Below are 72,089 nucleotides of genomic sequence, written 5' to 3' on the forward strand. Positions count from 1 at the left end.
AACTACTTGAAAATAAAAATTTAAATATTTTATAATAGCATCAAAACACCAAATATTTAAAAATATTTCTAAATATTTTCCTAAATTTATAAATATTAACAAATGATGAACAAGATTGACCCACTGAAAACTATAAAACATTCCTGACAGAAATTAGAGAAAACTAAACAAACAAACAAATAAATAAATACTACATTTATGAATCAGAGGACTCAATGGTGTTAACATATCTGGTCCCTCCAAATATATTTATAGATTAAATGCAATCACAATTAAAATCCATTAAAGATTTTTTTAAGTTGGCAAGGCAATTAAAAATGTATATTAAAAGGTAAAGGATGAAAAATAACTAAAATAGTATTTAACAACAGAAGCAAGACAAACACAAAAAAAGACAAATGAAAATACATGATACTAAAAAGATCCTATAGAGCAAAAGAAACCATTGACAAAATAACAATTATAACCTGCTAAAGCTCAAAAAATGCAAAAAAAAAAAAAAAGAAAGAAAGAAAAATAGCTTGAAATAGCCTTAGAAATAAAGGGAGAAATATATGCCACCTAATTTTAAGCCTCTTTATATAGCTATAGTTACCAAGGTAACTTTTGCATTAAAGGCAGATTCTTTACCAGCTGAGCTATCAGGGAATCCTGGGTCAGGAAGATCTGCTGGAGAAGGGATAGGCTACCCACTCCAGTATTCTTGGGCTTCCCTTGTGGCTCAGCTGGTAAAGAATCCACTTGCAATGTAGGAGACCTGGGTTTGATCCCTGGGTTTGGAAGATCCCCTGGAGAAGGGTAAGGCTACCCACTCCAGTATTCTGGGCTGGAGAATTCCATGGACTGTGTAGTCCATGGGGTCACAAAGAGTCGGACATGACTGAGTGACTTTCACTTACATACTTTTCATAGTTACCAAAAGAGTATGGTATTGGCAAAAGGATAGATCAATGGAACTGAACAGTCTAGAAACAGAGCCTTGATATTTGAAAATAGAACTAAATTAAGAGAGAAAGGTAAATCTCTTTAATAAATGGTATGGAAACACTGATTATCCATTAGGGATTAAAAAACTTTGATATTTACCTCATATAATACTGAAAATTGAATCAAGATGAATAACAGATTTATATACAAAAACAAAAAAAGCTTTATTTCTAAACTATCTAAAACCTAAAATTTTTTGCTCTTAAAAAAAAGCATGACTCAATAAAAAGCCACAAACTGGAAGAAAATATTCATAACAGGTAAAACTGGCAAAGAATGGTTGACAACACCAAGTCTGAAATGACCTGGAGCAAGTGGAATTCTGAATTTCAGGTCAGAAGGTAAAATGCTACAACTACTTCAAAAAACCATTTGGCATTTGCTTAAAAAGTTAAATATACACTTATCCTCTGACCCAGGACTCCTCTAACTATTCCACTCCTAACTTTTTCCCCAAGAGAAATGAAAGCATATATATACAAAAATAGCTTATACATGAATGTTCATGGCAGCTTTATTAATAACAGTCCCACACTGGAAATAACCCAGATGACCACCAGCAAGAGAAGGGATAAAAAAAAAAAAAAAAACAACTATAGGATATTCCTATAATGGAACACTTTTCAGCAATAAAAAGGAGTAAGTTACTGACACACACACACACAGTGGAGCTGTGAAAATATTATGCTAAATGAAATAAACAGACAGAAAAAGGTACATATGTATGATTCCAACTATATGAATTCTAGATTAATCAAAACCAACATCAGGGGTTTTGCAGTCAATTCAGTGGTTGTTCCTGAGGGGACTGACTGTGAAACGGACAGAGGGGACTTCCAAAATGATGGAAATACTCTGTTTATTGATATCCCCTCATCAAATAGACTGAAAGATTACAGTAAAGATCTGAGCATTTCACTTTATGTAATTTTTAACCTAATTTGAAAATACAAATACACACACACACACACACACATATATATGCAAAGCTAAATTAACCCTGAGCTCTAAGACTTTTTCTGCTAACATTCTATTTTTTTTTTTTTTTTGGTAGCAATATATTTTATTTCCATATTATTGGAGAGGATAAAGATACTATTCCCTTAGTAAGGGAACAGTTTATAACATTACTAATATTCTATAATAGTATATCTATAATATTAAATATACTATAATAGTGTTAGTATCAATACTGTCTGCTTTCAGTATTAGCTCAGTTAATCTACTGAGTTAACTATAAGAACCATAAGTAAGAACCATATCACTAAAAGCAATTTTTTTTGCCATCAAAATTTCCAAAAACTGAAGACAAAAAATATCCTTCTTAATTGACATTGTCTCTTCCCAGTAATACTAAAATCAAATCCCCTTATAAAAGGGAGGCTAACACAATATAAATTGAGACCCTATTATAAAGCAAACTATACTAATGGAAAATGTATTTGAGCAATAACAATTTAAATCCTATAATGTACACACTTCAGTTAAATTCAACAATTCTTGATTTGACTCAGTTTCAATGAATTTTATAGCTACATCCAGACAAATTAGTGAGGTGACATTTATTAGCCTGACATTTCAATGGTTCCAGTTGAGCACAACAAAAATACACTCTTGGAACAGAGCTTCAGGACCTATTGAGGTCAGGGAAAAACAAAATCAGTCTATTGGCATGGTGGCATTAATTTGCCCAAAACACCCATTACTTCCTCAATTTTTATCTTAGCCTTGGCCTCATGTCTTTCTGTCCCGAGGTATTTTCAGGGCAAAGCTCTTAGAGAACTAAAGAGCTAGAATCGTTTCACCCCGCATCAGACATGCTCAGGAATGCCATCGGCTAGTTAGAACTTATCATTGCTTGGTCTGTGACCAGGCAATCAATAGAAACATGACCAGTATAGAATGAAATTCGCAGTGTTTAAGAAAAGTTATAAGAAATGGTTTCGAACAAAGACAAACAGATATTCTGTTACTCGTTTTACTCACATCAGTCTCAGAAGGATGGCAAGCCTCCTCAAAACATTTTTTCTTATAATATCAGTGTTTCAGCAACATAACTACATGTTATCTAAGATTCACTAAAAGATACCAAAAGTAACAGATAATTTTTATAAAATAACTTTAGAAGATGATTTTTTTCCCAAATACTATGTTCTCAAGGGACATTTGGTATGGAACATCAAAGACTTTAAGGAATGGATATAATGTACGAGGACCATTTTTCTTACTACATTATTACCAGTGGAGGTTTTGTATCATTGAAAGTATTATGTTTAAGAATATGCACAGAAAGTATTTATTTGATCCCTTTAATTAATGCAGTATCACTCAGTAGCATCCCACATGTACCAAACTGGCCCCTGACTCTAACCTGGCCTTGAGACCTCACAAAGACCATTCATACCACTTTCACCTTGCTCCAATATCCCCCTGAATTGCAGCATTTCTGGAAATTCTCACCACCAAGGAAGTCTTTTAGTTTGCATGAACTACCCAGAAGATTAATTACCACAGCTAGATTTTACAAAAGGTAAAAAATTTTTTTTAAATTTTATTTTATTTTTAAACTTTACATAATTGTATTAGTTTTGCCAAATATCAAAATGAATCCGCCACAGGTATACATGTGTTCCCCATCCTGAACCCTCCTCCCTCCTCCCTCCCCATACCATCCCTCTGGGTCGTCCCAGTGCACCAGCCCCAAGCATCCAGTATCGTGTATCGAACCTGGACTGGCAACTCGTTTCTTACATGATATTTTACATGTTTCAATGTCATGCTCTCAAATCTTCCCACCCTCTCCCTCTCCCACAGAGTCCATAAGACTGTTCTATACATCAGTGTCTCTTTTGCTGTCTCGTACACCAGGTTATTGTTACCATCTTTCTAAATTCCATATATATGCGTTAGTATACTGTATTTATGTTTTTCTTTCTGGCTTACTTCACTCTGTATAATAGGCTCCAGTTTCATCCACCTCATTAGAACTGATTCAAATGTATTATTTTTAATGGCTGAGTAATACTCCATTGTGTATATGTACCATAGCTTTCTTACCCATTCATCTGCTGATGGACATCTAGGTTGCTTCCATGTCCTGGCTATTATAAACAGTGCTGTGATGAACATTGGGGTACACGTGTCTCTTTCCCTTCTGGTTTCCTCAGTGTGTATGCCCAGCAGTGGGATTGCTGGATCATAAGGCAGTTCTATTTCCAGTTTTTTAAGGAATCTCCACACTGTTCTCCATAGTGGCTGTACTAGTTTGCATTCCCACCAACAGTAAGAGGGTTCCCTTTTCTCCACACCCTCTCCAGCATTTATTATTTGTAGACTTTTGGATTGCAGCCATTCTGACTGGTGTGAAATGGTACCTCATAGTGGTTTTGATTTGCATTTCTCTGATAATGAGTGATGTTGAGCATCTTCTCATGTGTTTGTTAGCCATCTGTATGTCTTCTTTGGAGAAATGTCTATTTAGTTCTTTGGCCCATTTTTTGATTGGGTCGTTTATTTTTCTGGAGTTGAGCTGTAGGACTTGCTTGTATATTTTTGAGATTAGTTCTTTGTCAGTTGCTTCATTTGCTATTATTTTCTCCCATTCTGAAGGAATCAGAATCCAACAACACATTAAAAAGATCATACACCATGATCAAGTGGGCTTTATCCCAGGGATGCAAGGATTCTTCAATATCCGCAAATCAATCAATGTAATACACCACATTAACAAATTGAAAAATAAAAACCATATGATTATCTCAATAGATGCAGAGAAAGCCTTTGACAAAATTCAACATCCATTTATGATAAAAACTCTCCAGAAAGCAGGAATAGAAGGAACATACCTCAACATAATAAAAGCTATATATGACAAACCCACAGCAAACATTATCCTCAATGGTGAAAAATTGAAAGCATTTCCTCTAAAGTCAGGAACAAGACAAGGGTGCCCACTTTCACCATTACTATTCAACATAGTTTTGGAAGTTTTGGCCACAGCAATCAGAGCAGAAAAAGAAATAAAAGGAATCCAAATTGGAAAAGAAGAAGAAAAACTCTCACTATTTGCAGATGACATGATCCTCTACATAGAAAACCCTAAAGATTCCACCAGAAAATTACTAGAAATAATCAATGACTATAGTAAAGTTGCAGGATATAAAATCAACACACAGAAATCCCTTGCATTCCTATACACTAATAATGAGAAAACAGAAAGAGAAATTAAGGAAACAATTCCATTCACCATTGCAACGGAAAGAATAAAATACTTAGGAATATATCTACCTAAAGAAACTAAAGACCTATATATAGAAAACTATAAAACACTGGTGAAAGAAATCAAAGAGGACACTAATAGATGGAGAAATATACCATGTTCATGGACTGGAAGAATCAATATAGTGAAAATGAGTATACTACCCAAGCAATTTATAGATTCAACGCAATCCCTATCAAGCTACCAACAGTATTCTTCACAGAGCTGGAACAAATAATTTCACAATTTGTATGGAAATACAAAAATCCTCGAATAGCCAAAGTAATCTTGAGAAAGAAGAATGGAACTGGAGGAATCAACCTACCTGACTTCAGGCTCTACTACAAAGCCACAGTTATCAAGACAGTATGGTACTGGCACAAAGACAGAAATATAGATCAATGGAATAAAATAGAAAGCCCAGAGATAAATCCACGCACATATGGACACCTTATCTTTGACAAAGGAGGCAAGAATATACAATGGATTAAAGACAATCTCTTTAACAAGTGGTGCTGGGAAATCTGGTCAACCACTTGTAAAAGAATGAAACTAGACCACTTTCTAACACCATACACAAAAATAAACTCAAAATGGATTAAAGATCTAAATGTAAGACCAGAAAGTATAAAACTCCTAGAGGAGAACATAGGCAAAACACTCTCTGACATACATCACAGCAGGATCCTCTATGACCCACCTCCCAGAATACTGGAAATAAAATCAAAAATAAACAAATGGGACCTAATTAACCTTAAAAGCTTCTGCACATCAAAGGAAACTATTAGCAAGGTGAAAAGACAGCCTTCAGAATGGGAGAAAAGGTAAAAATTTTTAAGTGCCCAGACCAAAGTTTTCAGAAAATAAAGTCTCATTCTGTGTAACTGTTAAACAATTTACTCATTTATGACACTCCAGGTTGCCATGGAAATGTCTTTTGTTCCCCAAGTCCACATTAATTTTAGATAGGTATTTTCAAGGTCACGCAGTTTCACCTAGTAGAATCCTAGGGCCCTAAGGAATCTAAATCACATACTATCATTGATTCATTCATCCACGTAACCGTCACTTACTGAACACTTACAGTGAGCTAGTCTTTTTGTGCTTTTCGTCCCCTGGCCTCATGTTCAACTGAGTACATACATAGGAATTCCCCCATGGTTAGCAACAGATTATGCCTGCTTTTATATTTGTTCAAGTTTTCACTATAAGTGAAAAACTACCACCAGTTCTGAAGTCTTTCCTTTTCTTACTAGGAAATTCAGTGAAACATAAAACAAATACAAAGCTCATATTAAATCTCAACACCCAGATATTCTCTAGTTGAGTATGAACATGAAGCAACCCTCTACTCCTAGCTATTGCCCTGTAACCTTGTAAAAGTAACATGAGGTATACAAAGAAAAATAATCGTTTTTCTGTTTTAGTACAGTATATTTTGGAATGTTTGTTTACTGGCCTATAAATTGATGGTGACACTGGTAAAACTATAAAATAACTCTACTTAAAATTCTTGTCAAGAAAGCGAAAAGCAAAACTACAGACTGGTAGAAAATATTTGTAAATCATATAGCTGATAAAGGACCTGTATAAAGAACATAAAAAAGAAACTTAAAACTTGATAATAAAAAAAACCCAAATTTTAAATAGTCCAACAGTTTGAATAATTTTTTTTGAAAAAGAAAAACAATGAAAAGATGTTCAACATCATTTGCCGTTAATAAACACAATAAAAATTACAATGTGACAACACTTCATTTCCACTAGGATGACAAAAATCAAAATGACAAATAATAACAAGTATTAGCAAGGATATGGAGAAATTGGAAACTTCATGCATTGCTGGTGGGAATGTAAAAATGGTTTGGATGCTGTAGAAACCAGTTTGACTTCCACTCAAAAGTTAAACATACAGTTATTATGATCCAGCAATTCTACTCTTACATACAGACCAAAGACAAAATAAAACTATGTCCATGCAAAAAATTTACACATGGATTTTCATAACATTATTATTCATAATGGGTAAAAAAGTGGAAAAAACCCAAATGGCCAAATATATATTAATATATGGACAAATGAATATAATTTAGCAATAAAAAGGAATGATGTACTGATACATGCTAAACATGAATGAACCTTGAAAACATTATGCTAAATGAAAAAAAAGTCACAAAAGATGACAACTCATATGTTTCCACTGATATGAAGTGTCCAAATAGGCAAATCAATACAGACAAAAAGTTGATTAGCAAGTGCTTAGAGCTAGAGGTCGGGGACAGTAAGGAGTGACAGTCAATGCTCAGTTTCTCTTCTGGAACATGAAGATATTCTATAAATAGATTATAATGACTGTACAACTCTATGAGGGTACATTGAACTGTACACTTAAAATGAGTAAATTTTATGGTATGTGAATTATATTTCAACACAGCTATTTTTAAAACTATTCTGAAAAGTTAAATTCTTGATAAAAGAAAATACATCTGTGTATTTTAAAGGAAACAATTTTAGATTTGACACCAAACACCAAAGGACACAGAAAATAAATATCTGGAATTAAATCAAACTAAAAAGCCTCTGCAGAGCAAAGGAAACTATTAACAAAATGAGAGAAAATATTTTTAAAGCATATATCCAATAAGGGATTGATTTCCTAATTATGTAAAGAACTCATACAGCTCAGAAAAAAAGTCTGATTAAAAAATGGGTCCATGGAATTCTACAGGCCAGAATAATGTATTGGGTAGCCGTTTTCTTCTCCAGGGGATATTCCCAACCAAGGGATCGAACTCAGAACTCCTGTATTACTGGCGTATTCTTAACCATCTGAGTCACCAGGAAAGCCCAAGAACACTGGAGGGGGTAGCCTATCCCTTGTCCAGCTGATCTTCCTGACCCAGGAATCGAACTGGGGTCTCCTGCATTGCAGGTGGATTCTTTACCAGCTGAGCTATCAGGGAAACCTCCCCCCCACAAAATGGGCAGAAGATCTAAACAGATGTTTTCCCAAAGAAAACATACAGGTGGCCAATGGGTTCATGAAAAGATGCTCAACATCGCAAATTATCAAAGGAATGCAAAACGAAACTATATCACCTCACACCTGTTAGAATGGCTATCACCACCACCCCCCCCCAAAAAAAAACCCCACAAGTAATAAATGTTGCAAGAATGTGGAGAAAAGGGAATCTTTGTACACTCTTGTTGGTGGGAATGTAAACTGGTGCAACCACTGTGGAAAACCATATGGAGGTTTCTCAAAAAGCTAAAAATAGCTACCATTTGACCCGAAATCTCCACGTTTGGGTATATATCTGAAAAAACACACTAATATGAAAAGATACATCTACCCAAGGTTTACATCAACATTATTTACAATTGACAAGATATGGGAGCAACCTAAGTGTTTATTTTCAGATGAATGGATAAAGAAGATGCAGTATACTGTATATGTATATACAATATGTGTAAAGGTATATACTATATTTATATACAATTCTTGTGTGAATATATTTTGGTATATGCATATGCACACATACAATGGAATATTACCAAGCCATAAAAAGAATGAAATGCTACTTACAAGAATATGAATGGACCTAAGATAATATGTTTAGTGAAATAAGCCAGTCAGCTAAATACTATATGTTATCACTCAAATGTGGAAATTAAAAAATAAAAAATCCAAATGTATATAATAAAAAAGAAACATACTCACAGATACAGAAAACAAACTAGTGGATATACCAGTGGGGAGAGGAAAGGGGCAAGATAGGGTCATGGCATTAAGAGGTACAAACTCCTATATATAAAATAAATAAGCAACAAGGATATATTGTACAGCACAGGGTTAATATAGCCATCATTTCGTAATAACTCCAGTACTCTTGCCTGGAAAATCCCATGGACGGAGGAGCCTGGAAGGCTGCAGTCCATGGGGTTGCTAAGGGTCGGACAGGACTGAGCGACTTCACTTTCACTTTTCACTTTCATGCATTGGAGAAGGAAATGGCAACCCGCTCCAGTGTTCTTGCCTGGAGAATCCCAGGGACGGGGGAGCCTGGTGGGCTGCCGTCTATGGGGTCGCACAGAGTCGGACACGACTGAAGTGACTCAGCAGTAGTAGTAGTAGTTAATGGTGGGGAGAATGGCTGCAACGGAGGAAGGGGTCAACTGTATGATGATGGATGGTAATTATTAAAAAGTAATAATCACTTTGTAATGTACAGAGGACTAATTACAACGGTGTACATCTGAAACTTTTATAATGTTATATATTAATTTTACCTCAATAAAAAAGGGCGAAAAAAACTTATTTGCAAAAGTGAGTGCCTATTTTCCAAGAATGTAAGTCTAATTCTTTGTCACTGATGACATCCTCTAGGGAGATCAGCGCAGATGAACAAGGTTAAATTAGAACCTATCCTCAGGCACTCCAACATTTACAAGCTAGTCTTAGGCAGAAGAACCAACTTTCTCAGAACGCTAAGAAAGAGAAATTTATAGGAATAAATTTGGGAGAAAGAAGCTTCTCAGAATCTTGGACAACCCAAAAACTGATTTTAAAAAAGAGAGTGGTCATCTGCCTTGGATGCTGCTTATAAATCCAAGTAAGATGAAAGCATAAAAACGACCAGTGTGACTGTGGCGCCAACAATGTCTTCTATAATCATGGAATGAAGGGAGTGAAAGTCTAGTTGGGGTGGCTGAGAAAAAACAGGAAGGAAAGATCTGGACTAAGTGAACACAGACTCAAGAAATTTTGCCATGAGAGGCTGAAAATAATGGTGCAGAGCCAGAAGAAAGACACTAGAATTATACGTTAAGAATTTTAAAATAGAGCAGAGAAATTTATGATATACCGCTAGGAGGGACCATTGTGGAAATTCGTTTCTTGGAAGGGAATACACATGGAAGGGTTTCGAACTACATCAGCAAGTGAAAGGCAGAGAACGTGGATACAGATACAAAAAGGATGTTTTATCTGTGGGTTTCAGAAAGTGAGGGAGCTCACATTTGAATCTTTCTATTTAACCTTCGATTACTGTATTTAACCTTCGATTACTGAAATGAAGTAATTAGGTAGGCTGAATTAAGATGGGGTTTAGAAGTTCGAAGATAGAGAATATGATGGAATTAGTTAATAGTGTTGAGTAGTTATTTGTGTTCCTAAATCTACATGAAACTTGTTAGCAGGTCTCTGTAATTTTGTCCATATTAATCATTAATCAGATACAGATGGGGAAAAACAGATTGTTGCATTCAATTAGAGGTGAGATGTTACAAGGTAAGGAGGGCAGACAGAGAGACAAGGAGGTAAGTCTAAAGTATTCAGAAAGTTTCATTAAAATAATGGACTTTGAAATATAGCCTAGTTAAGGAGAAATGTCAGGACATGACATTATGAATAGTGGGGAAAGTGACAGGACCAACAGAAATCTTGACGAAAAAAGTTGATGCATTTTTGACTAATTAAGGGAGGTAGAAGGATAAGAAATAACAGAGAATGAGGGTGTTTGAAATCAACATATAGTTGTTGATAAAACGAAGAGATGAGCATGAGAGTGAGTGGCTGAGGTATGAAGTGAATAGGAAAATAGTATTAATTGAGAGGAAATTAAGAAAAGAGACACTAGAGGTCAGATGGGTCCTCCTTGTGAATGTTCAATTTACCAAGCAGAAAAACAGGACAAGGTTAATGAGAAAGAATAAGTCAATACTAAAGTCATCAATGATTGAAAAGGCTGAGCAGGAGGTCAGCAGAAAACAGCAGTTAAGCAGCATTAATTTGTGGCAAAAACTCATGCAATAAGATTCAAATTAATGATGTTTTTGGAGTGTGTAGGGGGAGAAACGGTTGGAACATGGAAAGTTCAACCTAAAACTGTAAGGTATTGGGAAAGCAGCCCACATGTGAGAGAGATGAAAGGGAAGTCATGTCATCAGAGAGCACTGGTTAGAGTTAGTGCAAGATAATCAGCATGCCATTCAGAAGGTAGAGATAACACAGCGTTACCTGAAGATACATTCCAAGTTGCCAAAAGACAGAGGAAGCCTTAGGAAGAATGGAAGTTGGAGAGTGTGGTTTGGTCAAGGATATACAGTGCTGTACAGAGATGAAGGTGTTCTGCGCATTAGTGCATAACCTGGGATGTTTATATGCCAATGGCTCGCCAAGTGACAGTTTAGCAGCAGAAAATTCTCTAAGGCACGGTTAAACTAGAGATTATAGAAAGTTATCTGGATAAAATGGAGGCTTGAAGAATTAATCACAGGGAGAAAATTATACTAGTATGTCAAGTGTAGGCATGGTCTGAGTTACACATTTATTTGGAACTACAAATGGTATTTTGCCCTCCAGAGAACTACTGTATTTGTACATTCTTTATTTTTTAAAAGTACTTGTTCCTGTCTTTAATTCTCTTCCTATACTTTTATATGTATAATCCCACTTGGTAGTATATTAGTCTCCTGGAGAATGCACAGAGATCAATCCATTTTGTTAGAGAGGATATCTGGGACTTGAAACAGATTCACTAGAAATCCCAAGCCATAGGCACACATTTTGAGAGGAACTGATAAAGGAGAAACTGCTCTTTCTATCCTTCCTTCCTCCTTTACTCCCTACACCCCTGCCACCTCTCTTTCTCTCCCTCTCTGTCTCTCTTTCTTGAAAAGCACAAGCTTATGAAAAGTCCTAACAACCAAGGGTGAAAACTAATGTCTGGGTTAGGGAGCAGTAAATTTTTAGCTGCATGGGAAGGCGCACTAGAAGAAACTGCCCCTAATAAATCATGGGTTGCTACTTACAGTTATATGAACTTATGAAATAATTTGTTGTAGAATTTAGGGTCCATAACTCTAAATAGGTATGTCATCTGTTTTACAGGAGCATTTTTTATTCTTCAGAAACAAATCCAGAATTTATAAACACAAACTAGGAAAGTATGTATTAACTTGGGATATTAGAAACTTGGAAAATATTACATTAATCTTGTAAATTATCACTACTATAAATTTATTAGGTAATGAATAGAATCTCTAAGTCATTTTACTTCTGTAAGGATTCCTGTTAATTGAATCAAAGAGTGTTTATTGATCCTACTAACAGCAAACAGTGAAAATACTTTTCTCCATATAATTTCTCCATATTATTAAGTAATATAAAATACCAATAAAATGCCTGTTAATGGTGTGCTGTGTTAGGCTTTGAGATAAGGTAGTATCTACTGTAACATGTTCCAATTCTTATAGGATAGAAGGGAAAAAACTCAGCTTAACAGTTTTTGAGTCTTTATGCCAGGCACTGAGTCATTTCATTTAATCTTCACTCTATAAGGTAAATATTATTACATCATTCCTATTGTTTTATAGATAAAGCTGAAATATTTTGAAGGAGTCTATCAAAATTTTAGAATATAAGATTGTGTTTAGTTTTATGAAAGTCAGGCAGATAGATGAAGCCTCTTAGGAATTCCCACTCATCCAATACAAAGCAGTTGGATAATAAATATAACCGCAAATACTAAGGAATGCATCAGCTTTTCCCTCAAATTTTATTGAAGGAAGAGTGATGATCATTAATTAGTATCAGTAAAAGGTATGGGCAGAAATTGATTCTGTGTTCACACTTAAATACCAGATCTAAATTAACATTGTGACTATTTCCTTTCAAAATTTGCCTTTGCCCTATCCTGAAGCATTCTGGATTTAGGTTATTCTTAAAATAAATGATCTTCCGTGGTAACCATTTAGTAAACTATTTCTCATTCTCAAGAACATTTCCACTCTCAACAGGAGTAAGAAATCTACTTCTCTCCAGCTTTGTAGATAAATACCAACAAACAAAAATAAGTACACAATTTTAATAGTTATTAATCCTTCCTAATATTTATACATTAAAGAAGCTCTGGTGTTTCAGAGATACTTACAATACAAAACAAACAAAAAATCCTGACTGGCTTATTATTTATATAGTGAAAAAAAAAATAATGTACCAATTGCAGTTGTTTCCCCCCCCCCCGCCCCGTGTTTTAAATATGTTTAAAATAAGATTCCTGGAGATTACAAAATATTTCCTTAAACTTCTAGTGTTCCTTAATGTGTTAAAATTATAAACTATATTTTAGATAAAAGAGTAGATTTGAATTTCTTTTATCACAACTAGAATCTTAACAGGATTTTTGAAAAGCTCTACCATGTTATGAAAATCATTGTAAAGAAGCTATTCTATAGGCATGGATGTGAAATAATTCTAATGTAAAATATTTATTTTTCAAAATTATGCTAAAATATCATTTTAGTTATACTTAGAAGGTAAAATATAATTAACTATTGCTCTGAAGTTTAAAATATGTGGCTTAAAATAATCAGGTTTTTTTCTGGATTATTTACCTTGTACATTTAGTCTTAATTTAAAAAATACCACTGAAGTTCTGATAATCTTGTGAATTATAAGGTAATTTAAATTAAGAATTTATACTTTATACCAATACACTGACATTTTAGGTAGAGAATGTTCTAAATTTTTTTCCATGGAAAATGAAATACATCTTAAATTTAAAATGCTAATAAGAAAGTGAACTTCAGAAAAAGAAATTTTCTATTAATTTAAAAGGCAAACCTTACAAACTATTTCGTCAGTTTTCTAGTTTCAAAGAAGAGTATTTCACATTTGGAAAGTAATATGGTATATGTTAGGTACAGAGGGCATCTAGGATTTCAAAAAATTATATTAAAAAATATGTAGCCGTTGCTAGTCATGATTTCATGCACAATGTATGATTTGTTGGCTATTGTTAAACATATCATGGTATAGTTCAGAGTGTTCCACTATGCTCACACCTGAAAAACCCACTGACAATTTTAAACAGAATGCTAAATCAGCACTTTAATAGTTCCTAAGTAATGTTAACGACTGAAAGCCAACACCCTTGGAAACAGTAACGTCTGCTGATACATTTTTAAATAGAAAGTTCACATCTGTGCAGTTTAGTCATGGTTTCCTCAGACTATTACCAGGTCACATATATACCATTTTGCATTTGTTGCATGGAAAATAAAGATTAGCTATTTAGAAGCCAAAAAAGTGTTAGTTTCTCATCATGTCCGACTCCTTGGAATGCCATGCACTGCAGTCCACAAGGCTCCTTAGTCTGTGGAATTCTCTAGGCAAGAATACTGAAGAGGGTTGCCATTCCCTTCTCCAGGGAATCTTCCTGATCTAGGGGTCAAATCTGGGTCTCCGGCATTGCAGGTGGATTCTTTACCATCTGAGCCACCAAAAAAAAAAAAAAATGAAGTTACTCAGTTGTGTCCGACCGTTTGTGATCCCATGGACTGTAGCCTACCAGGCTCCTCCATCCATGGAATTTTCCATCCAAGACAACTGGAGTGGGTTGCCATTTCCTTCTCCAGGGAATCTTCCCAACCCAGGGATTGAACCCAGGTCTCCTGCATTGCAGGCAGACGCTTTACTGTCTGAGTTACCAGGGAAGCCCCGAAAGTCAGAAAACCACCTGATGAATCTATCTCTTAAAATCTCCTTTCAGGGCCAAGAAGGTGTTATTAATTTATTCTTTAATGATTAGTTAGAGTGATGGTTCTATTTCAGGGTTCCCATAGACATATAACTATACTTTTCTCTGTTTTCCCGTTTTATGTTTTAATTGTTTTCCTGACCATATTAGGGATTATTTTTCTATGTTATAAACAGAAAATTTTTAATTGCAAAAAATAAAAATAATTTATATATTAATATAATTAAACATGTAATTAAAGGAAACTAAATATAATGAATATAACAGACCATCATCCTTTAACACAGAAATAATATGAAATTTCTGTTCGTTAAAGATCCTTGTTTAAAACTCCCTGCTTTGTAGCTATAGTGTTTACCTTATTAATGACGAGCTTATTCTTCATATTTTTCTAGATGTAATCCCAGGTGAATAGGAGAAGTTGGCAGGGCAAGAGAGATGACCAGTCCCATGGAAAACATGTTACCCAACATGAAACTAGTTACAGATGGGAGGTCACAGCATCAAAAGGAAAATTCCGTGTTTCCTTCCCAGTCTGTGAATGCATCCCAGCTAAACTGGAAAGATGTACTTTCTCCAAATGGTTTTGGATTTCTTCATTCTTCCTCTAGTAAGAAGACTTGAATTGAATCCCGTGGGTTTGTCTTCCACAATTCCTTGGTCCATATACAGTCTTTCACATTTATGGAGGAACACTGGGTTCTTGGATATTGTCATAGTGAAACCCTTGACATTTGAGATGATGTCTTATGTGCCTCTCCAAAACTTGATAGGAAATTTGATACTAAGTAAAGTTATAGAAAAAGTAAGGAGGAAGTTAAAAGATTACTTTTAAATACTGTGATACTTTTCTGGGATTACAGTTTCCTTTGAATGATGGGATTCAATGTTAAAAAACAAAACCAGTAAATCAAGCATAGTTGAGTCTTCCAAATATGTGACTGTGGCAGTTTCTTTCTGCTTTGGCTCAACTGAAAGTAAGCTGGGAATAGCACTGGAAAAGAAAATAAAGTTGAAATATTTGCTGTCTTGATACCACCCTTCCTCTCTTCTCTGCAGGATTCCCACTAGCATCTTACTCTCTTCACTCTTTCTACCACAGCGAATTAGAGACAGAATATGAGAAACCTGCTTATGCTTATATACTGATTATATTTCAGTGTGATTTCCCCCACTTTATATATTAATCTGGAATTCACATAGTAAGTCTTTTAACCCTACTTGTAGAATGAAACTTCTTTTTTTAATTTAATAATATTTTTTAATTGGTAGAGAGGGAGCTATTTGAGAGAGTTAAGGGATAGCAATTCTAAAATCATGAATGGCCTGCTCTCATGTATTCTCCTAAAGATAAAAATAATCTGTTTTTTCAGAGTGACTCTATTTCTGCATGAGTGAGAAGCCTAGTGTAGGCTACGGTGCTAGAAGGCTGTGTTGGGGAATTGTCAGTGGCAGTAAAAGCAGGTCCTTCTGCCGTGGGCTTCCATGAAGACCTGGGTACCTCAACCTCATGATGCCTCCCCCAGGATGCCCCATCCCTCCAGATAGAATTCCAGGCTCCAGGGATAGCATGTGGAAGGTTGGTAATAACTCTTCTGAACTTCCTCCTGCTTTGGACACTCTCAGACATGTATTTGATATCTTTCCAGATGTTTGTGTTTAAAGACATATTTATTTTACTCCCCTGTCCCCATGCCTAAGTCTATGTAACTGAAGGTATTTCTATGAATCCAGCATAGGTACTCCTACAGCTCTTGGGTTGTAATGCATCTCTTGTTGTCTGTTGTTAAACAGGCAGTGGGGTGTGGTGTTTAAGGCTACTGACTTTGGGGTCCATCAGGCCAGGCTTATATTAAACATCCAATAAAAGGTAGCAAACTGTGTAACGCTTTTATGATATTTAACTTACACTGCACCTTGGATATGAAGAAAAAATGTACTTTGTTTACTATATCAGAAAACAATCTGATCCTTTCTCTTAAGCCACTACCTTCTTGTTAGTGAGGATATCCCTATCTAAAACTAGTCCAAGTTCTGTCTGGTCATTTAGAAAGATGCTTTAAATAGCAGTGTTCCAACTCTTTCCGATAAAAACTCCTGGATTCTCTGAGAATCCCCTTCATCATCCCTATAGCATGGTTTCAAAGGGGTAGAGAAGAATCTGAGTCTTGGTAATGATGCCATCAGCATTCTCTGGTTTTCTGGAATACGGGGGTCCACCTGGATGTGCTTGTCCTGCTGGACAATCATTGTTCAGTCCTGATCTGGGCTATCCCATTTTAGTCATAGGACCTGGTAGCCATTATACATATGCCTTGGTCTTAGTTCCCATTGGGGCCACAGGCAATTCTGAAGTATGGCTGAGATTTTCAATGGCCGCAAAGTGGCTTGCCCTGTCACCTTCCTTGTTCCTCAGCCCAGTACAGACACACTCTGGTAAGTGCTTCAGACAGATTCTCAGCCGCTTCTCTGCCACATGGGAAACAAGTGTGGTGGGAAGTCTCCTGCCTCTGCCTGACCTCTGTTCTGTTAAGTTCATGTGGCTATGCCCCAGGCTGGGGCAGTTGTAGCCTATGACAGGACTTTTTGTTTCCACTCTTCTCACACACAAGCAAAGAAATGTTGAAAATTCTCCAAGCTAGGTTTCAACAGTACGTGAACCGAGAACTTCAGAAGTTCAAGCTGGATTTAGAAAACCAAAGGAACCAGAGATCAAATTGCCAATATCCACTGGATCATAGAAAAAGCAAGAGAGTTTCAGAAAAACTTCTGCTTTGTTGACTATGTCAAAGCCATTGACTGTGTGGATCCCAATAAACTGTGGAAAATTCTTCAAGAGACAGGAATACTGGACTACCTGACCTGCCTCTTGAGAAATCTGTATGTAGGTCAGGAAACAACAGTTAGAACTGGACATGGAACAACAGACTGGTTCCAAATTGGGAAAGGAGTACGTCAAGGCTCTATATTGTCACCCTGCTTATTTAATTTATATGCAGAGCACATCATGAGAAATGCCAGGCTGGATGAAGCACAAGCTGGAATCAAGATTGCCGGGAGAAATATCAATAACCTCAGATATGCAGATTATACCACTCTTACGGGAGAAAGCAAAGAGGAACTAAAGAGCCTCTTGATGAAAGTGAAAGAGGAGAGTGAAAAAGCTGGCTTAAAACTCAACGCTCAAAAAAACTAAGATCATGGCATCTGGTCCCATCACTTCATGGCAAATAGATGGGGAAACAAAACAGTGACAGACTTTATTTTGGGGGGCTTCAAAATCACTGCAGATGGTGACAGCAGCCATGAAATGAAAAGATGTTTGCTCCTTGGAAGGAAAGTTATAACCAACCTATACAGTATATTAAAAAGCAGAGACATTATTTTGCAGACAAAAGTCTGTCTAGTCAAAGCTATGGTTTTTCCAGTAGTCATGTATGGATGTGAGAGTTGGACCATAAAGAAAGCTGAACACCGAAGAATCGATGCTTTTGAACTGGGGTGTTGGAGAAGACTCTTGAGAGTCCCTTGAACTGAAAGGAGATCAAACCAGTCAATCCTAAAGGAAACCAGTTCTGAATATTCATTGGAAAGACTGATGTTGAAACTGAAACTCCAATACTTTGGCCACCTGATGTGAAGAATGGACTCACTGGAAAAGATCCTGATGCTGGGAAAGACTGAAGGCAGGAGGAGAAAGGGATGACAGAGGATGAGATGATTGGATGGCATGACCAACTCAATGGACATGAGTTAAAGCAAGCTCCAGGAATTTGTGATGGACAGGGAAGCCTGGCATCCTGCTGTCTATGGGGTCACAGAGAGTCGGACACGACTGAGCAACTGAACTGAAGAGTTAAAAATTTCCCTACCCTTCAGTCACCCTCACTTACCTAACACATGTTTCCCTCTCTGAGTCAAAATCTGAATTATGGGACTTTCAGGCATGAGTTTATGTTCTTTGTTCTTCTCTCTCCCTTTGTTTTTCACTATAACTGAAAAAAATGGTCTTTCCCCTTTTCTCTCCTTCGCTTGCCTACCATATCTTCTTTCAAAGTATCAAAGCAAGAAATCAAGGATTTTAAAACAATTCTTCCACAATAAACTTGCTTATCTTCAAAATGATGTTTTTGAGAATTGGAAACCAAAATTATATTCTAGCTTTTTCTTTATATTCTTTCTAGATTGTAATCTCCATCCAGATATGGATGTTCCTAGAGGCAAAAGAAAAAGCACATTGATAATTTTCAAACTACTACTCCCTCTGCAGCTCCGATCCCGACCTTCAAGGCATACTACTTTATTGCTATGATGGGTTTCTTTTTCAGTAGATGATATAGAATACCTTCATCTTTAGCAGTAAAATGACGTAGGCACAGTTAGTCATTTTTAGGAAAAGCTTTTCGTTAGAGAATTGGAGGGTAGATAAATATTCTTTAGGTTACTCTGAGTCTAAAATAATTTTGGTGATTTCAAGAGTCAGGAATTCTCGATTGCATTTGTACTCCCATCAACTCAGCTGTGTGAAATTATGCTCCATTTTCAATTTATTTCTGTTCCCACAAAACCTATTTCTCACCCAGCCGCCAAAATGACCCTTCTAAAATGTAAATCAGATGTCTGTTCTGCTTAGAACTTTCAAATAACTTACTACCTCACTTATGATAAAGCCAAACATTTTACCATGCACAGCTCACAGAGCTCTGCAGGTGTTCTGGTGCACGCTCACCTCTCTGATTTCATTCACTCACCCACTCACTCACTCTCAATCCTAGCACCAGCCTCAATGTCCTCCTTGCTGGCTCCCCAGGATGTCAAACAAACAAAATATTCCTTTTTTGGGGGGGGGGGTTATGGCACATGCACAGAAACACAGGTGACATCATGAGCCAGTACACACACTTACATGCCGTGAAGGGCATATCTTATGAAAAACTACATTTCCTTTAACAATGAACACGGATACCCTCTTTTTAAATTGATTTAATTCTAGTCTATGCTTTGTTTAGAAATGTTGCTCTTGATTTACTAAATTTATCACACCATCCACAGTTTGGATGTTCATATTTCAAAAACATTATCTTAAGACTTCTCAGACAACTCTAAAAGGGTAGCTTCTTTAGTCTCTATTTTCCTACTCTGTTTAATTTTTCCCCCCTTATCAGTTTAACATTAAATTATAAATATGTTTATTGGCTTAATTTTTGTTCTTTACCTGCCTATCCTAGCAATGGCCAGGAAACAAGCTCCATGTATGTAAAAGCTGTGAGTATTTTGTTCAATGATGTGTCCATAGTACCTAAAACAGTGCTTCTTTTACAAAAAATGTTAAATATCTGTTTATGAAATAATGAATCATATATAACTCATACAATAGTCAAGAGCTTCCAAACTGGAGCCAAAGTACCTGCGTTTGAATCTAGACTGCAACTTTTCAGGTATGCCATCTTAAGCAAGTTTATAACTTTCTATACTTCAGCTTACTCATTACAGAAATAACAATAAACCATTACTCATATGTTAGTGTGCAATTATGACCATTAAACCAATAAATTTCTGTAAAAAACCTAGAACAGTGTCTGCAACGTAGTAAGTGGTAAATATTTGCTCTTATTATTCATATTAATTACAAAATGAGATTAAGACACCAAGTTATAGATCTGGAGATCATTTTAGAGATACCAGTATCAATCATAGCTGGCTTCCCTCATAGCTGGCTTCCCTCATAGCTCAGTTGGTAAAGAATCCACCTGCAATGCAGGAGACCCCGACTCAATTCCTGGGTCGGGAAGATTCCCTGGAGAAGGGAAAGGCTACCCACTCCAGTATTCTAGCCTAGAGAATTCCATAGACTAAACCCACGAGGTTGCAAAGAGTCAGATACGACTGAGTGACTTTCATTTTCACTCACTCAGTATCAATCATTCTAATTAACTAATAACACCAATATTTAAGTGACCAATGTGCAAAACGCCTCTTGATGAAAATGAAAGAGGAGAGTGAAAAAGTTGGCTTAAAGCTCAACATTCAGAAAACGAAGATCATGGCATCTGGTCCCATCACTTCATGGGAAATAGATGGGGAAACAGTGGAAACAGTGGCTAACTTTATTTTTCTGGGCTCCAAAATCACTGCAGATGTTGACTGCAGTCATGAAATCAAAAGACACTTACTCCTCGGAAGGAAAGTTATGATCAACCTAGATAGCATATTAAAAAGCAGAGATATTACTTTGCCAACAAAGGTCTGTCTAGTCAAGGCTATGGTTTTTCCAGCGGTCATGTATGGACGTGAGAGTTGGACTGTGAAGAAAGCTGAGCACCGAAGAATTGATGCTGTTGAACTGTAGTGTTGGAGAAGATTCTTGAGAGTCCTTTGGTCTGCAAGGAGATCATACCAGTCCATCCTAAAGGAGATCAGTCCTGGGTATTCATTGGAAGGACTGATGTTGAAGCTGAAACTCTAATACTTTGGCCACCTCATGCGAAGAGTTGACTCATTGGAAAAGACCCTGATGCTGGGAGGTACTGCAGGCAGGAGGAGAAGGGGACGACAGAGGATGAGATGGCTGGATGGCATCACTGACTAGATGGACATGAGTTTGAGTGAACTCCGGGAGTTGGTGATGGACAGGGAGGCCTGGCGTGCTGCAATTCATTGAGTCGCAAAGAGTCAGACACGACTGAGCGACTGAACTGAACTGAATGTGCAAAAATATTGTGAAATGCTTTAATGATAAATGATGGACTTCACACAGGCATATGTACTAATTAACATAAATAGTATGCAAAGTGATACATAAGTAAAAATTTACAAGCCCTTTTAGTATCTATCATTTAAAAAAAACACAGGGGAAAAAACATAGTTTTTCAGAAGACAGAGGCCCCATAGCCTTTCAGTAGGTCCCTGTAGGGAAATAAAATTGCTCTTGCTCTCTCAGTGTTCTCGTAAACACACTAGCCCTCTGAGACTCTTTAGAGACGGTGAGAATTAGAACTGTAGCCATTCATGTAGTAAATTGCTTTGATTCAAAAGGATAATAAAACTCTTATGTTGACAAGAAAAACCACGACAAGAGGTTCCTATGTTAAATCCCAAACATGCCAGAAGACTGAAATTTCTAGGTGTTTTCATTTAAAGAAAGAATGAGGCTGAGGAACTTGGAGTCAGTGTCTGGCTTTTAGAAAGATATTATTTACATACCAAAGGGATGGAGTAAGAAAACTCTTGCAGGAAATGAGTAGACATCTAACTTCTACCACTTTACAAGCATAGAAATTTAATTTTTTTCCCCTTGCTTGCCCGTGGATGAGTCTATCCACTTGTATAAGACAACCAACTTTGTTCTCATCTTGTCACTCCAGAGGTAGGGACTAGGGCAATGGGAGAATGAATCATTTATTATTTAGTGCCATGTATTTACTAATAAATCTATCTCTGATTCAGAATACCTCTTACATATACACATATGTATTCAGGATAAAATGAATACATATCAATATTAAACATTCAAAAGTACTCAAATAATTTTTTCTGATGAATAATGGAAGCCAGATCCCCCTTTACAGTAAATTTACACTTTATTTTATCTAACAAAAGAAATAATTGTTATAAACACCCAAGAATTTTGTTTTCCAATTACAAGTAGTTTTAACCATTATGGTTAAAACCAAAGACAATGGCATTAGACCTGGGGTGAGTTACTTCACAGGCCTCTGCATCCTTCTCTGTAATATGAGAACATTAATAGTTCATATCTAATAAGTTATTGGAGTCTTATATCAGATACCCAGCCATGTAAATAAGCCTGGAGCCATATCCTCCAGACTTTGACGGACAGTTTTATTCCAGTTGTGACAGAACCTGAGCCAGAACCACCCAGCTAAATGACTCCCAGATCTATGATCATCAGAAATTATAAGAGACAAAGGAAATCAAACCTGAATATTCAATGGGAGGACTGATGCTGAAGCTCCAACACTGTGGAGACCTGATGCAAAGAGCTGACTCATTAGAAAAGACCCTGATGCTGGGAAAGATAGAAGGCAGGAGAAAAAGGGGATAATGGAGGATGAGATGGTTGGATGGCATCACCAACTCAATGGTCTTAAGTTTGAGCAAACTCTGGGAGATGGTGAAGGACAGGGAAGCCTGGTGTGCTACAGTCCACAGGGTCGCAGAGTCAGACACAACTGAGCGATTGAACAACAAAGTAAACATTCATTGTTTTAAGCTACTAAAATTTGGTGTAACTTGCTACACAGGATTTAATAATACAGATACCTTATATAAAGCCACTTACATAATACTTAGCATATAGTCTAATAAATGCTGGCCAATAGGAGCAGCAGCAGCATCTACAGGGAAGTAGTGTGATTGCATGGCAGGGAGCTCATGAATACAAAGACAGGAGCTTTTTGTATTTCAAAACAGAGTAATCTAACAACCGCATAAGAGCCAAATATAATCTTCATAGCATGATAATAATCCAACCTCTATAAACACAGAGATATTGTAGATGCAATCAACCCCTATTTCAAAGGCAAAGAAAGTTTACAAGGTCTCACCTGACTCTCCCAAAGAATCCCTTCTCTCAAGTGGAATACTTTTAGCCCACTCACAGAAAACCAAGAGAGAGACAGAGTCTCTTCTAGGGGAAAAAGAATAGGATTTTTCAGACCAAAGAGTAAAACCCAAGCTGCTTTCTTCTGTGACAGTGATAAAAACAGTAATGTATTATCTGAAGACACAGATATATGACATACACCAAATCTGTAGAGAGTTCATGTTCTGGTCTCATGATCTAGTAGGTTCAAATTGCCTTTTATGTGATAATAAGTTTATATTTCATCAGTACATAGAGCAATAAGTGGTAGGTTGCAGGGGGTGGGTATGCAGAGGACAGAGACCAAACTGCAATTCAAAAATGATAATTCACAGGTCCACAGTATTTCTTTATAGAATTATATGACAAAGTCAAAAGGAATACCCACCAGTCATTATCTGACTAGAACCCCAGGTCTGTAAAATTGAGTAGGACGGATGAGCAATGTTTGAACATACGTCACTCTTCTTCACAGTGGGTCCTATCCATGTGATTGATCATCGGCGTCAAGCAAGTCTGCAGTTGAATAATGACTCTTCCATGCCTGGCAGTAGTAGGACCATAAGGAAGAACCATTTTTTGCTGTGTTTACTCATTTTAGAAATCATTTAATCTACCATGGTTATCTCCACTAGCCCCAAACAATATTCAACAAATCATAGCTTCTAATTGCCAAAAATATTATAATGCTTGACTTTTAGTCACTTATTAAAGGAATATTTGTGATATATCTTTCTTAGACGGGTAATCAAGGACTTTTGAAAACTGGTCCTAATCTAACTTTCTTACTATTATTTTACTTTATACATCTGCTGCTGCTGCAGCTAGGTTGCTTCAGGCGTGTCCAACTCTGTGCGACCCCATAGACGGCAGCCCACCAGGCTCCCCAGTCCCTTGGATTCTCCAGGCAAGCACGCTGGAGTGGGTTGCCATTTCCTTCTCCAATACATGAAAGTGAAAAGTGAAAGTGAAGTCACTCAGTCGTGTCCAACTCTTTGCTACCCCATGGACTGCAGCCTACCAGGCTCCTCTGTCCATGGGATTTTCCAGGCAAGAGTACTTTATACACCTAGGTTAATGTAAATGATGTTCTTAATTATCCTGCTCTACCTGAGTTCATTTCAGTTCTGCCAGTTTAAAGACTAACCATGTTTCAAGAATGCCACATTCCACCTCTGAATTGTCATAGCATTTTCTCTGAAACCAGCAGACTATAACTGCTAAGACTACAATGCAGAAAATCTGTTAGAATTGACCAAAAACAGCTACTAGAAGTAATGAGTGATTTGGTAAAGGTTCAGGATATAAGATCAAAATTTTAAAAGGCAATTGTGTTTATATTTTAACAACAGACAATCAGAAATAGAAATAAAAAGATAGTATTATTTATAATACATCAAGAGTATGAGACCCTGTGGGATAAAATGGACAATAGATGTTTAAGACTTAAACACTAAAAGTACCAAACACTGACATATTCTGGGTCAGAAGACTCAATATTATCAAACATAAATTCTTTCCAAATTTATTCAATAAATTCAATTTAATCCCAACAAAAATGCCAGCAAGATGTTTTTAAAACTGACAAGCTTTTTTAACATTTATATAGAAATTCAAAGGCCCTACAATTAGTTAAAACAATTTTCAAAAGAACAAAGTTGGAACCTGACCTTTACCTGATTTCAGGACATCTGGTAGTATGGTATTTGTGTCAAGCTCGAAAATATACCAATGGCTCTAGGAAAATAATCTTCAGAAATAGACAACACATAGATGGACAACTGATTTTCTTAAAAGGTACAAATGAAATCCAATGGAGAAAGAATAGCCTTTCAATATATGGTGCTGCATATGTTGGCCATCTATATGCAAAGAACTTCAACCCATACCTTGAACACTATACAAAAATCTACTCAAAATCGGATCACAGATGTAAATGTAAAAACCTAGAAGAAAACAGCAGAGAATCGTTGTGACATGGTTCTGGCAAAGATTTCTTAAGTATGACACCAAAAACATGATCCAGAAAAGAAAAAAATTGAGAAATGGAACATCATCAAAATTAAAAACGTTTGCATTGTGAAACAAACTGTTACGGGAACAAAAATATAAGGCAAAGACTAAGGAGGAAAGATTTTCAATTCATATATCTGATAAAACATTCTATCTAGCATAAAGAATTCACAAAACCCAAAGAGGAAGTCCTTAAAATAATTTTAAAATTTGAAATATAATCCTCAGAGAACATATGTGTCATCATAGAAATCACACACATAAATGGCAAAATGAAATGAAAGTCTTTGACAAAGAAGGGAACAGCAACAGGCAAGCACATAGGAATTGAGTTTACAAGCACAAGTTGTCATTAGTAGAAAATAATAAGTAATTAAAGTGAAGCAGAGAAAACAGTTGAAATATTAAAAATCCATTCAGCTACATGAATATTTTTGTAATATGAGACTGTCAAGAGAGAGGCTGAGAGGGATCTATTATCTCCAGAGTTATTTCAAGCAAAGAGGTGACACCTGTCTACCAGAGGGAACAATTAAAGAGTAATGGTATCAGTGCTGCCCATCCACCATGTAATATGAGGCTCTTAAGAAAACTGACATGCCTCAAGTGATTCTACATTTATTCATAACTGACACCTCTCTTGCACTTTAGAGAGTCTCAGGTCTCATTGGTTGAGCCATGATGAATCAAATCAGCTTCTGATGGCTGGATGCCTGTAATGCTGTCTTTGTTTCTCTAGATGGTGGAGAAATGATTCAGCAGTAAGTACTAGTCTCTGAGTATAAAAAGAGCTGAGTGAGGTGTTCCACTTTTCCAAAGCAAAATCTATTAAGCAAGAGGTATTTATTTCTCTTTTTAATCCCCTCTCTTTCTCAACTACTAACAGTGTTAACATTTGACTGAGGAAGACAGAATGCCATTTTAATGGTGTCCATTTAAAATAAAATTCTCACCTGACTTTATGACTCATATTAAAGTACAAAATTGGATTAGTAATTTTCAAATTCTTTTCACCTCAGCAGTAAATGGTTCTGTATAAAACTGATGATCCCATGGTAGTGAAAATAAACATCACCACTCAGTATTCAAAACAAGTACTATGTGAGTTAAGACTGACCCACCATTGAATGTGAAAAAAAAATTTTTTTAAGTTTACTTACTATTTAAACTGCTTTCAAGTGAATGGTTAACTGTATATCAGATCTAGTTGGTGAAGATTTTAGGCCCAGGTCCAAACTTCCTAATATTTCAAGGCCTGGGGTTTTAGACAGTATGTACACAGCGGCAACATTTAGGGGTAGATATATAGAAGAATAATAGAATTGGAATGTCACGAGTTGGACACGGAATAAGGGGTTTACAAAATGAGAAAGACAAAATCTGTTAAAGAATGTATAAAAGGGAGTGTTGAACGCTTTACACAGTGTGATAGCCTTATTAAAGTCTAAGCAATTCAACTATATTTAGTATGTTCCATGATATTTACTCATAATCTAGTATAAGCTCAGTGTAAAATTTCTGAGGGTAAAGCTAGACTGTCATACATAAAGTGAAAGAATTCTCTTTCCAGGTGGATATGTGAGAAATCTTGTGAACCAAACTTTGTGAAGTAAGAGAACACATTTTTAAGTGATTAGTGGTACTAATGGTCAACCCAAGGAAGTGGTAGAAAGGTCTCACATGGGGGCTTGCCACAAATGAAGTCATGAGGATATCGATGAAGAAAGTGCTGCTTTACTTTGGAACTGACGATGGTGATGACTATGACTGCAAGAGTACTAACTTAGATTCCTATACAATCATAAGATTTGGGAAACGATGCCTATACAACTCACTGCACAAGATGTGAGCGGAGATGACCTCTGCCATTGTTCTACGAGAAACAGATTTTCCTTTCTCTCTTCAGATTATGGTAAAAATTCCTAAATATGTATCTATGCAATTAATATTTTAAGTTTTGGGTACAGGCAGTCAGTAAACATCATTAGCTTCTAATACAGCAATCCATGCACGTGTGGTAAATCTATGTTTTCAGTGGCATGGCTACCACTTTCAAAACCTTGCTCAGAACTCTTAACTAATTTCTACAGAGAATGGCCCACCTTAATACTGTATATAGATTTGTGTATATGTCTCTGTGTGCAATCTAGGGACATGTGATTCAATTTACTAACAGTGAATTGCAAGCTCACACATTCAGTAGAGCACAGCAGCTCAGAAAATTCATATATACCTCATTCAATGACATAACCAATGAAGACAGCTAAAGAGAAAAGGCATTATTGGAAGTAAATGATAATATGAACCTTTAGTTTTACAGATTTTTTTCCCTATGTAGTTCCAACAGACATCTAGACTTTTTTTCTTTTCTTTTTGGAAAAGATGGGGAACTCTGTTTAACAATGGAGAAGGGCATGGCAACTCACTCCAGTATTCTTGCCTGGAGAATTCGATGGACAGAGGAGCCTGGTGGGCTGTAGTCCATGAGGTCACAAAGAATCAGACATGACCAAGCAACTAACATTTCATTTCTGTTTAACAAACACCAAAACATTTTGTCTTAAGGATTATTAGTGTTACACCTGGCACTACATCTCTTTGGTATTGGATATATTACTGAGTAGCATTAGCTTCTTATTCTATGTTCAGTTCAGTCGCTCAGTCATGTCTGACTCTTTGCGACCCCATGGACTGCAGCATGCCAGGCTTCCCTGTCCATCACCAACTCCCGGAGTTTACTCAAACTCATGTCCATTGAGTCGGTGATGCCATCCAACCATCTCATCCTCTGTCATCCCCTTCTCCTCTTGCCTTCAATCTTTTCCAGCATCAGGGTCTTTCCCAATGAGTCAGCTCTTCGCATTAGGTGGCTAAAATATTGGAGTTTCAGCTTCAACATCAGTCCTTCCAATGAATCTTCAGGACTGATTTCCTTTAGGATGGAGTGGTTGGCTCTCCTTGCAGTCCAGGGGACTCTCAAGTGTCTTCTCCAACACCACAGTGCAAAAGCACAGGCTCAGCTTTCTTTATAGTCAAATTCTCATATCCATACATGACTACTGGAAAAACCATAGCCTTAAATAGATGGACCTTTGTTGGCAAAGTAATGTCTCTGCTTTTTAATATGCTGTCTAGGTTGTCATAACTTTTCTTCCAAGGAGTAAGCGTCTTTTAATTTCATGGCTTCAGTTACCATCTGCAGTGATTTTGGAGCCCCCAAAAATAGTCTGCTACTGTTTCCACTGTTTCCCCATCTATCTGCCATGAAGTGATGGGACCAGATGCCATAGTCTTTGTTTTCTGAATGTTGAGCTTTAAGCCAACTTTTTCACTCTCCTCTTTCACTTTCATCAAGAGGCTCTAGTTCTTCATTTTCTGCCATAAGGGTGGTGTCATCCGCATATCTGAGGTTATTGATATTTCTCCTGGCAATCTTGATTCCAGATAGTGCTTCTTCCAGCCCAGCGTTTCTCATGATGTACTCTGCATAGGAGTTAAAAAAGCAGGGTGACAATATACAGCCTTGACATATTCCTTTTCCTATTTGGAACCAGTCTGTTGTTCCATGTCCAGTTCTAACTGTTGCTTCCTGACCTGCATACAGATTTCTCAAGAGGCAGGTCAGCTAACTGGTATTCCCATCTCTTGAAGAATTTTCCAGTTTGTTGTGATCCACACAATCAAAGGCTTTGGCATTGTCAATAAAGCAGAAATAGATGTTTTTCTGGAACTTTCTTGCTTTTTCAATGATGCAGCAGATGTTGACAATTTGATCTCTGGTTCTTCTGCCTTTTCTAAAGCCACCTTGAACATCTGGAAGTTCACGGTCCATGTATTGCCGAAGTCTGGGCTGGGAGAATTTTGAGCACTGCTTTACTAGCGTGTGAGATGAGTGCAATTGTGCGGTAGTTTGAGCATTCTTTGACATTGCCTTTCTTTGGGATTGGAATGAAAACTGACCTTTTCCAGTCCTGTGGCCACTGCTGAGTTTTCTAAATTTGCTGGCGTATTGAGTGCAGCACTTTCACAGCATCATCTTTCAGGATTTGGAATAGCTCAACTGGAATCCCATCACCTCCACTAGCTTTGTTCTTAGGGATGCTTCCTAGGGGCACTTGACTTCACACTCCAGGATGTCTGGCTCTAGGTGAGTGATCACACCATCATGGTTATCTGGCTCATGAAGATCTTTTTTGAATAGTTCTTCTGCGTATCTTGCCACCTCTTTTTAATATCTTCTGCTTCTATTAGGTCCATACCATTTCTGTCCTTTATTGAGTCCATCTTTGCATGAAATGTTCCCTTGGTACCTCTAATTTTCTTGAAGAGATCTTAGTCTTTCAGATTCTATTCTTTTCCTGTTTCATTGCGCTGATCATTGAGGAAGGCTTTCTTATCTCTCTTAGCTATTCTTTGGAACTCTGCATTCAAATGGGTATATATTTCCTTTTCTCCTTTGCTTTTTGCTTTTCTTCTTTTCACAGCTATTTGTAAGGCCTCTTCAGAGAGCCATTTTACTTTTTTTTGCATTTCTTTTTCTTTGGGGATGGTCTTGCTCCCTGTCTCCTGTACAATGTCATGAACCTCTATCCGTAGATCCTCTGTAGGCTGCAGAAATCTACAGATACTGACTCAGTCTACTGCAGAGAAAGGTTCAGTTCAGTTCAGTTCAGTCGCTCAGTCGTGTCCGACTCTTCACGCCCCAGGAATCGCAGCACGCCAGGCCTCCCTGTCCACCACCAACTCCTGGAGTTCACTCAGACTCACGTCCATTGAGTCAGTGATGCCATCCAACCATCTCATCCTCTGTCGTCCCCTTCTCCTCCTGCCCCCAATCTCTCCCAGCATCAGAGTCTTTTCCAATGAGTCAATTCTTCGCATGAGGTGGCCAAAGTACTGGAGTTTCAGCTTTAGCATCATTCCTTCCAAAGAAATCCCAGGGCTGATCTCCTTTAGAATGGACTGGTTGGATCTCCTTGCAGTCCAAGGGACTCTCAAGAGTCTTCTCCAACACCACAGTTCAAAAGCATCAATTCTTTGGTGCTCAGCCTTCTTCACAGTCCAACTCTCACATCCATACATGACCACAGCCCTTCTGTAAAGACAGACACACAGACACATATACATACATAGATACAACACAACTACACACAAACAGGCATATACGTCTACATATACCCACATGTACAAACACATATACACATATACCCACACATGACAACACTAGGAGTCAGAAGTATGTTTATTCTTCTTCTGGATGCTTAGCCAGGCCTGAAATTGGATGCAAAAATAAGCTATAGTCAGCAGATTGCTCACCTGAGAAGAAATGATTCAGGAGTAAATGATAATATGATGTAGAGATATTGAACACACTCTTCATTTCCTGCAGCTTATTCTGGGCCAATTAGTAGCCCTAAAAACAAGTCACAAAATTATGATGTTTCCTTTTATAACTTGGGAAGCCTGATATACAAAAAATTTGGTGCATTTTTAAGAGTGGAAATTTTACTAGGCAGTGTTTTTTCTTATAAATTAGTCTTTTACAAAATAAAAATTCACTACTCATCTGGAGAGAATTACTACTCACTGGAAAATTTTTTTCTACTCTAATAATTTTGAAATTGTGCCTGCATGTGGCATCCCAGTTGTATACAATGTTCCATGTCAAATCTGTTACGAAATACAAGAAAGGAGCAAGAAATACGGTTAAACAAGAATCAGTATTCTGAACTCTCAAGCCTCAAATCATCTTTAGTCCCCTGCAGACATTTTTAATCACCAAGGGACATTAGTAAGATTGTTGACTGAAATCTCTAAGCAGTAAAGCTGGAAATAAATGACTAAAGTCTGTCTTGCATTCTCATCATTGCTCGAGTTATCATTTATCACACCTATGAGGGGACCTAGTAGTTCATCTTCCCTTGATGTTATCTATAAATATAAAGATGTTAATAGATTCTTAGGGAGCATATTTATGAGGTAATATAAACTGTTTGTAAAAACATCCTACATATATTATTTCTATTGCACATTTTTTTTCCTCCAAAGTGACTTTATCCCACTTAGAAGATACCCATTCCTTTAGGTTCATTTACCTTAACAGACACAAAATGGGGTGAAGCCAGGTTACAAAAGCTAGTGTTAGACTGCTGTCTTCAGGTTATCTACAGTACGTGTTCAGTGGAAGAGCTAAGGAGACTCTCATCGCCTTTGAAAGTCAGTTCCTCATCTCTGAGACTTAGAAAATTTCTTGACCGTGGGCTCAGTATCACTTATGTCAACATCTGGGAGAAATTTATGCTGGAAAATAAACTAAAAGTTACTTGACACATTTTAAGACAGGGTGAACTCCTTCCCATATCATAATGAGGTATGATGACCCCTAAAAATTTAAAGTTGGCCTTTAACAAATGTCCAAGTGTATTTTTGCAAATATCTACCACTTATTTTGACCAAGACTTTATAGGAAAACAATAAAATTTGCAATGTGGAATTTTCTCCTGGACATTAATTTTCACAAGTCTTATTACCTGTTACCAAAGTTTCTATAAACTCATATTGGCTATGACATAACAACAAATATCAATAAATAAGAAAATTCACTGACTTTCTGAAAGAGAGTAGGTTCATAAAGTTTTAGAACTGAAATTTCCTTAGAGACCACTGGACCCAACTTCTTTTTTGTGTGTGTAGATGCTGATACTGTGGATCTCACAGCCTGAGCACACCAGTGGGCAGGACTCAGGCTGCATGGCCTCCAGGGCAACATATGACTTCTATAACTCCAGGAAAAGAGCCGAGTAGTATGTGACTCCAAAAACTTATAGATGCTTGTTCTTAAAATTTGGTCCCCTAGCCCAAGCATCAGCAGCACCTGGGAATTTGCTAAAAATGAAAATACACAGGTCCCATTCCAGAGCTACTGAATCATAAACTCTGGGATGGGGGCCCAGGGGTCTGTGTTTTAATAAGCCCTGCAGTTCATTCTGAGGTACACTGAACTTTGAAAACCACTGGAATAAGCAGTTTTTAGTTCAAGAAAAGATATTTTAATTTTTCCTACTCATATTTTGCAAGGCATTTGAAAGGGCTAACTGAAATTGAAAGATATTCTGATTATAATATTTAAACTTATGACTATGTTGACTAGATTTTTTTTCATAAAAACCAAATAGGAATATCGCTTAAAAGAAGCTATTTTAATTTACAAATGTTTGCTAAAATAAGGTCCTAAAGGGTAAAATTTAATGTATCACATATATGTAATAAAACATGTCTTTTAAAAATGCCTATCTTCTGCTAAGATTCACTCCTTAAGTGAATGCTGTGGTTTATTTTGCTTAAGTTGCACTTCCTTGGTATTTGTTTTTGTTTTCCTAAGAAGTCTAAGTTCTGTGAGATTCTAGCTTTACCAACCTGACAAGGCACAATAACCAATCATAACGTCATTTTCTGTCAGCTAAAAACACCTATATATAAAAACTCTAGATGTCTAAAATATTAAGCACCCTTAATTTCACTGTATTCATTATGCCAAAGAATGGACTATATCAGAAAACATTACAGTGTAGAAATTCCTAAGATTTATCCATATTGTGCATATAGATATAGTTAATTCATTCTTGCTGCTGCATAACATGCCATTGTGTGAATATATTATCATTTATCAATTCTTCTATTGATAGGCATTTGAATTATTTCTAGATTTTTGCTTTTACCGTGTTGCTCTGAACTTTCTTCTCCTTGTCTCCTGGAATATACATGTGTGAGTTTCTTTTGGATATATACATAAAAGTGAAATTGCTAAGTCAGAAAATATATAAATATTAATTTTACAAGAAAAGACCAAACGTGCTTTCCAAAGAATTTTATCAATTTATACTCTAATAGTAATTTAAAAGAAAGACTGGTAATTCAAATTCTCACAAAACCTTATTACTGTTCATACTTCTCAATACTGTTTTCATGAGTGCAAAATGGTATCACATTGTGCTTCTATTCACATTTCCATTACTGCTAGTGACATTGAACATCTTTTTCTGCCTTGATTATATATATATTTCTCCTATGAAATGGCTGATTGTGTATTTTGTCCCTTTTTTAAAAAACTTTTTCTGTAGGAATTTTATATTCCTTCCCCCCCAAAACAGGATTTAATTAGTTTTTCCCACAGGCAGTGACCTAGCACACTTAAAAATTTCCAGTAGACTCAAAGAAACTTTCATTTCTTAAAAAAAATACTGCAAACTCTCATTTAGAATTTTTTTTTCTATTGTCAAAATTTTAGTTCTAAAATGGAGTGTGGTTTTGTTCACCCACTACAAAAGCTTTTTCTACATATTCACATAGACCTACCACTAATAAATCTAATAAAACCAGAAAAAAAGTTAACTTTGGTTGATTTGCTTTAATGTTCCTTAATTTTGATTTCTTCATATGTAAAATGCAGGTCAGTAAAGATAAGGATGAGGTACTGTAACATGATGTAACAAGATTATTATTAGCACATTAGGGGAGCAGAAAATGATGATTATTATTTTAATATGAATAAAACTAAATTTCCAATAAAGCAATACCCATAGCAATATATTTGCCACAGAACTTTGAAAACTGCTCACTGTCATTCCCTCATTTACCCAGAGGAAATTAAAGCTAGTTTGTTAGGCCGCCGGAGCACACTGAATATCTGAAGCAGAAATCAACTGTATTCTGTCCAGTTGATCTCAGTCAATTAACAGATGCAAAAACAGAGGCCCTAGGAGTTTTTGAAACTTGCCACAGGTAGACAAATACTTTAGGACTGAGCCAAGTCTGGGAGCAGGGTTCTTCTCGCAATATGAATATCTGTTTCATCTATCTGGCCCATGTCAGTTTACAGAGCACCTCCTTAGCTCCATGACCTTGATTATTATATCATTCAGCTTATAGACTCCCTGCCCCACCGCCACCACTTTTTGTCTTTGGAAAAGTCCTCGGAGATCCTTCTGCATACTTAAATTTTACTGTTTTGGTAGCTGTTACTAAATGAAACTTAAGTTTTAAAATACACCCCCCCACACACACAGAGAGACACCTCTTCCTTGCCTTACCATAGGGTTACATCCCAATGAACCCATTCATTGTAACTTGAAAATACCATGTTGAAAATGCATTTAATACACCTAAGCTACCACACAGCATAGCTTAGCCAAGCCTACCTTAAATGCTCAGAACACCTGAATTACCCTACAATTGGGTTAAATCATCTAACACAAAGCCTATTTCATAATAAAGTATTGAATATCTCATGTAGCTTATTAAATAGTGAATTGAACGTGAAAATTAGAATATTGTATGGGTACAGAATGGTTATAAGTATATCAGCTGTTTACTCTCATCATCATGTGACTGGGAGTTTCGGATTGTTGGTACTTCCCCATACCACATACCACTAGCCTACAAAAGAGCAAAATTTGAAAATTAAAGCACAGTTTCTAATTAATGTGTATTTCTTTCACACCATCATAGTCAAAAATATTTTAAATTGAAACATGGTAAGTTGGGGACTTACAATGCCTACCAGCCCTGCTCTAGGACATGGATTTCTCCTGGTTCTGTTCTTTGCTTACTTCATATCCTGTGCTTGATGGGAGTATGTGAAATGCTGCTCCGACACGGTTCAGTTAGCATAAGTCTTTATACTAGTGCCCTTGTTTACTGCTTATTGTTCACATATAGCAGCAGTTTAAGGGGTTCTGCAGGGTTGGAGAAACCATGCATTCAGCAGGCCTGTGTGCAGTTGGTAACAGACCAGTTCCATGCTTTATGAAGGCAGTCAGGAGACAGATCTGTAGGTTTGCTTCTCCACATTCTGACACCATGAGCTAATGGGAACAAGGTTTAGGGGATCTTGGTGTGCTAAAGGCTTCCCAAGTGGCTCAGTGGGTAAAGAAACTGCCTGCAATGCAGGAGATGCCAGAGATATGGGTTTGATTCCTGAGTTGGGAAGATCCTCTGGAAAAGAGCATGGCAACCCACTCCAGCATTCTTGCCTGGAGAACCCCATGGTCAAGGAGCTTGGGGGGCTACTGTCCATGGGTCACAAAGAGTTGGACATGACTGAAGTGACTGAGCACAGCAAGTTGGAGACTATCGGTACATGTTTTTACATAAACATGCATATATGGAAGAAGCCTCACCATGTGCCCTGGATTATCCTTTGCTGGACATTTTGGCAGTCACAGAGAGCAAATGGGGGATGGATTTCAGTTTGAAGATTTCAAGTTGACTTTGATACTAAAAAAGGGCTAAGAAGTGTTTATGTTTTCAAAAGGGTGTGATACCATTCATGTTACCTCTTAAAGAGTCTCAGTTCGAAAAAGATGATGAGGTCGGCCAGTCAGTCTTCATGTAATCTTGGCAGTAAGGCATCTGAAGAATGAAGAGTGCTTAAACATGTAATGTTTGCTTGCAAGGTCTTCAACAAACAATCAAAATCACTTTGCTAATATGTTTAGCATCTTATCTGTGAGTCTAGATGCTCTCTTCTAGAACACATTGGTCACCCCAAGTTCCCTTTCCTCAAACTTAACAAATGGACACATATATGACATTCAGGATTTAGCTGAGGCAGTGGAAGCCAAACAGACTTGGTCCAGCATGCGGGTTGTAACTATAGTAGAGCCGTGGGTTTCCAGTGGATGGGGAGTCCCTGTTCAGACTTGGGTCAGGCTTGGGGGCACTTCCCAGAAGGCCAGTGGTTGGGCATGCCTGACTGTCTTCTATGTTCATTTCTGTTACTCATCCTTTGTTGATCATATTTGTTAAAAACATTATGGTATGAAGTTTAAGAAAACTATTAGCAAGGTGAAAAGGCAGCCTTCGGAATGGGAGAAAATAATAGCAAATGAAGCAATTGACAAACAACTAATCTCAAAAATATACAAGCAACTCCTACAGCTCAACTCCAGAAAAAACAAATGACCCAATCAAAAAATGGGCCAAAGAACTAAATAGACATTTCTCCAAAGAAGACATACAGATGGCCAACAAACACATGAAAAGATGCTCAACATCACTCATTATCAGAGAAATGCAAATCAAAACCACTATGAGGTACCATTTCACGCCAGTCAGAATGGCTGCGATCCAAAAGTCTACAAGCAATAAATGATGGAGAAGGTATGGAGAAAAGGGAACCCTCTTACACTGTTGGTGGGAATGCAAAATAGTACAGCCACTATGGAGAACAGTGTGGAGATTCCTTAAAAAACTGGAAATAGAACTGCCTTATGATCCAGCAATCCCACTACTGGACATACACACTGAGGAAACCAGAATTGAAAGAGACACGTGTACCCCAATGTTCATCGCAGCACTGTTTATAATAGCCAGGACATGGAAGCAACCTAGGTGTCCATCAGCAGATGAATGGATAAGAAAGCTGTGGTACATATACACAATGGAGTATTACTCAGCCATTAAAAAGAATACATTTGAATCAGTTCTAATGAGGTGGATGAAACTAGAGCCCATTATACAGAGTGAAGTAAGCCAGAAAGAAAAACACCAATACAGTATACTAACGCATATATATGGAATTTAGAAAGATGGTAACAATAACCCTATGTACGAGACAGCAAAAGAGACTCTGATACATAGAACAGTCTTATGGACTCTGTTGGAGAGGGAGAGGGTATGAAGATTTGGGAGAATGGCATTGAAACATGTATAATATCATGTATGAAACGAGTTGCCAGTCCAGGTTCGATGCACTATACTGGATGCTTGGGGCTGGTGCACTGGGACGACCCAGAGGGATGGTATGGGGAGGGAGGAGGGAGGAGGGTTCAGGATGGGGAACACATGTATACCTGTGGTGGATTCATTTCGATATTTAGCAAAACTAATACAATATTGTAAAGTTTAAAAATAAAATAAAATTTAAAAAACAGAAGTTTCCTCTATATATTATTTATGGTATTTTTCATAAACAGAATATTTTAACTTAAACATAGTTAAATTGGTTAATTTTTCTTTTAGAATTATTGCTTTTTAGTGTCCTGCTTAAAATACTATTCTCTACCTCAAAGTCAGATATTCAACTATATGTTCTAACAACTTTAAAGTTTTTTCTTTTTTATTTAAATTTTATATTCCATCTGGATTTGATTTTGTGCATGATGTGAGGATGGGATCCAATTTCCCCTTTTCCAAGTAGAAAATCATTTTTTCAACCTTTGTTTACTGAATGCTTTCCTCCATTCTCCACTGATCAGTCACGCAAACTCTGTCAAGTGTCAAACTTAACTGTATCTTGATAAGTCCTGATATATAATAGGTGAATTTCTGCCTCATTCTCTTGTTCATCTTGCCTTTCTCCATTCTCTCTTCTCTTATTTTATCAGGAGTGTTTTTTCCTAGTACTGGCTGTTTAACTTTTCCATGTAATCATTAAAACTGCTCTCTCAAGTTCCAAGAGGGGGGAAAAAAAGAAAGCTCATATGCTTTTTACTGGAAATACTTTGACTGTATAGATCAAATTAGGAAAAACTGATATCTTTACAAGTGTCCCCACCCATGAACATGTGATAACTCTCTGTTTTTCTTTAGCACTTACAGTCCCTTCCTAGGAAATTTTACAATTTTATGTATTTAGGTCTTACACATAGTTGTTAAATTTAACCTTAGGTATTTTGTGACTTTGTTGCCATTATAAATGATGCTTTTAAAAGATTACATTTTTGAATTGCTGCTGATACATAGAAGTATAATATTTAAGACTATGAGAATATAGTACTTTTCTATATATCATTGCTAATATTTAATCTAGATAATCATGTCATCTGTAAATGATGAGAATTTTATATTCTTCTGATCTCTAACACTTTGATATTTTAAACTGTACTTGATAAGACCATGATAAAAACAATACACAGGTATGGCAGTGGTGTGATCCTCCTTTTGTCAGTTATATTTTAGACTATTATTAAGCCCTTATGTCTGAAAAAATTCAAACATAAAATCTGAAGAATGTGTGAGTAAGTACAGTTTTCAATCTTAAATTTTTTTTGCCAAACCATTTGAGAATAAGTTTCAGACGTCATGACTTCTCACTCTTAAATACTTCTAAGAAATAACCAAAATAATTAATCATATTGAGAAAATTCAACAGTATTATCATACTATTATCTAATATAGAATACATACTAAAAATTTCTCCATTGTTACTGTACAGTTCTTTATAAAAATTTTTCTTAAGATCCAGTACAAGGGAAGACATATAATGTGATTTTCATCTCTTTGAAAGTGAAAGAAAGTGAAGTCGCTCAGTTGTGTCTAACTCTTTGGCATCCCACGGATTGTAGCCTACCAGGCTTCTCCGTCTATGGGATTTTCCAGGCAAGAGTACTAGAGTGGGTTGCCATTTCCTTCTCCAGAGGATCTTCCCAACCCAGGGATTGAGCCTGGCTCTCCCGCACTGTAGGCAGACACTTTTACCGTCTGAGCCATCATGAAAGTCTTCTTTCATTTCTTTAGTCTTCTAAAATCTGGGATACTACCTTTACCCTTGTCTTTTATAATACTGACATTTTAAAGGTTTATAGGATAAAGTTCCTATTTTGTTTTACAATGTCCTCTAATTTATGTTGAAAGAAATTCTACTTAAGTAATATTATGACTGTCACAGTGCATCATGTTAGTAGGCATTTGATATCAGCCAGGTTGATTATGTTAACTTGCGTTTCTTGGTTAAGGTATTATCAGTCAGATTTTTCCATTACAAAATATATCTCTCCCCTTAATAGTTTATAAGTGAAAAGTTGGGAGATATTTTCAGACCTTTTCATTATATTGTTGCCCATAAATTTTCATTTAGTTATTTAACAGCTACTGATGATCCTTGCCTGAATCAGTTACTATAAGAGTAACTATTCCGCTCCACTGATCTGTCTTTTTTTAAAACCAGAACTACACTGTCTTGACTATTGTAGTTTTACAGTATGTCTTAAAGTTGGGTAGTGTCAATCCTCCAACGTTGTTCTTCTTCAATATTGTGTTGTTTATTTGTGGTCTTTTCCCCTCTATAAAAACGTTAGACATCAGCTTGTCAATATCCACAGAATAACTTGTAGGGGTTTTGCAGAGATTGCATTGAATCTATCTGCCAAGTAGGGAAGAACTGACATCTTGACAATACAGAGCCTTCTCATCCAAGAACATGGAGTATCTCTTCACTTACTTAGTTCTTCTTTGATGTTATAAGTTTTACAGTTTTCCTCTTCCATATATTTTGCTAGATTTATATCTGAATACTTTGGTATACTTAAAAGAAGTATTTATATATAAATACTTCTCCAAAATGAATACTCTCATTTTGGAGAAATGCTAATGTAAATGGTCCTGTTTTTTAATTTCATATCCCATATCTTTGCTGCTGGTATATAAGAAAGTAAATAACTATTGTATATTAACTGTATATCCTACAATATAGCTATAATCACTTATGAGATCCAGGAATTTTTCTGTTAATTCTTTTGTACACACATATATGTCAGACACACACATATGCAACAAACCAACAAAATTTACCAAATCTTGCTTAAGATGTGGTTATATTATGTTTTTGATATATATGTAGAGTCATTTGTTCCTATTTGTATATATATATATTTTTTCACATATCTTTTCATAAAATTATACTTTAAAAAACATAAAGTATGTTAATACAACTCTGAAGGTATTTTAAAAGATGTATTCAGAAAGATATTTATACTTTTCCCCTACATCCTATTTCCCTTCACTCTCTGTTCAGTTCAGTTCAGTTGATCAGTCATGTCCGACTCTTTGCAACCCCATGAACCGCAGCACGCCAGGCCTCCCTGTCCATCACCAACTCCTGAAGTTCACTCAAACTCACGTCCATCGAGTCGGTGATGCCATCCAGCCATCTCATCCTCTGTCGTCCCCTTCTCCTCCTGCCCCCAATCCCTCTCAGCATCAGGGTCTTTCCCAATGAGTCAACTCTTAGCATGAGGTGGCCAAAGTACTGCAGTTTCAGCTTTAGCATCATTCCTTCCAAAGAACACCCAGGACTGATCTTTAGAATGGACTGGTTGGATCTCTTTGCAGTCCAAGGGACTCTCAAGAGTCTTCTGCAACACCACAGTTCAAAAGCATCAATTCTGCAGTGCTCAGCTTTCTTCACAGTCCAACTCTCACATCCATACATGACTACTGGAAAAATCATAGCCTTAACTAGATGGACCTTTGTTGGCAAAGTAATGTCTCTGTTTTTGAATATGCTATCTAAGTGAAGCCAGAAATTTACAAAATTGTTTAATTCATTTTTCCCTTCAAAAGGAATATTTCTAACATGGTCCCATTTAAGATGATTTTTTTGGTAATAGTTTCTAAGGATACTTTTTCAGGATAAAGAATATAATTTCTATACCTAATTTGTCAAACATTTCTATCATGAATGGGGGTTGAGCTTTATCAATTATTTCTTAATATTTGTTAGAATTATTTTTCTGGTATTATTCTCATTCTCACACACTATTACATTTGAGTTCTTATTATTTTGCTTTCAATTTTTGAATCCATTCTCTTTAATAAGACTTGCTAAAAATCCTCCCTTCTCATATTTCAATATGGAGGCAGTTTTATCTTCATTTCTTTCTAGTTATTCTTTCCCCAATTTCTGGTAGTTTCTCTACATGCATTCACTGATTAATACTCAGCTCAGTATTCTAGAGGAAACCTTTTTACATACGTTTTTACATATCTCTTTCCATTCACCCAATGGGGGATGTCTATTTTCTTTGTCTCTTTTTTCTGGATAGCTTTTAGATTGGTTGAATCATGTTTTCTTTTTTTTTTTTTAATCATTCCTTTTTTGTTCCTCTGTTGGAAATGTGTTGTGTTCCTTTACATTTAATGAATATCCTAGAAGTTGAAACATGCATATATTTATTTGCCAATTTTTGAATTGACCTAACGTCAAAACAAGCAAGGTAATAATTGATTGTATCAGAATCACAGGGAGTGGGGTAAAGAAATGTATTTTGACAAGATCCTTGGGTGATTTGCTGTGAATCACCCAAGGTAATTTAATTTGAGAATCAGATTAAGAAACAATTATACTAAAAAATAGCTTGAGTGAGTGAACGTTGCTCAGTCTTGTCCAACTCTTTGTGACCCCATGGACTATATAGTCCATGGAATTCTCCAGGGCAGAATCCTGGAGTGGGTAGCCTTTCCCTTCTCCAGGGGATCTTCCTAACCCAGGGGAAAACCCAGGTCTCCCCCTTTGCAGGTGGAGCTTCCCTGGTGGCTCAGAGGTTAAAGTGTCTTCCTTCAATGCAGGAGACCCGGGTTCAATCCCTGGGTCGGGAAGATCACCTGGAGAAGGAAATGGTAACCCACTCCAGTATTCTTGCCTGGAGAATCCCATGGATGGAGAAGCCTGGTAGGCTACAGTCCATGTGGCCACAAAGAGTCAGACACGACTGAATGACTTCACTTTCCTTTCTTTCACTTTCTTTACCAGCTGAGCCACAAGGGAAGCCCAAGAATACTGGAGTGGGAAGCCTATCCCTTCTCCAGTGGATCTTCCCAACCCAGGAATTGAACCGGGGTCTCCTGCATTGCAGGTGAATCCTTTACCAACTAAGCTATCAGGGAAGCCAATAGTTTAAATCAGGGTAAACAATTAGGCTTAAATTTTATTTTTCTGTTTCTTGATAGTCAAAATAGAAGCAACTAATACTGAACTTCTATTTAGAAGTAGAAGGTATAACAAATGATAGAGGCATATTATATATGAGCAATGAATTTGAAGCATAATTTTTCTCTGTCAGATTTTAAATACTTCCATATAAGCTTTCAAAAAGGACACTGATGAATATAATGTACTGTGTTATCAGGAGCTAGTCTACAAAAGATAAAGAAATATTTCTCATATCATCTATTGTTTAAAGTCAAACTCATTACATTTAAATCAATCTCTGTAAAGGTTTTTTTTTTTTTTTCCCTACACAGATGAAATGATTGTTTTTGCATGTCTGCTTTTGAACTCTGTGCAAGAGAAGACAACAGAAGAATTTGTGTTTATCCTGTTCTAATATAAGGAACAATTTTAGGATATACTTTGTCCTAAACACTACAACACTCTGAGCATACAAAAATGGCTAAGAGCTGGCCTGTGTCCTCAAGGAATCACAGTCTAGAGAGGGAGGGAGAGCAGCAGAAAAGTGGTATACTATGCTGTGATGAATGTTTAATCAAACATATTCCATCGGCATCTCAGGAGGACAAATGACTGACTTTTACATGCCTCAGGGGGGAAGACTTAAAAACAGACAATGCTACTCCTTGCCTCTTGAAAGATGTTTGCATAGAGGAGACAAATGTTTCTGGCTGTTCACCTCTCATTCCCCCATTTTCTAGTAAGAGAAACTCGTTATTCCTTATGAGAACTGCTTCTGTTTCATCTTGTTAGACTGATAATCACTATGTCTCCATCAAAAAAGGCATTATGAAACTACAGATTCAATAAGAATATCCTACTCCTACAGGTTCAGTCCAGAAGTTGGCATGTCTCAGGTAAGGACAATGAGAGTGTTTTCAGGAAGTGTTCTGGATGCATGAAAGAGTGAAGGAAGCTAGCTATCCTTCTGAGAGCCTGAGTACTAAAAAGACATTGCTTCCCTGGAGCTGTCCATTGCCATCTTTGTTGCCATTTGGAGAGAGCCTGCTTGAGTAAAACCAATAAATTTTCTGGACCCAAATTCTTAGGTTCAATCTTACAAAGATGAGAAGAAAGACGATGCTAGAAAAATAGAACATTATGTCTAAAGAACACAAGTAAACAGAGTCTGAGAATTTTCTTTAGCTGAGAATAGTTTTCAGAGATCCAGCTGGAAAACTTAAAAGGAAAACATTGCTACACCATAATTAGGAGTGTAGGGTTTCCCAGGCAGCACAGTGTCAAAGACTCCGCCTGCCAAACCAGGAGACACAAGAGACATCAGTTCAATCCCTGGGTCAGGAAGATTCCCTGGAGTGGGAAACGGTAACCCATTCCAGTATTCTTGCCTGAAAAATTCCATGGACAGAGGAGTCTGGCAGGCCACAGACAGTCCATGGGGGTCACAAAGAGCCAGACATGACTAATTACGCACACACACACAGTCATGATCATAAACTTTATCTTGCCTACAAAGAGAAACAATCTGGATGAACTAATAGTGATCATATCTTCTCCATTATCTCTGCTGAAGACAAGTCATCTTAAGGAGATTTTTATAGGAACTATGTAAAGACAACTGAATGATGAGATCTTTACCAAGTAGTGAATTATAAACATTCTACAATATTAACTGCTTTATATATGTTAAGTAAAAGGTTTGTAGAGAGTAAAGACAAATTTCTAAAAAATTAAAATGGAAAAGACTAACTTTTGTTACTGAGCTGGTATTTCTTCACATGGACAGGCTGCAAAAACATATATAATGTCAAGACTTTTCTCAAAGTTCCTATATCCCCAACATGGGTTAAATTAAATGTCCAGAACCTATACTATTAATAAAAACTATAAAAAGTGTTCATAGTAGAAAAATTTCAGGAACAGATATTACTATTTCTGTTACCACAAAGGAGGTATGGTTTGTGTCTCTGATAAACTGTTTAGTTTTTGAGCAGGACTCTATCTTGACAGTCCAAGCAAGATAACAGGGCCAGAAAATGCATCCTCAGATAACTTGGGGAAAGCTATGGAAGGGAGTTGTTTCATACAACCCATCTGGAAGTTAAAGAATTAAAGCCACAAGTCGTGGCTTAAGTTGGGCATAAATGATATATGAGCACTGCTGCTGAGTCACTTCAGTCGTGTCCGACTCTGTGCGACCCCATAGACGGCAGCCCACCAGGCTGCCCCGTCCCTGGGAGTCTCCAGGCAAGAACACTGGACTGGGTTGCCATTTCCCTCTCCAATGCATGAAAGTGAAAAGTGAAAGTGAAGTCGCTCAGTTGTGTCCAACCCTCAGCGACACCATGGACTGCAGCCTTCGGGGCCTCTCCATCCATGGGATTTTCCAGGCAAGAGTACTGGAGTGGGGTGCCATTGCCTTCTCCGATATGAGCACTACTAATGAATATTAGATATGTATGGCACAAACCATGCTAATGTATGACACAAAGCTTTCCGTGTTCATTAACGCAGAACAAGATGAGAAGGGTTATCTAAAAACTGTATCAAACATTTAGATGGAAACTAAGATAAATTTGAGATGTATTTATGCCAAGTTACAATATGACATATAAAGATAGCTTTAACAGGGAATGTATTTGATTGTCAATTAATAAAAAAAATTCCTTGTTTTAGAAACTCAGGTATGATTTCTATTGTTATTTAAACTCTCCTTCCTCATGTCTACAATGGATCTATTTAAATTTACCTCAGAGTTTTACTCAAATCTTACAGAGACAATAATATTAAGTCCTAAAACTATAGAGTGCTATAAATAAAATATTAATAATATCTTTATTAACCTGTTACTAAATAATTCTACATATTTTAATTGTAGAGAACTGACAATGCTGAACAAAAATCAACTGCCTTCTGTAGAAATTTTCTTAGCAGTTTTATGACACAGAATTTCTATTCCTAAGATCAACACTGGAAGTTTTAGTCTATATTGCTTTTGTTTGTTTTTTTACCATGCAATATCACCAGGGCTCACCTGAGTTAAAATGATAAATATTTAAAATCAAATAATAAAAATTCAAGATTTAGTCAGTGTTTAAACATTTAGATGACCAAAGAAATAGTATGTCTGAAATTATTCTTGCTATGATACTCAGTGGTCGCTATGGATCCCGTTTAGTAGAGAGTGCTAGAGAGCAATCAAAGGCCGAGAAAATTAACAAGATTCATAAAGCCATCCTATATCTATTTTTCATAAGGCATTTTGAATAGACCATTAAAAAAATCTCAATAGAGGCTCTGGTCAAAACATTTACATAAATAATGCTGATTCTGGAACTGAATTTTTTAATACATAATTTCTGTGAGATTGTTGAAGAAAAAATTCCCCTTAATGAATGATGTCATTCTGAATTCCATATATTATGCATATATTTTTAAGTATGAGATCCATTCATTTATTATTTATTATGTGGGTGTGTGTGTTTTGGTCTGAGACCTATCCCTGGATGGATTTCTACAAGCCTCCTCATTTATCTTATCGAATTATACTACTTTTAAATGAAAACCTTCTGCCATCTGAATTACCTAATTATGAAGTGGTAGATATTCATCATGCTAAAGGTATTTAACATACTGACGCGTGTAACAACTTCTAATGACTGTAACAACATCTCAAGGTCAACATGACAATTTCCTTGCCAAGCGTCAAAAGAGATGAAACACAAATATTCCTAAGCTGGCACCAACTTTCACTCATTTATCCCCTTCAACAAGCTAACAGGCAAAAGAGAAAAGGAATGGAAATAGAATAGATGATAAAAACTTCCTGGTCCATGTTTCCAGTGACATCTGTTTATGGATAACTTACAAGGGATTTGAGTTGCCTTATGATAAGTGTGTGGCACTCTGTAACCAGCTCAATACTCTGCTGGAACACATATGTTGGAAAGACATACATAGCCTATCTTTAAAAAAGAAAGTTAAAACCTCACCTTGTCACCTCCATGTTTTACTGTTTAGAATTCATATTTGATTTATATGATTCATTTCCTTAATGTTTTATATTTTCATATTAGTCTTTGCATCAGAGTCCTATATATGTTGGTTTTCACAATGGAACTATAACTGATACATTTACATTATTTATTGCTTTGATTTCTAGTATATTGCACATAATACACACACATGCAAGCTAGGGAATGGATTTAAAACACACAAATACTCTCCTCCACCCTTCTGTGTCCCTCTTGAAAACACTTTATGGAAATAGAAAAACAAAGAAAATTAGCTTATAATAGCAAGAGGATTAAGAGAAAATAATCATTGAAGTAATTTTAATATATTTGTGGAAGAAGACGAGTGAATTAATGTTGGTTTACCGGCAAATCTGAGCAAGGAAGCCAGAGCCCATGTCAGAGGTGACAGAAACTATTTCAAGCAGAGTCCTAGTTATGAGTATGGTTTCAAGAGTGAGAAGAGGAACAAAGGTAGTCATTAGTGGAAGGTCTTTCTGCATGACAGTTATATAAATCAGTTGCCACATCTTTCTTCCCCCCATCCCCATACCCTTATTACCAGACTCTCTTGTAGATTCACTTTTATCTTCAGAAGGAAAGCCTGAGGACTCTATTTTAATGGCTTCTAATATGGAGACTGGTACGTTTCCAGAGAAAATCCTTCCTCACTCTGCAATTCAGAAAGTGCTGAGTCTCAAATTGTGCTCCAGGCATATGTACCCTTAAGGTAACTTTCCAAAGGAGAAAAGTCTGCCATGGACTTAACTCTAGCCACACAACAGCAAGAGAGGAAATCATACCCGTTTTCAAGAATAATTATGCTATACTTTATCAATAATGTGAACAGATAATCAAGATCAATGGAGAGGAAGAGAATAATTTATGAGAAATAAAAAACAGAAATAAGAATAACTATAAAGGGAAAACAGATTACTCAGGAGACAGGATTCTAGGACATACTTCAGTAATTAATAATAACAGAATGTAAAGAAAAGGGAAGATCAAGAAATAAGAACAAATCACTGACAAAAAAATTAAACTCATTAAGAAGATGAATTTATAGAAAACACTGTGCAAGAATGTTAGATCATTTTCACAAGTGTAGGCATTTTTATCTGTTTTGCTTATTACCATGTTCCCAATTCCTAAAACAAGGCCTTAAAACTGAAGACATTTAATAACTCTGTGTTGAAAACTAGTGGTTACCAGTGGGGAAAGGGAAGGAGGGTAGGACAATATAGAGGTAGGGGATTAAGAAGTACAACTTTAAGGTGTAAAATAAGTTACAAGGATATATTGTACAACACAGGGAATATAGCAAACATTTTATAATAACTACAGATGCAGTATAACCCTTGAAAATTGTGAATCACTACACTGTACGCCAGTAATTCATATAACAAGTACATATCAACTACATTTAATAATAAATAAATAAATATGTGTTGAGTAAGTGAACAAATCATGCAAAGACACAACTATGCAAGAAAACAAGCTGAGACAATCCTGGAATGCAAACAACCACACATTCAAAAAGGACAGAAAAGAAAGTCAGAGGTGAATAAAGTGCTAAATAAGTGCAGAGTTACAATTTCCAAAAAGTGAAGGAAACACAAATCTGCAGATTAAAAGAGTAAGATTAATGAAAAAAAGATAAAAGACTCATGGGGGAGTTGCAAAGATGGCAGAATAGGAAAAGCCTGGGCTCATCACCTCCCATGAGAACACCAAAAGTAACTATTTCCGGAGCAACTGTCAATAAGAATGACCCCAAAACGAGCATAAAGATTACCTACAACTAAAGATATAAGGTAAGAATCACAAGAAGATAGGCAGGAGGGGTAGAGATGCAATATATTAATAGTAAAGACCCATAATCCTGCAGTAGGTGACCCACAACGTGGAGGACAAGCATGACTGTAGAGGTTCTCCTCGTGGAGCGAGGGATCCAAGGCCCACACTGGGCTCCCCAGCTTGGTAGTCCTACTCTGGGCTGACAAGCCCCCACAAGGCTTGGCTTTCAGGGCCAGTGGGAGAGCCAGAAAGCTATGGGAAACAGAAACTCTAAAGAACACACACAAAGTCTCACATGCTCTAGGATCCTGAGCATAAGCAGTAATTTGAAAGAATCCTGGATCAGATCCATTTGATGATCTTGGAAAGCCTCATGGAGATGCAGGAAACAATGAAACACACACTGGGATGATAGCTGCTGGCAGCCATAATGGGGAGCTCATCCCACCACGAGGACCCTGGGGCTGGCAAACACTGCTCTAGAATCCCCACTCTGGCTTATTAGTTCTGGAACCTCACCCTGCCCACCAGCTGCTCAGCACCAGTCCTGGGACACCCAGCTAGGTTGGTGGGGACAAAGATCCACCTTCCAGTGAGCTGGCTACCATAAGACATCTGAGCCTCTAGCCAACCCATAACCTAGCCCTGCCTACCGGAGAGACTAGGATCCAGCCCCATCCACCAGTGGGTCTGCACTAGCCCTGGGGTCCCACACCCAGGTGATGGAGCCAGCCCTACTCACTAGCAGACAGGCACAAGTTCCAGGACCTGGCCTCATCCACTAGTGGGCAGATACCAGACCTGGAATACCACGGCCCAAGCCCCATACAAGAGCAGGCCAACACCAGCCCTGGGGATCATCACAAACCTGCAATCAGCTGTGTCTAAAACTGAACTGGCCACCAGCAGGCTGGGATCATCCTGAGCCCTCATCGTGCTAATAACAGGGCAACACCAGCTCCAGGACACTTTGGCTCCTTCAGCCAGGTGTCCTTAGATCCAACTCACTCACAACTGGGCCAACAACAACCCTCAGACACCCATAGTCCATGGTCTTGCCCACCAGCAGGCCAACACTAGCTCTAGGACCCTGGTCTCAGAGCAAGCCAACTCAGGACCCAGCTCTGCATACCATGGGCCCACACTAGTTCCAGGATCCCCTGGGGCTCTGTAGACAGCTACCACACATGACTCAACTCCATCGAACAGTAGGCTACCGCCAAGACCATGACTCCCTTATTTATTTCTAGTATATAGAAATAAAAATAGTGAATCACACAAAATGAAGTGATGGAGGAATATGTTTGAAATGAAAGAATGAGATAAAATCCCCAAAGGAGAATTAAGTGACGTGGAGATAAGCAATCTACCTGATTAAACACATAAGGTAATGATCATAAAGATGCTCAAAGAACTAGGGAAAAGAATGGATGAACAGAGTAAGAAGTTAGAAGCCTTTAACAAAATTGGAAAATATCAAGAGCCAAATGGCTGAATAATATAATAACTGAAGCCAAAAATACACTAAGATGAATCAACAGTAGATTATATGATACAGATAAAGCAGCAAACTTGGAGACAGAGTAGTGGAAATAACTTACTGAACAGAAAAAAAAAATTATAAAAAAGAAGACAGTTTAAGAGACCTCTAGAACAATATCAAGCACACTAATATTATCATTATAGAAGTCCCAGGAGAAAAGAAAGGGGTAGAGAACATTTGCGGAGAAGAAGGCGATGGCACCCCACTCCAGTACTTTTGCCTGGAAAATCCCATGGATGGAGGAGCCTGGAAGGCTGCAGTCCATGGGGTTGTGAAGAGTCGGACACGACTGAGGGACTTCACTTTCACTTTTCACTTTCATGCATTGGAGAAGGAAATGGCAACCCACTCCAGTGTTCTTGCCTGGAGAATCCCAGGGACGGGGGAGCCTGGTGGGCTGCCATCTATGGGGTCACACAGAGTCGGACATGACTGAAGCGACTTAGCAGCAGTAGCAACAATAGCTGAAAACTTCACTAACCTGGAACAGGAAACAGACATCCAGGCCCAGGAAGCACAGATTCCCATAGAGGATCGACCCAAAAAGGCCCAGACAAAGACACACTGTAATTAAAATGTCAAAAATTAAAAATAAACAGAGAACATTAAAAGCAGAAAGGGGAAAAGCACAAGCTACCTAAAAAGAAATTCCCATTAGGCTATCAGCTGACTTTTCAGCAGATACACTGAAGACCAGACAGAGTGGGACTATCTATTTAAAGTGATGAAACAGAAAACCTACAATCAAGAACATTCTACCTGGCAAGGCTTTCTGGAAAATTGGGGCAGCTAAAATGAAAGTGGATTGCTTTTTTACACCACAAACAAGAGTAAACTCAGAATGGATTAATGACTTAAATGTCAGACCTAAAACCACGTAACTTCTAGAAGGGAACACAGTTAATATGCTGTTTGACACTGGTCTTAGTAACACTGTTTGAATCTCTCTCCTCAATGGAGGAAAACAAAAATAGAAATAAACAAATGAGACTACATAAAATGAAAATGCTTCTGTACAATGAAAGGAACTATCAATAAAACAAAAAGGCTGTCTACTGAATGGGAAAAGGTATTTGCAAATGATGTATCTGATAAGGAGTTAATATCCAAAATATATAAAGAACCGACACAACTCAACATAAAAAAAAACAAATAATCCAATTAAAAATGGATAAAGGATCTGAATATAAAATTTTTCAAAAAGACACACAGATAGCTAACAGGCACATGAAAAGATGCTATCACTAACCATCAGGGATATGTAAATCAGAACCACAATAAGGTATCATTTCACGTCTGTCAGAATGGCTATTAGCAAAAGGATGACAAACAACAAGTGCTTACAAAGATGTGGAGAAAAGGGAATGGCACACTTTGAGTGGGAATGTAAACTGCTGCAAGCACTATGGAAAACTCTATGGAGGTTCCCCCATAAAATAAAAGCAGAACCACTACACAATCCAGCAATTCAAATCCTGGGTATTTATATTAAGGAAGTGAAAATACTAATTCAAAAAGATATATGCATCCCTATGCTCACTGCAGCATTAGGGAAGCAACCTAAATGCCCATCAACAGATGAATGGATAAAGAGGATGCGGTGCATATACACCATGGACTACTACTCAGCCATAAACTGGAACGAAATCTTGCCATTTGGGACAAGATGGATGAACCTAGAGGGTATTATGGTAAACGAAATAAGTCAAGCAGAATAAGAGAAATGCTGTATGATTTCACTTTTAGGTGGAATCTAAAAACAAAACAAGAAAATAGAAATCAGAAAGAGACTTATGGAAACAGAATAAACATGTAGTCGCCAGAGAGGAAAGGGATTGGAGGAGAAGAGACATGGGTGAGGGAGATTAAGAAGCACCAGCTTTTGGTTACAAAGTAAATGATTTACAGGTATAAATTGTACATTATGGGGAATACAGCCAATATTTATGTAATATCTTTGTTAGTGATAGATGACAACCAGACTTACCATGCTGATCATTTTGAAATGTATAAAAATACTGAAAGACTGTGTTCTGTACCAGTAACCAATATAGTATTATAGTTCAATTATACTTCAAAAACAAGCAAACTCATAGAATGAAAAATCAGACTTTTTGTTACCAATGGTGGGGGTTTGGGGAAGGATAATTGGTTGAAGGTACTCAAAAGGTTTAAACTTCCAGTTACAAGATAAATAAGTATTAGGGATATAATGTACAACATGATAAATAAAATTAAATTGATGTATATTATATATGAAAGTTTCTAAGACAGAAAATCCTAAGAGTTCTCACAGGAAAAATATTTATTTTTATATTTCTTTAATGTTATACCTATATGATAGATTATGGATGCTCACTAAACCTATTATGGTAATCATTTCATAATGTATACATGTCAAATCATTATGTTGTACATCTTAAATCTACACAGTGCCATATGTCAATTACATCTCAATAAAACTAGAAGTCAATTCTAAAGGAAATCAATTCTGAATATTCATTGGAGGGACTGATGTTGAGGCTGAAGCTCCAATACTTTGTCCATTTGATGCAAAGAGCCAACTCATCGGAAAAGACCCTGGTGCTGGAAAAGAATGCAGGCAGGAGGAGAAGCGGATGACAGAGGACAAAATAGTTGGATGGCATCACCGAAGCAATGTACATGAGTTTGAGCAGGCTCCGGGAGGTGGTGAAGGACAGGGATGCTGCAGTCCATGAGGTCGCAAATAGTCAGACACGAGTTAGTGACTGAACAACAACAACAAAAACTAGAAGAGGAAAAAAGTCAGATAAATTCTCCAGATATTTAATACTACCAGAGGTGTGTAGAATGTGTATCCTCCAGAAAAAAAAATCATATTAACTACAAAACATTAAAGTTATGCTACAGGCTCAGACCTCCTGCTATAATCTGCACCTGTTCCTTTCCCTGAAAAAAGGGAAAATGGGTTTCCAAACTTCTGACAATAAAAAATTAAAACCAGTACAATACATTCATTTAAATACAAACTTAATTTAGATTGTAACAGTCTTCTGGTGGGGTAAAGAATCCACCTGCAATGCTGGAGATGCAGGAGATGTTGGAGGAGGCATGGCAACCCTCTCCAGTATTCTCGCCTGGAAAATCCCATGGACAGAGGAGCCTGGTGGGCTCCTTGGGGGTCACAAAGAGTTGGACATGACAAGTGACTCAGCACAGCACAGCACAGCACAGCCTTTTCTACTAACATCATTTCTGTTTCCAGATCCAATTCAGGATCCCCCATGGCATTTAGTTACGTCTCCTTCCTTAGTTTCCCTCAATTTGTGATAGTTACTGAAGTGAAGTGAAGTGAAGTGAAGTGAAGTCGTTCAGTTGTGTGTGACTCTTTGTGACCCCGTGGACTGTAGCCCACCAGGCTCCTCTGTCCATGGGATTCTCCAGGCAAGAATACTGGAGTGGGTTGCCATTTCCTTCTCCAGGGGATCTTCCTGACCCAGAGATCAAACCCAGGTCTCCCGCATTGCAGGCAGAGGCTTTAACCTTTGAGCCACCAGGCAAGCCCTGATAGTTACTGAGTATTCCCTTATTTTTTTGTGACACTTTTGAAACATACTGGTTAGTTATTTTGTAGAACATTGTTTAATTTTTGTTTGATGCTTTCTCATTATTTGCTTGAAGTTATGTGTTCTTAACAAGAGTATTATAGAAATGATGGTGTAGAAAGGCACTCATACAGACACTTGAGTTATTACAAATCCAACAGTGTAGTGTTGTAGAGGCAAGGAGAATCTTTTTAATAAATTTTGTTGGTTCAACTCAATAAATATATGGAGGGAACTTTAGTCCTTTCTTTATAACATACACGGGAATCAATTTTATAGGAGTATAGATCTAAAAGTAAAAGGTAAAACAGTAACGTTATTGAAACGAAACACTAACTGTGTTTGGGAGTTATATTTTTAAAACATAGGACATAAGAACAACTAAGCAAGTAGGAAACACAATTTGGACTACATTAAACTTAATAACCTATGTTTTTAATGAACTTGTTAGCAAAAGATACTCTTAACAGAGTGAAAAGGCACACCACAGGGTGGATAAAGATGTTTGAATTATTTATTATATCCAGAATATGCAAAATGATGGAAATCAGTAAGTTAAAATATTCAGTAGGAAAAAGTTTGAAACAGACATTTTTACAAAAGAACATATTCGAATGGCAATAAACACATGCAGTGTTTGCTGTCATTAGTTACAAACCAAAAGAAAATTTAAACTACAATGTGATACAAATGTACAACCAATAGGATGGCTAAACTGAAAAAGACATACAATACCAACTTTTGAGAAACAGAAATTGCCTATGGATAGGAATTGCTTTCTACTCTTGTTTTCTTTCCACGAGTAATTAGCAAAGTCAGCCTGCAGATAACATTCAGACTAATTAGGCTTTTTCAATAACCTCAGATATGCAGATGACACCACCCTTATGGCAGAAAGTGAACAAGAACTAAAGAGCCTCTTGATGAAAGTGAAAGAGGAGAGTGAAAAAGGTGGCTTAAAGTTCAACATGCAGAAAACTAAGATCATGGCATCCAGTCCCATCACTTCATGGCAAATAGATGGGGAAACAGTGGCTGACTTTATTTTTGGGGGCTCCAAAATCACTGCAGATGGTGACTGCAGCCATGAAATTAATAGACACTTGCTCCTTGGAAGGAAAGTTATGACCAACCTAGACAGCATATTAAAAAGCAGAGACATTACTTTGCCAACAAAGGTCTGTCTAGTCAAGGCTATGGTTTTTCCAGTGGTCATGTATGGATGTGAGAGTTGGCCTATAAGGAAAGCTAAGCACCGAAGAATTGATGCTTTTGAACTGTGGTGTTGGAGGAGACCCTTGAGAGTCCCTTGGACTGCAAGGAGATTCAACCAGTCCATCCTAAAGGAGATAAGTCCTGAATATTCATTGGAAGGACTGATGTTGAAGCTGAAACTCCAATACTTTGGCCACCTGATGTGAAAAGCTGACTCATTGGAAAAGACCCTGATGCTGGGAAAGATTGAGGGCGGGAGGAGAAGGGGACAACAGAGGATGAGATGGTTGGATGGCATCACCAACTCAATGGACATAAGTTTGGGTGGACTCCAGAAGTTGGTGATGGACTGGGAGGCCTGGGGTGCTGCAGTCCATGGGGTCACAAAGAGTTGAACGTGACTGAGTGACTGAAGTGAACTAAATTAGGCTTTTGGAAGCTGAAGTTTAGAAAATGAGTAACTCTTATAAGTTCGAAAGGGTAAACTAGAATCAATAATTTATAGATCATAAACAGTCGCTGTCATATACTGTAGCTGTTCTTTAACTAAGCAGAGTATGGGTTAGGCATACGTGCTAAGTTGCTTCAGTCATGTCCAGCTCTTTGTGCCCCTGTGGACTGTAGCCTGCCAGGTTCCTCTGTCCATGGGATTTTCCAGGCAAAAATATTGGAGTGGGTTGCCATGTCCTCCTCCAGGAGATTTTCCTGATCCAGGGATTGAACCCATCTCTCATGTCTCCTGTATTGGCAGGCAGATTCTTTACCAACAGTGCCACCCTGGGAAGCCCACGGTTTAGCATACTAACCCTTTATCTCTATAGAGGTGGCAAGGATTCTTGCTGTACTGTGATAAAGGACATTAGTGATGCTGCATCAGATTAAGTTATAAACTGAAGAGACTCTACTGAACCAGCTTAAGGATCTTGACTTCAGACCTGTGGCCAAAAAACATGACAACGGATGGGAGATAAGGGAGCCAAACACATCAAAAGAAAAGATCTGCAGCACTTTTTTTCCTTGTGAAAAGAAAATCTACTAATTACTACCTTTGACATCAGAATCATAGAATCAGATGAAAAGAAAACCACGTATTTTTGCCACAAGAAAGTTACTCGTCCACAGTTTTGTATCTCCCTTAAACTCAGCTCTATAACCTGAACAAGTAACTTCATCCCTCTGTGTCTGTTTCTTCACTTAAAAAGGAGGAAATAATTATACTTATTTCATAAGGTTTCTGGGAGGGTTAAGTGAGATAATGAAATTTATAGTACTTATAAAGCACTTAGAAAAATGTTTATTAAGAGAATACTATGAATCTCTAATAAATATTTATAAACCCAGATATAAGTTGAAACAATATGTGGAAAAAAGAGGGGTGGCAAAAAAAAAAAATGAGGCTAGGGCAGGAAAGGGAATGGAGAGAGAAAAAGAGTAAAGATATGTTTTTTTTATTATGGAGGGATAGACATATTGGATAGCCAGAAGAAGAGGATACGGTGAAGAAAATGAATATGGTTTGACAGTAAGACAAAAGAATCAAGATCAAGCAAAGCCAAAAAAATCAAGGGAAGAGCAATTCCTGAAGGAGCAAATGGTTGACTAGTTTTGAACAGATGCACACATACAAACCAAGTATGTGATATTGTGATATTCCCAATAAATGGGCTAAGTTCCCTTTTAATATGCAGTTTCTAATGTTGGGCAATTTTCCAGAGTAAGAAAACATAAATATATGTCACGTCTTCCAGTGACTCACCCTGACTTTGTGACAAAGTAGCTTTATTTTTGTCTATTGTCCAGCTCTATTTCTCAGGATTATGGAACTTTAGTATGAAGTAAGTATGGTCTGCATGCTCATGGAACAGCAGTTTGCTCTTGCCTTAAAATAGCTTCTTCAGCATTGCTGGTCATTCATTATACCAGTGGCTCCCAGCTGTGATTACACAGTTCATTACAGCTGGTTAGTCATCGAGCAGGAGTCTTTATTTCAATGACAGGTTTTTTAAAACTCTACCACAGAGTACCAGTGCTTAGTTTCTGCTCAATACAAGTGGTTCTCTGTTCTAGAAGATGAACTTTCCATTACTTATACTAATTATGCTTTGTAATGAACATGTCATATATTTTGTGGCTAATCTGGGACATCATTTCACAGATGAACATCTGGATCACACTTGATGAGTCTGAATCATACAACTCTTCCCCCACCAATAATATGCTCTAATTAGCTTGATGACTTTATACAAGTTATAATAAAAATGTTAAAAAATTAACAGTAATAAGACTTTATGCTGTATAGACAGGGCTTAGAATTTTCAACACATTTTTGAATATATAAAAAGAAAGAACAAAATTTTATAAAGAAGAAGGGGAAAAGTACCAATGATCCTATCAACTGAAAGTGAATCTAGTCAGTACTCAGGCATATTTGCTTTTTATTTTTTATCTATAACTTTTAAATATTTAGATCATGTATTTGCTAATTTTTATGTTTTAATATTGTAAGTATTTTCCCTGTTTTAAAAACTATCCTTAAACAGTATAGCATTTTGATGACTATATAATATTTAATGGCTTGGTATACATTTTCAATTTTTATTAAATTCACTTTGGAGTTTATTCACATAATTCTTGATCCATCATTGGGCTAACATCATGGCATACTTATTTTCTCTTTTGATAACTATTCATAGTCTCTGCCATTTTATTTTTGTAAGTAGGTATTTTTATTACAATAATCTTCCTTTATCATCTTAGTATTATACTTCCTTTTTAGAGCTATCATCAATTTTTCTTTTCTCCTTTTTCCTTAAGTTTGCAAAAACTGTACTTATATTTTTAAAAAAGATGATATTGGCTTTATTGAATGATTTTACTGTTTGAGCAATGGGGAAAATGTTATTTTTTTGCTTCTGTTCTAATATATCTCTTTTCCCTGGTATTTTATTACAGTTTTTTTTTAATAAACCCATGAACTCAATGAGTTTTGGTTTTTATATTTTAACAATTGAATTATAACGGTGTCAAACTCATAAAAATGCAATTTTATACTTATGTGGTACCAGGACTTACCATCCATATACTTAATGGATGCTGTTAAGTACCATGCTGTTTTGATTCTTGCAGCTTTCTAGTATAGTCTAAAATGTGGGAAGATTATACCTCCAGCTTCATTCTTTTTTCTTAAGTCTGCTTTGGCAATTCAGGGTCTTTGTGGCTCCTTATGACTATTAGGATTATTTGTTCTAATTCTTTGAAAAATGTCATGAGTATTTTGACAGTATTTTGTCATCGGTATTAGACCTGTAGGTTAGTTTGGGTAGTATGGACATTTAAACAGTATTAATTTTCTCAAGCCAAGGATGAATATTAATGAGGCTTAACTCTTCTAATACTTGAGAATTGGAAGAAGTTTACATAGTTCAAAATTCTACTATGGAGAATTATAAGTCCCTGAAAGAATAAGTTCACAAATTTTTAATGCAAAAGGAAAATATTCTCACTAATATTGATTATTGCACAAGTTTAAATATTAATAGTTTTATTTTGTTTACATTACCCAAAGTCTGATATATCATAAGATATAACCTTGGCAAAGATTAACACCAAGTAGCTAAAAACCAAGCAGGAGTGAAAATGCTGACAATACTGCAAACAATAGAGTAAAGAAGGAAACAACTTGCTTTCTGGTTTGCAAGTAGTTACATGTTACATTTGTAAACCAAGTGTTCTCTGGAACATAGGCAAATCAAAAATAATTTTAAAACCCTGAAGCCAATGTATATGTTCCAAGAAGAAAACGAGACTAACTGTGATTTTATATTACAAATGAACTATTATAATTTAGCACTTCTCATTAAATAACAAAATTATTAACATAACTATCTTTTTAGAATAACATGCATTTTTAGTTTTTATATTTCAAAACATAAACTTTACTTGTTTATGCAAATGCACAGAGTTAGTGGTTTATAATTAATGTAGATAGCTGTGAAAGGAAGTTTTGAGAATCAAATTGGATGCTATTGTTGGCAACTTCAGAGTATACTATTACAGTACAATTATCCAACTTCTCTTTTGTTTGCCTTTATTCTTTTCTCAAAATAGCTTTAAGGAATGCTAGTGACAGTAATCTCTCCTTTGAAGCATGAACGAAAGAGTAAAGGTAAAGAACTTTTCTTTAAAAACTTTTCTGTAAAAACCTGCTTACAAGTTTCTGCAAAAACCTGTAAAAACCGGCTTACAATGTAGTATCTGCTTCTGTATCATTGGCTACCTCATTTGTTAAGGAAGCTGGAGAATATAGGTTTTAAATGCATGCATGCACATATTGAAAATCAATGAGTTCTAATTCTAAGAAAGAAGCAGAATAAGTGTTTGGTTAATAACTAGTGGTCTCTGGCACAACAAAATAGAAGAACATTAGTGAAGATAATTAATGGAAGATGTGCTGTATGAAAGATTAATATATGATTGTTCCTATGTTGGAGAATGATGCAAATATTGAGACAAATTTTTTTTTCCTTATCAATTGAATGGTCTATATAAAGAGTGAACTATTTACTATCATGTTTAACCTATCCCAGCCATATCATGAATAGAAAAATAGTGCTAGTAAAGAATTTAGGTTCAGTTCAGTTCAGTCACTCAGTCATGTCCGACTCTTCGCAATCCCATGAATTGCATCATGCCAGGCCTCCCTGTCCATCACCAACTACCAGAGTTCACCCAAACTCTTGTCCATCGAGTTGGTGATGCCATCCAGCCATCTCATCCTCTGTCATCCCCTTCTCCTACTGCCCCCAATCCCTCCCAGCATCAGGGTCTTTTCCAGTGAGTCAACTCTTCGCATGAGGTGGCCAAAGTATTGGAGTTTCAGCTTTAGTACCAGTCCTTCCAAAGAACACCCAGGACTTATCTTTAGAATGGACTGGTTGGATCTCCTTTCAGTCCAAGGGACTCTCAAGAGTCCTCTCCAACACAACAGTTCAAAAGCATCAATTCTTTGGCACTCAGCTTTCTTCACAGTCCAACTCTCACATCCATACATGACTACTGGAAAAACCAAAGCCTTGACTAGACATACCTTTGTTGGCAAAGTAATGTCTCTGCTTTTTAATATGCTATCTACATTGGTCATAACTTTCCTTCCAAGGAGTAAGTGTCTTTTGATTTCATGGCTGCGGTCACCATCTGCAGTGATTTTGGAGCCCCCAAAAATAAAGTCTGACACTGTTTCCCCATCTAATTCCCATGAAGTGATGGGACCAGATGCCATGATTAGTTTTCTGAATGTTGAGCTTTAAGCCACCTTTTTCACTCTCCTCTTTCAGTTTCATCAAGAGGCTTTTTAGTTCCTCTTCACTTTCTGCCATAAAGGTGGTATCATCTGAATATGTGAGGTTATTGATATTTCTCCCAGCAATCTTGATTCCAGCTTGTGCTTCTTCCAGCCCAGTGTTTCTCATGATGTACTCTGCATATAAGTTAAATAAGCAGGGTGACAATATACAGCCTTGACGTACTCCTTTTCCTATGTGGAACCAGTCTGTTGTTCCATGTCCAGTTCTAACTGTTGCTTCCTGACCTGCATCTACATTTCTCAAGAGGCAGGTTGGGTAGTCTGGTATTACCATCTCTTTTAGAATTTTCCACAGTTTTTTGTGATCCACACAGTCAATGGCTTTGGCATAGTCAATAAAGCAGAAATAGATGTTTTTCTGGAACTCTCTTCCTTTTTCCATGATCCAGCAGATGTTGGCAACTTGATCTCTGGTTCCTTTGCCTTTTCTAAAACCAGCTTGAACATCTGGAAGTTCACGGTTCATGTAGGTTACAGCCCCCCAAACTTCCTTTTTGAAAGTTAAGTCTGATTGTTTCAAGAACTGTATGACCAAAGAACATATACAGCGTAAGAAATAGGGAAATAAATGGATAAGACAATTAGCATGCGTGTGTGTGTGTGTGTGTGTGTGTGTGTGTGTGTATAGAGAGAGAAATATAGGACTTTTCCTAGAAGAAAACAGGAGAATATTTTTATGAACTAAGAGTAGGAGAGATTTCTTAGACAGTTATAACAAAAAGTATAAAAGGAAAACATTTGATAATTGGACTTCATTGACATAAAACATTTTGTTCTTCAAAGCACATCATTAGTGAAATAAAAAGGTCAAATTCTAGAAAAATATTTGTAAAACATATCTCATGAAGGACTTGTATCTAGAATATATAAAGAACTCCAACTATTCAGTAATAAAGAGAAATGTTGGAGAAGACTCTTGAGAGTCCCTTGGACTGCAAGGAGATCCAACCAGTCCATTCTAAAGGAGATCAGCCCTGGGTGTTCTTTGGAAGGAATGATGCTGAAGCTGAAACTCCAGTACTTTGGCCACCTCATGCGAAGAGTTGACTCATTGGAAAAGACTCTGATGCTGGGAGGGATTGGGGGCAGTAGGAGAAGGGGACGACAGAGGATGAGATGGCTGGATGGCATCACTGACTCGATGGACGTGAGTCTGGGTGAACTCTGGGAGTTGGTGATGGACAGGGAGGCCTGGCATGCTGCGATTCATGGGGTCGCAAAGAGTTGGACACGACTGAGCGACTGAAATGAACTGAACTGAACCCCTCAAAACAAACAAAAGATTTGAATAGATCCTTCACAAAAATTATTAAAAGCACTTGAAAAGACACTCAGTGTCAGGAAATCACAAGTTAAAACCAGTTTTCCCAAATTCTATTCTTCCTTCAATCCACTCTATCAGGATTCCATCCCCACCTCTCGCTGAAAATGTTTTTGTTAAGATAACCAGTTTCCAAAGTGCATATTTCTCTGTGCCCAGTGTTTCTAACTTTCAGCAGAATTTCAAGAAGTTATTCATTCCTTCCAACTTGAAATATTTTCTTCTTTTTGCTCTTCTTTTTGTAACACCAGCCCACCCTCTTCACTCAAGTGAGAAATCATGTAGCCAACTGCTTACTTGACACCTCTACTCAGGCATCTACTAGGCAGCCCACAATGAAATGGCCCAAAGAAGAAATCCTGATTCTCTGGTCTCTACCCAACTTCCTTATCTCTGTTGCTAAGACAACTTTCCATCACTTGCTCAGGCAGAAAAATGAGACTAATCCTTTTTCCTTGTTTGAAAAATCACCTCTACCCAAGTCATCAGCAAACTCTACAGGTTTCACCTTCCAAAAGAAAGAAAACCACAAAAACAAAACTACTCACTAACCAAAAAAACACCATACTGAATCTATTGGATTTCATTAAAAACACCACAGTTCTATCCACAGCTGTCTTTGCCTGGCTATAAAATATCTTCCGAATGATTTTCTTGGTGCCCCTTTTGCTCCTTACAGTCCAATATCCACACCACAACTGGGAGTAATCATTAAAATCTGAATTACTTCTTGTCATTCTTTTCTTTAGACCTCTCTCCTGTCTCCTCCCAATGACTTTGCATTGCTCTTGGGATAATGTCCAAATTCTTTGTTTAGAACAACATTTATGTGTTTTAGAAATAGAAGAAAAAAAGAGGATAACTAGAGAATGCTAAGGGAGGATGAGAGGACCTTGCTCATTCTTATCCTCTCATCCTCACAATGGCAACCCACTGCAGTGTTCCTGCCTGGAGAATCCCAGGGACAGGGGAGCCTGGTGGGCTGCCGTCTATGGGGTTGCACAGAGTCGGACACGACTGAAGTGACTTAGCAGCAGCAGCAGCATCCTCATATTATGCTCTGGCTATCCTTTATTCTCTTTTATTTCTAAAAACACATAAATGTTGTTCTAAACTTAAGAATGGCTTAATTGTTTTTCTCTCTAACTGGAATTCTCTAACCATACAAATGGGTGCATGGCTGGTTCCTTCTGGCATTTTAGGTCTCAGTCTTTCCAACCAAGCAATATAGTGATTCTCATCTTTACTACAGAGTGAAATTTTATTCTCTTCAGGTCACTTTTTTGCAATCTGTACTATTCATTTAATACTTTGCTTCTTATTGTTTACCCTTCTACCACTAAATGCATAAAAATGCAAGTAAAATGAGAATAAAATTTTGTCATCTTTATTCATTACTGTATTCCCAATGCCAAAAATATATGTTCAGTAAATGAGCATGAAACCATTGTTCCAAATATAAGATTTTCATTGTGGAACTACTGCTCTAAAACCTTGTGTTAGCAGACATAAATTAAGAATAAAGACTGTATAGCAAAAAGATGAATTAAAACCTGACTACATGCAATTAATTCCAGTTGAGCTATTTCAAATCTTAAAAGCTGATGCTGTGAAAGTGCTGCACTCAATATGCAAGCAAATTTCGAAAACTCAGCAGTGACCACGGGACTGGAAAAGGTCAGTTTTCATTCCAATCCCAAAGAAAGGCAATGCCAAAGAATGCTCAAACTACAGCACAATTGCACTCATCTCACACGCTAGTAAAGTAATCCTCAAAATTCTCCAAGCCAGGCTTCAACAGTACATGAACCATGAACTTACAGATGTTCAAGCTGGTTTTAGAAAAGGCAGAGGAACCAGAGATCAAATTGCCAACATTCACTGGATCATCGATAAAGCAAGAGAGTTCCAGAAAAACATCTATTTCTGCTTTATTGACTATGCCAAAGCCTTTGACTGTGTGGATCACAACAAACTGTGGAAAATTCTAAAAGAGATGGTATTACCAGACCACCCAACCTGCCTCTTGAGAAATGTGGATGCAGGTCAGGAAGCAACAGTTAGAACTGGACATGGAACAACAGACTAGTTCCAAATAGGAAAAGGAGTACGTCAGGCTGTATATTGTCACCCTGCTTATTTAACTTATATGCAGAGTACATCATGAGAAACACTGGGCTGGAAGAAGCACAAGCTGGAATCAAGATTGCTGGGAGAAATATCAATAACCTCAGATATTCAGATGACACCACCCTTATAGCAAAAAGTGAAGAAGAACTAAAGAGCCCCTTGATGAAAGTGAAAAAGGAGAATGAAAAAGGTGGATTAAAACTCAATATTCAGAAAACTAAGATCATCCGGTCCCATCACTTCATGGCAAATAGATGGAGAAACAGTGGAAACAGTGTCAGACTTTATTTTTGGGGGCTCCAAAATCACTGCAGATGGTGACCGCAGCCATGAAATTAAAAGATGCTTACTCCTTGGCAGAAAAGCAATGACAAATCTAGACAGCATATTAAAAAACAGAGACATAACTTTGCCAGCAAAGGTCCATCTAGTCAAGACTATGGTTTTTCCAGTAGTCATGTATGGATGTGAGAGTTGGACTATAAAGAAAGCTGACTGCTGAAGAATTGATGCTTTTGAACTGTGGTGCTGGAGAAGACTCTTGAGAGTCTCTTGGCGTGCAAGGAGATCCAACCAGTCCATCCTAAAGGAAATCAGTCCTGGGTGTTCATTGGAAGGACTGATGCTGAAGCTGAAACTCTAATACTTTTGCCACCTGATGTGAAGAGCTGGACTCATTTGAAAAGACCCTGATGCTGGGAAAGATTGAAGGAGGGAGGAGAAGAGGACAACAGAGGATGAGATGGTTGGATGGCATCACCGATGCAATAGGCATGAGTTTGAGTGAACTCCGGGAGTTGGTGATGGACAGGGAGGCCTGGCGTGCTGCAGTCCATCAGATTGCAAAGAGTCGGACACGACTGTGTGACTAGACTGAACTGAACATGCAATTAAATTAGCTCAGACATAGGGAAGATGGAAATGAAAATAACGACATTTCAGTTTATTTGGGAGAACTTGAAGTAGAAATACAATTTCACCTCTAATAGTTTTTGTCCTAAAACTCTGGTATGTGCTTTGTCTAATTAGTTGTATTAACAAGAAACTGAATTTTGGATGCTAATTCTAGAAATCTGTATGTACTTAAAGGGGGTAATTTAAGTTTGGGCAGTAATTCAAGCTGCTACAGGAAAGCAATTTGTTAGCACATTATTTAGGCTCTCAACTTTAGAAGACAATGAATCATGAATCCATGGTCAGAATCCAGGGATGAACACTCAGAAAGAACATTAAAAAAAAACCCCAAACAACTCCATTTCTACTTAGCTATAAATTTAAGGAATGAAATGTGTCTGTATTCTGTAACATTTATCAAGAAATCTAACACTTTACAGGGAGGCTAAGGCCACTCATTCAGGTAGGCCAAGGAAACACGGAGTTATGGGTTATCTTATAATAATTCTTAAAAGGAATCAGATTAAACTATTGATACATGATGATTGAGAAGATATTTTCTATTCATTGAAAAATTTTAAATTTTATTTTGTTTTTAAACCTTACAATATTGTATTAGTTTTGCCAAATATCAAAATGAATCCGCCACAAGTATACCTGTGTTCCCCATCCTGAAAATTTTGAGTATCTTTTAATAAAAATGATTTTTTTGCTTATAATGTTAGAGATTTAAAGTCAAGTGTTGAGAGGTTATGAACATTTGGGAAAAATCAATTTGTTTACTATTATAATGGAAATACTTAGTCTCTATTGTAGTGTCTAGAGCCTCAAAGGAAAGAGATGTATCTCTAATTATCCTGCCAGCTCAGCAGGAGCACCTTGGGCCAAGTCCCTTGTGACATGAGGAAAGTCTTATCACTGTATTCTACTGTCCCACCTAGAATATGAGTTGAAAACTAGAAAACTAATAAAATTATGTGAAGCACTTGACTGAGATTTGAAGGGAATTTTAAAGATTAAATAACCATTTGACATGAGAATGGAAGTAATCATTTAAGATATACCAATAGCTGAAAAAGAATTAAAAAAACACGTATGTTACAAAGGAAAGATTAGTCTAAACACTACGATAAATCTTGATTCTACTTTCTTACTCTCTTGTGGGAAAAATCTCTACTTTTCTAACCTTTATTTTGACAAATATTTGGTATAATTAGCAGTAGCTTCATTGCATGATGGGCTCTCACCAAATAAAATGATGAAATCCTATTTTTTGAAATCCTGTTTTTTAATTCATTCATTTTTTAATCTTGTCTTTGTTGAGGACTGTATTTTGGTGGTAATTTTATGCTCACTCAATTGAGTGTTCAGTACAGATTTCTATTGTTTAGACATGGTATTTTCTGCTATGGTATAGCTTATCAGCACTCCACTAGGGTGACCACCTACTTTCCTTGGTGCTCAGTGGTTCCCAGGACACACTAGACTTTCAGTGTCAAATTCTGAACAGTCTTAAAGAGTTGGTCACCCTAGCACTGAGAAAGAGAAAAGAAATGTAAAAATCTTTGAGAACATAAGATAAAACAGGAGGAGTTAACTTGCCCTTAAAAATTTATGCCAGTTTAACAACATGTTCTTCTGTCAGTCCATTTCTGATATAAAAATGCTATGTAAACTTTAGGATATTTCTAGGTGAAAATGTGGAGGTTTAAAATTTGGCCAAACTGAGAGCAATGATCAATGTCAGTATGGAAAAATGTTCTTCAAGAAGTGGAAACTATCAGAAATAACTAGTAGCCTCAGTGCTCTATTAAAAACAAATTGGTTTGTAACTTTATTTTATTTTTTTTTAATTTTATTTTTAAACTTTACATAATTGTATTAGTTTTGCCAAATATCAAAATGAATCCGCCACAGGTATACATGTGCTCCCCATCCTGAACCCTCCTCCCTCCTCCCTCCCCATACTATCCCTCTGGGTCGTCCCAGTGCACTAGCCCCAAGCATCCAGTATCGTGCATCGAACCTGGTTTGAAACTTTAAATTCATGATTTTCAGATGTTTCAGAGGCTTACTGAATTCAGTCCAAACTATCTTTTGAACTCAGTACTCCTCTATGTGCCTTCCTCTCCAGAGATTTTATTGTATATATAACTTACTATAGATAATTTCATATATTATCAGCTCTTAAGGATGAGTTGATATAATCTGAAGTTGAGGAACTAATAAATCTTTGAAAAATATATCTCTCACCTTTCTCTTATCTTTTTGAAATCATCTCCTCTCTAGATTTGCTGACACCACACTTTGAATTTTCAAATATATCATTCCAACCTCCCTTCTCTGGCCTCTAGCATTCAGCTTCCACTTGGGACTTCCCAAGTCTCCATCTTCCTCCTTTCTCTTCCTTTCCTTTTCTTTCCTTCCCTTTTACTAACTGTCCTTTCCCTTCCTCTCCACTTCATCTTCTTTTTCTCCTCTTCTTAGAAAAGGTGATTTCAGATCATCCTTAGGAGGTGATCTCATCTAGTCTTATGGTTTCAAATGCCATGTAAATACTTACAACTATCAAGTATATGTATTAGCTCAGATATCTCTTCTATATACAATTGCTAAGGGCCTTATGCAATCAGTTCATATATTATTCAATATGAACATGTCAAAAATGAAACTCATCATTACCTACCAAATGGCTGTTTTTCTGGACCTCCTATTTTACAGCATGGCACCACCTTTCCCCAAAGTCTAGAAAATGATCTGTATCCTTTCTGTCATACCCACCAAGTCAACAATTCTGACCAATTCTAAACTTTCTAAGTGTTAAGAGCAGTTCCATTTCCTTTGCTGCAGACCATCATCTTTGCTCACCTGGATTACTGCAGTAGACTATAGTCCTCCTATTGATGAAGGGCCTTGTCCTTTCTTCAATAAATTTTGCACACTATAGCTGGGTGGCTTTCTAAAGTATGGATTTTATCATGTCATTTCTAAGCTAGAAATTCTTCAGGGTCAAAGTCTAAGTTCCTTAGCATAAATTGCAAAGACCTTCATAATCTATCACCTATTTACTTGTCCAGTACCTTTCCTGATTACTCATCAACTCCCCCCTCTCTCTCTCCTAGCCCTATTCCTTGGATGTCTGGTCCAGCCAGAGTAAGTCATTTATAGTTCCCCGAGCAGATATTCGGTTGTGCATCCTTGTTCCAGCAGTATTTTGACTGCCTGGCTAACACTTTTCATTCTTCAAGATTTAACTCAGGCATCACATTTTTCTAGGGACTTCCCTCATAGCTCAGTTGGTAAAGAATTTGTCTGCAACGCAGGAGACCCCAGTTTGATTCCTGGGTTGGGAAGATCCCCTGGAGAAGGGATAGGCTACCCACTCCAGTATTCTTGGGCTTCCCTTATGGCTTAGCTGGTAAAGAATTTGCATGCAATGAAGGAGACCTGGGTTCAGTCCCTGGTTTGGGAAGATCCCCTGGAGAAGGGAAAGGCTACCCACTCCAGTATTCTGGTCTGGAGAATTCCAAGGACTGTATAGTCCATGGGGTAGCAAAGAGCTGGATAGGACTGAGTGACTTTCACTTTCACTTTTTTCAAGGAAGTGTTAGTTCCCTCTACTATGTAATATAATAACTGCATATGCCTCCTACATAAACATTTTTCTCAGCTTATTATAATTTTTGTTAACTCATTTGTCTCCCTCAATAAAATGGAAACTCCTTCTGAACAGGGACCATGACTTATATATATTTGTGCTGTCAGCATCCAGCACTGGAGGTGGTTACATACTAGATATTTGGCAAATGTTAAATCGATATGTGAGATGTGAATCATAAAAGCGAAGACTTGACTTCATTTTGTAAACCTGGCTATTATAAATTTCAAAGTGAAAGTCACTCAGTCGTGTCTGACTCTTTGTGACCCCCATGGACTATACAGTCCATGGAATTCTCCAGGCCAGAATACTGGAGTCAGTAGCCTTTCCCTTCTCCAGGGGATCTTCCCAACCCAGGGATCGAACCCAGGTCTCCCTCATTGCAGGTGGATTCTCTATCAGCTGAGCCACAAGGGAAGCCCAAGAATACTGGAGTGGATAGCCTATCCCTTCTCCAGGGGATTTTCCCAACTCAGGGATTGAACTAGGGTGTCCTGCATTGCAGGTAGATTCTTTACCAACTGAGCTATCAGGGAATCCATTATAAATTTGAGGCATCTCCAAAATCTTAAGGAACAAAGGGAAATCTTTTCACTCTGCTTTTCTCATGTTTCCAAGAATCAGGACAACTTTCTACATGGTCTATATGGTTGAATTTCTTTCTTGTTTCTTCCCTTGAATTTCCTCAAAATAAATGTGTTTTCTATCACAGTCTCACACATCTATTAGTATATGTTTTAAATACAGACTGCTAAGATCAGAGTGATGGTAGAATGAAAATAAAATTCTGTTCTCTTAGGTCAACAGATCTGGGTTTGAATCCAGACTCTGCAGTTTTGTTAGTCTTCATACATAATTTACCTTCTCTTATTCTTAGTTTTCAAATTTAAAATGGTAAAATGGACCTAATACAACCTTTCTTGTTAGATTGTTATAAAAATTAGAAAAGACACAAATCAAATACACAGTAAATGTTCACTTCAATTATAAGGTTGGCTTCCCTGGTGGCTCAGATGGTAAAGAATCTGCCTGCAATGCAGGAGACCCAGGTTTGATTCCCGAGTCAGGAAGAATCTCTGGAGAAGGGAATGGCTACCCACTCCAGTTTTCTTGCCTGGAGAAATCCATGGACAGAGGATCCTGGCAGGCTACAGTCCATGGGGTCGCAAAGAGTCAGACATGACTAGGAGACTAACACGAAGCAGCAACAGCAGTTTAGTGTCGCAACAACAGCAGCAGCTGGAATTCTATCATGAAACTGAATTACTCTGTTTTTAAATAGAATCTGCAATGGATTGTAAGAAACAAGAAACTCCTATAGTGCAGGTGGTATCATATTTTTAAATGTGTATTTTAATAAGAGCACCAAGCTTAAGTCTGTTATAATAAATTACCTGGGTTCTTACTTTGATTTTTTTCATATCCTTAAGTTTATGAATTTAATACATTATTGAAATTCATGTTAAGTATTTTACTAAGCATATGGGAAGATGCAGAATCAGGTATCACAGTACCATAATGGATCTTAAAATTCATTCATTAAGCTAAGACATGCAGAAGTAATAAAAATGTTTGAATATTAAAAGTAACTTTTACTAAGTATATTAATCAAAACCAATATTAAATATTAGTAACTTTGAGTAAATATCCAGAGTATCACTTCATATGTAATACTCTAAATTTCTAATAACAAGAATGTATAAATTTAGATGAAAGTCTATATTTACTCCCTTTATGACCTTATCTAATATCTTGCTTTTAAACACCATTTTCCTGATTATTTCCATATTCATATTTTCATTCTGGACTTTTCCTGAACTCCAGATTCACATATCTAACTGCCTACTTAGCATCTCTAATTGAATGTGTAAGACATAACTTAAAATCCCCAACACTGAACACTGATATTCCTACCTTCACAACGTGGTCTGCTCCGTATCAGCAAATAGATACTTCATTCAACCAGTTTCTCAGGCCAAAATGCTTAGTATCATACTTTCTGTTGCTCACCCCTAGTACTGAATACATCTGCAAATCTCACTGGCCCTGCCCTTAGGATATATCCAGAATCTAATCACTTCTCACTGCCTTGACTCTTACCTTAGCATAGAACATTATAACTGTAATACAGGTTACTGCCATTTTCCCTGGCCTCTCTGCTCCAATATAATTTATTCTCCACACAGGAGTAGCTGTAAAGCCTTTTAAAGCATAATTCAGATCCCATCAACCCTCTGCCCAGACTTCTTTTGGCTTCCTATTAAACTCAGAGTAAGAGCCAAAGCTTCTGCAATTACCTAGGAGGATATATGACATCTGCCCCACTGCCTTTTCAACTTCATTCATTTAATTGCTCTCTTACTTATAGTGTTCCAGCAACACTTGATTCCCTTGCTCGTTCTGGAACTCACTAAGGAATCAGGGCTTTTGTGCTTTTTGTTCTTTCTCCTTGGCATATTTTCCCCTGATATCTACATAGCTTGCTTGCTTCTTCACCTAATTCAGGCCTCTCTTCAAATATCACCTTATCAGAGAAGCTCACCTTGCCTATCTTATATCAAATGGCACCCACTCCTGATACTCTTTCTCCTCTTTACTCCATGGCACTTATCTCCACCTATCATAGTATTTATTGATAAAAAGTGTTTTTCTATATTTTCTCGTTAGAATGTAAGCCACAAGGGGTCAATGAGTTTTCTTTCACATTCACTGATTTACCCACATTCCTGACCCAGAAAAAAGCCTGGCACATGATAAGCACTTAGTAAATATAAGCTGAATAAATCATTGAAGAAATTTTATTGTGTTTACTATTATTGGGAAACAAAAGGAAACAGCCGAGTATGACTATCACAAGCCATTTTAATGGGATATTAGTTCTAATAATACCAATAAAACCACTTACTTACCATCAATTAATCTTCTCACTGCTGATTTTTACACTCCTAATTTCTGATTGCTAAGTTTATCCAGAACTACGAGGTTACTTGTAACACTTTGATGCTTTAGTCAATTTAAATGACATTCTTGGAAAATAAAGTTTTCCATTTTACTTTACAGATATACAAATAAATTCTGTAGTAGCTTTTTGAGTTTCTGTATAGTAGCCTCACTTCTCAGCATCAAAACAGTCTTGAGTAAGTATTTACCTACTTGTCATCTATAAAACATTAGCCTGTCATCATGTTTTTTGAAAGTACATTTTCTTTACTTTTTAAAAGGCAGGAAATGTTAAAGAAGTTCTATAAATTTCCATATGCTTTCCTGAAGTCTTCCTACATATTGGAATAAGCTACAGGGTTTTCTTATATGGCTACCATTTAAAAATTATGAGTTATTTTGCTGCTATGCACCTGCTTTTTAATGTTTCCTACGCTATATTAAAAGAAAAACAAAATTTCCATCACTTTACAAGTAGTAATTTGTGTGGTCTGGATTTTTGCAGCCTAAACAAGTAGATTATCTCTTCTGATGTTTGCTGAAGCTCCTGCTTTGTAATCATACGGGCAGTTTCACTTGTCAGAGTAATGGTTATGCCCACAAAACAAATTTTCATATCAGCAGTGAAACCCTGAAGGCTGACTTTCTTTCTGCACATGAAACATGTTTTATTGGAACGTATGTGAGTGTTTTTAGTGTGGGTGGGGAATAACAGGCAAAGTAGGAATGTACTGTTATATATTTTATTGCTATTTCATATTTTGAATGGTGAGATATAGCTCACACTTTCATGCTTTACCCTATCTGCCCAGATGTGCATATCTTTCACTCCCAAGATTTGACATTTAAAATTTTATTTACACATCTATCATATTGTAAGAGTGCTCCAAAAGAAAGGCACTTGGAATTGGTTAGACCTGGGTTTTTATTTCCTACTTCACCTCTTTGTTGCTCTGAAACAATTATCAAGCCATTTAACCTTTTCAAGCTTCAATAAGATGGGAGTAGTAATAGATATTTCACAGAGTAATGTGAAGTTCAAATAAAAATAGGTTTGCTAAGCACACACTTAACAAGGAGGCTGATGGACACTTACTGGTTACAAAATGGTAGCCATCACTGGCTATCCAAATGGCACCATGAGGTAGCACCCACATCTGATAGAGAGGCCATGCACCTAGGCTGGAGGTCACATTCTTGTCTGGAGCTCCAGGTATTATAAAATGCATAACAGTTTTGACTACATGAGTGGCCCAGGAAACTATGCTGGGGCGGTAGGACTTCAGGAGGCTTCTTTGAGAATTCCTTACTAATGCTACTGCTACCTTTAGCAACATAAAGAAATCCTCAAAATTTCTCTGTGAGTAGTTCCTTGCAGGCCACAGCTGACTTGACTCTAAACAAAGCGGTTCCAGTGGGTTAACATGCTCTCTTACTGACACTGAGCCATGAAAATATTCTGACTTGATTCATACTCCATGATTACCACATGTTTATAATACTTGCTAGATTGTACGTGATAAATGTCCACCTT

Source organism: Bos taurus, chromosome 7, assembly GCF_002263795.3.
Source record: "Bos taurus isolate L1 Dominette 01449 registration number 42190680 breed Hereford chromosome 7, ARS-UCD2.0, whole genome shotgun sequence".
Classification (NCBI taxonomy): Eukaryota; Metazoa; Chordata; class Mammalia; order Artiodactyla; family Bovidae; genus Bos; species Bos taurus.